Source organism: Gossypium hirsutum, chromosome A05, assembly GCF_007990345.1.
Source record: "Gossypium hirsutum isolate 1008001.06 chromosome A05, Gossypium_hirsutum_v2.1, whole genome shotgun sequence".
Taxonomy (NCBI): Eukaryota; Viridiplantae; Streptophyta; class Magnoliopsida; order Malvales; family Malvaceae; genus Gossypium; species Gossypium hirsutum.
In genome coordinates, this window is record NC_053428.1 from 24,477,517 (window position 1) to 24,529,481 (window position 51,965).

At 33.1% G+C, this 51,965-nt stretch overlaps 3 protein-coding genes and 1 long non-coding RNA gene across 6 annotated transcripts; all 4 read right to left on the minus strand.

Annotated features, from left to right (window-relative positions):
- Positions 1-16,912: 16,912 nt before the first annotated feature.
- On the minus strand, positions 16,913-17,647 carry LOC121228892 (E3 ubiquitin-protein ligase RNF12-B). Its single transcript, XM_041111907.1, has one exon. It carries the CDS (start codon positions 17,645-17,647, stop codon positions 16,913-16,915), a length of 735 nt encoding a protein of 244 aa, XP_040967841.1.
- Positions 17,648-18,175: 528 nt separating this feature from the next.
- LOC121229508 (uncharacterized) lies at positions 18,176-21,073 on the minus strand. Of its 2 annotated transcripts, XR_005927292.1 has the most exons (7): positions 20,878-21,073; positions 20,533-20,678; positions 19,836-20,456; positions 19,200-19,288; positions 19,028-19,059; positions 18,486-18,617; positions 18,176-18,357 (listed from the first exon to the last, which is right to left on the minus strand). It is a non-coding gene; the product is annotated as an uncharacterized lncRNA (long non-coding RNA). The 2 variants fall into 2 exon arrangements; XR_005927291.1 differs by lacking the exon at positions 18,176-18,357 and having other exon boundaries at positions 18,365-18,617.
- An 8,196-nt stretch (positions 21,074-29,269) lies between these two features.
- Positions 29,270-31,081, minus strand: LOC121229509 (protein psi1). The gene is made up of 2 exons (XM_041114066.1): positions 30,341-31,081; positions 29,270-29,918 (listed from the first exon to the last, which is right to left on the minus strand). Exons 1-2 carry the CDS (start codon positions 30,736-30,738, stop codon positions 29,474-29,476), a joined length of 843 nt encoding a protein of 280 aa, XP_040970000.1. The 5' UTR covers positions 30,739-31,081; the 3' UTR covers positions 29,270-29,473.
- Positions 31,082-32,382: 1,301 nt separating this feature from the next.
- Positions 32,383-45,623, minus strand: LOC107910215 (kinesin-like protein KIN-7C, mitochondrial). Of its 2 annotated transcripts, none has more exons than XM_041114068.1 (26): positions 45,184-45,623; positions 44,976-45,073; positions 44,505-44,594; positions 43,609-43,661; positions 43,096-43,161; positions 42,961-43,014; positions 41,531-41,590; positions 41,219-41,297; positions 40,902-40,969; positions 40,324-40,386; positions 40,083-40,187; positions 39,618-39,722; positions 39,320-39,427; positions 39,084-39,230; positions 38,616-38,798; positions 38,257-38,427; positions 37,742-37,978; positions 36,976-37,116; positions 36,757-36,882; positions 36,051-36,101; positions 35,910-35,957; positions 35,540-35,821; positions 34,664-35,392; positions 33,672-33,761; positions 33,322-33,382; positions 32,383-32,788 (listed from the first exon to the last, which is right to left on the minus strand). In XM_041114068.1, exons 1-25 carry the CDS (start codon positions 45,447-45,449, stop codon positions 33,362-33,364), a joined length of 3,441 nt encoding a protein of 1,146 aa, XP_040970002.1. In that variant the 5' UTR covers positions 45,450-45,623; the 3' UTR covers positions 32,383-32,788; positions 33,322-33,361. The 2 variants fall into 2 exon arrangements, with proteins under 2 accessions (XP_040970002.1, XP_040970001.1); XM_041114067.1 differs by having other exon boundaries at positions 37,742-37,993.
- Between the last annotated feature and the right edge of the window lie 6,342 nt (positions 45,624-51,965).

Below are 51,965 nucleotides of genomic sequence, written 5' to 3' on the forward strand. Positions count from 1 at the left end.
CTGGATACACCTCAATAGCAAATTCAACCTCTCTGTCAGGTGGTAAGCCCGGTAATTCTTCTGGGAATACATCTGGAAACTCACATACAGTCCTAATCTGACTGCACTGACTCCCAACTGAATCAGAATTAATAACATATACCAAGTATGCTGGACAACCCTACTGCAGTAATTTATTAGCCTTCATCGCTGAAATAATGCGTGTCGAACCACTGGTACGGATGCCATTCACTTCAATTCTATTCTCATTTTCTGTCTGAATACTAAACCTCTTTTTATAGCAATCCAAAACTACCCCATGTTCATATAGCCAGTCCATACCCAAAATGATATCAAAATCACCAAAAGGCATGATCAACAAGTCCACAAGAAACATTATATCATGTATTATTAACGGGCACCTCCGACATACTCTATCTACTAACACTGTTTGTCCCAAAGGGCTAGACACTTCTATAGAAACTTTAGACATTTCAGATTCTAATTTTCCCGATTCGACTAGTTTTGAATTTATATAAGAGTGTGACGAACCCGGATCAATTAAAGCATAAATAGGCTCAGAATACAATAGAAATATACCTGTAACAACATCATGTGCATCGCCCTCCTCACGGGTCTGGACTGCATACGCTCTGGCTGGCGTTCTGGCCTCTGACTGTTGTGTAACTATATCGCTGTTTCTTCTGACACCTCCACCTTTAGACACAGAACCCGAACCACCCCTACTAGATCCTCTGTCACGAACAGTAGGTACTGATCTTTGAGATGTTGCAGGTGTGGCACTTTCACCTTTCGGAGAATCTCGGATGAAATGATCTGTAGCCCCACATCGAAAACATCGTCGAGTTATCCTCCAACATTCACCTAAATGTTTCTTTCCGCAGTGCTCACAGTCTGGAATTTCTATACTTCGGGATGGACCTCTCACACTACTAGTAGATACTGGCATTTGTTTACCTCTGCTTTAACCACCTCTGTCTGAACTAAAACTGGATCTCCAGTCACTTCTTGATTCTCTGAATCTCTTCGGCAATGGATTAAAACTAGTAGTTCCCATACGTTTTCCAGCTGATTTACCAATTTCTGATTTTTTATCCAGACCCAGTACTTGTTCTATCATTTTTGCTCGCTCAACCAGATCAACAAGTTCAGTAATTCTGAGACTTACCAATTGAATCTTGATTTCATCTCACAGTCCCCGTAGAAATCGTTTACAACTATCAGCCTCGATTGGAACATATTCTAAAGCATACCTGCTCAATCTAGAGAATTCTCGCTCATAATCCAGTACTGACATATTCCCCTGTTTCAACATTAAAAACTCTTGCTTTTTCTCTTCGATATACAATTCCCCAATATACTTCTTCTGAAATTCTTTTTGAAACAAGTCCCAAGTTACCTGATCATCCGGCAAATGTCTAACCACAGATTCCCACCAGAGATACGCTTCTTCTTGTAACAGTGATACAGCACATATCAGACTCTCTCGGAGGGTGCAGTCTAATTGTTGCAAAACTCTTTTTGTTGTTTCTATCCAATTTTCAGCAACGGATGGATCAGCTCGTTTTAATCCCTAAAATTCCGTGGCACCATATTTTCGTAACTCTTTAATTGGGGCCTGTCTGACAGCGGGTACAGATGTAGTAGCAGGTATAGCTCTTACTATATGCTGTAATGCATCAGCTATATCTCTTAACACTTGTGAGGTATTTCTTTCTCTCCCTACGTTAGGAGATTGATTATTTAACGGATTCACACCAGGTGTAACAGATTCAGTTTCTTCTAATTCTCGACTTCCAGTATACATTTCCTGTTCAACATTATCCATTCTTTCATCTGACATTTTCTCTATAAAACAAAATCAAATAAATACATTAGCATCCAAAAATCCCGACTAAACCTGATAGCTCTGATACCAACAATTGTAACACCCTCTAACCCCAAACCGTTACCAGAACGAGGTTATGAGGCATTACCGGACATATCAGAAAACTTACGAATAATTTACAATTAATATAACTTTCATAGTATAATATAATAATTAAGTCCCTATCTTGAACTCTCGAAGTTCAAACACGTATTAAAAGTAGAACGGGACTTTTTCGAGTATTCCAAATTTTTTTATAAAAATTTCGGCAGCATTTCTACTTGTTTTTACCTAAACTTCCTGCAAATTCAAACCAAAACAACCAATACCAATATTTCACATTCATATACTAATATTTATATTATTAACAAAATTTTAATTTAATAATTATTATAGCATCATTCAAAATTGATTAAAAACTTCATTCATTTAACAACTTGATGTTCATGTATCAAAATATCATGTACTTTCCTTACCATTTCATTTAACCATCTAAATTTTATAATTCATCCTTCACTACCCAAAGTAATATACATATTCAAGTGACTAAATAACACCTATGTACATGCCACCTTTACCCAAAAGAAAAATATACATCACCAAGTTTGTGTTGGAGTCAGGATTGTTCTGGATGCTGAGCCGGGACACTTGACTTCTATAACCTGCGCACGGAAACAACCGTACGCTGAGTATGGATATACTCAGTGGTATTACTATAATCCAAGACTATTTAACATTAATAAATTACAAACATCAATTATTTACCCTATTAACAAATAATCTCATTTTCAAAATTTCATTTCAATTATTTACCCTATTAACAAAGCTCGGACTATGACAGATACGCGGATTTCCACCCAAACACACCAGAATATCCAACCCAAACACACCCGGAATATTGTAAATCCTCCATAACACACCGGTATAATATATCCTCCCAAACACACCAATAAGGCATTAAATGCCTATTCGGATAAACCGAAGTATATAATAACAGAAACATCTTCTCGGCCGAACTACAAGCTCTTCATCACATCACAAATCCAATGGCATGCCATTTGTATCGAATCTAGTCCGACGAGTTAATAGGGTATTATTTTACTTTTTCTAATTTCAATTTCACATACTTACCTCAAGTCTTATTTACCATACATAACAATTAAAATTTCAGCAATCAATAATAATTAAAATTCGAATTATAGTAATACACACCGTAATTCTCCCGTTTTAGTCCTCGACGACTTTCTCCTTTCTTTTCGATGCTGATGCTTCAGGTTCTTTGTTGGCTACGAAAATAATAATTTATAATCATCAATACAACATGATTCAATTTAATTCATGAGCCTAAACATGCAAATTTAACCATTTTTAATGTATATATATAATTTCACCATTAAGTTGTCTACTTGAGTCATTGTTACTAAATTATTTATATCTTGAGCTACGAAACTCCAAATTAATATCCGTAAATTTTCCTTAAAACTAGACTCATATATCTTCTAACCATAAAATTTCCAGAATTTTTGGTCTAGCCATTTAGTACAGTTTATTCGTTAAATACTCCCCTGTTATTTCATTTGACAGTTCTGACCTCTCTCTACTAAAAATAAATTATCTCATTGTACAGAACTCGAATAAGGTTCTTGTTTATTTATTTTGAAACTAGATTCATTAAGGAGTTCACACATATAAATTACACTCCATAATAATTTTTGTACAATTTTTAATGATTTTCCAAAGTTAAAACAGGGCATCTCGAAATCACCCCGAACCAGTATTACAAAATTTCAAATATCTCTTGATTCATCAATTAATTGCTTACACTGTTTCTACTATAAGAAACTAGACTCAATAAGCTTTAATTCCATATTTTGTTCATCCTCTAGTTCAATTTATAAAATTTTTAGTGAATTTTCAAAGTCAGACCATTGCTACTTCTCAAAACTGTTTTGATGAAAAATGTTAATAACCAAATTTATAACACCAATTCACACCTTATTCCTATTCAAATTTCATTTAAACTCAAATTTAACTATTAAATTTTCAACATATTTTCTTAATTCCAAATTTTCCTCAATCTAGTCCCTAAAACATAAAACTTATAGCTTACTTTGCAATTCAATCCTTATATCTATTCTAACTTGAATTTCGTTCAATTAAACCCCTATTTCATCATTTTATTCAACATGAACTTTGTTTAAAAACCTAAGAACTTCCAAACTAACAACTTAATTTCATCAAAAACTTATTTTAAGACTTCTAAAATATCAAAATTATGAGAAAAGGACTTGATTGAGCTTACCAATTAACTCCAAGCTTCATAAACCCTATTTCCCCTTTTCTTTCTTCTTTCTCCCCTGTTTCTTCTCTGTTTTCGTTTTTATTTCCTTTTCTTTTAACTTATTTGTTTCTTTTATATATATAATAATATAATAGAATATAATATAATATACTTAATTATTAAATAAATATATATATATTTTTAATCAATAAAATCTTTGATATTTTCCACGTTAAACCGCCTCAGCTATAGGAAATGGTTTAATTTCCTCTTAAGTCCTTCTAATTTTTCTTTAATCTATAATTAAACTTTTACCCTTATTCAATTTAATCCTTTTTACTAATTACTCTAAATTAAGCTAAATTTACTTAATTAAAACCTAATTAAACACACTACTAGACTCATAAATATTTTTAATAATTATTTTCGAACTTATTTCACTAAGACGAAGGCCCGATAACACACTTTTCTGGTGCCCACGGATTTTGGGTCGTTACAAAAAGTTTACGAGTATTAGGAAAAAGTATAAGATAGTGGTAGAGTCAATAGGGCTGTAGGGCCCTAGCCTTCTTAAAATAGAAAATTTTTCATTTAAGCATTTTATAATTTATAAAATTTTAAATTAGTAATGGTAAAATTGTATTTTGGCCTTCCAAAAAATTAAAAATTTAATTTAATCTTTTAAAAATTATAAATACATAAACTATTAAAATGGTAAAATTATATTTTTAATACCGTAAAAATATATACTTTTTTAAGAAAAGCATTTAAAAGTTCAAAAGCATTTCACGTATCCATAAGCTCTAAACATTTTCAGAGCAAATTAAAACTATAAAACTACAGGTTGATCAAGATGGATCACTACTACGCATCTTTCATGGCGTGATTCTATAATCCAGTTAAGAACGAATTCCTATATATAATATCATTACGATGAAATAAATATTTTTTATATTAAATATTATCTATTTTAAAAACCCAAAAATACATCTCGAAATTCTTACTTTATAATACATACCCAAATCCTTGACTAGTTAATATGAGATGATTTTCCACTTTAACTATACTTATAAAAGTATTTTCAATCGTGATGCATTTATCAAGTAACAAATATATGTATATATATTATACCATAATTTGGAATTGCTATATAAATCAATTCATGAAACTTACAATTAGATAATATTAGATACTAACTAAGATGCAAAAATTTACATCATTGGTCAAGATAATAGAAGAAGAAAATGGTATCAAGTTGGCATCTGGAATTGGCACAACGGGCACAAGTGTCTGGTTTTCAACCACTTAATAATCCAACCATCATTGAACACGTGTGCATGGCATCGAGGCAACCTCGTCACCCTCCGAGAATTCATCGAGACAGATAGCACATTCTTTGTTCGTTGAGCTCAAACCTTCACATAATCTCTTCCTCTTCTTCAAAGGCAGATGATCTTGTTCTTCATCATCACTCTATTTATACCTTCTCAAAGCTTGAACTGAAAAACATGTAGCAGGCTTGAAATTCAATGTGTCCTCATCATCACCGTCACCATCATCATCATCGTTGCCATTCAGCTCATTGACCTCATCATCAACATTATCAACCAGAACCTTGATGATTACTTCCACTTCGAAGGAAATGAGTTTAGGTGAAAAGTTAAGGGGGTTGTTATGAATCTGCCATGCATAAGACAAGATACTAGGCATGTTGAGGGTCTGAATGTAGTCTAGAGGTGCACCCGTTTTTTCTAACAAGGAGAGTAGGATGTTGGGACCGTCTTTGTTGGATAAAATGGTGTCCAAACGATATGTGACAGACTCATTGAAATTTCCTAACATTGTTCCCCTCTTAAGAGATGAAACGAAACGAATAACCACAACTATGTTGAAAGAGTCATATGGAATATCACTACAACGTTGTTGTACTTCAAGATTATTGGTTACTTCCCTCAGCTTGATGCAGTAAATGGAAGCCGTCGTTGCTACTATCTTGCAATCTCTTTAATTGTTGAAGGGTTTCTCATAATCGCAATTGATGTATGAGAGTGTAAATATAAATGATATAGGGTTAGGGGCTTAATGTAACAGCCCATTTTTAGGGTTAATCGGAACAGTGGTTTCGGGGCCACCAAATCCGACGAGTAGGTTTGTAAATATTATATTTAATATTTACGAGCTAATTGTGATTTTTTAAAAAAAATATTTTTGATATTGTGATTTTTGTTTTATAAGCAATTTATTAAGTTCAAGTGGTATGACCCTAAGGTCAAGTGGGTTTAGAAAATGAGGTATCAGGACCTTGTTTCTATAAACCGAGTCGTAAATATTTTTATAAATATTTACGTAGTGGCAATAAGATGGTATTAAAGTTTCGTTGAAAAATTTTATCGTTCGATAGTTAATTAAGCAAAAAGGACTAAATTGCGTAAAGTGCAAAAGTTCTGTTCTATAAGCTAAAGGTATTAAATAGATATAGAACTTAAAATTGAAAGTCCTTGTTTGGTAATTAGCCCATTAAAGAGATAGTGGGATATGATGGCTTGGCATTTGGTGTAATAAATAAAGTGTATAAAGGTTAATATTGTAAATTGGTTAAAAATAATAATAAAATGAATAAAATAAAAGAATCAAGGTGTCATCTTTTTCATTCTCTTTTTACCAGCCGAATATGAAGCTTGAGAAGCCATGGAAGAAGCTTCCAACTTTCGGCTAATGCATGGTAGGCATTTCTAGTCCCGTTTTAATTATTTTTATATTTTCAGGATCGTTGTTGCTTAATCTATCTAATGAGGGGGCTATTTTGCAAAACCATTGAATAGTTTGATATTTGCCATTGATAAGTATAATAGGGTTTTCAAGTTTAATGGAAGAATATGAGTCCTTGTTGATACTTAAATACTTTTTGTTAAGTGAATTTTTGTGAAATTGACAATTAAGGGCTAAATTGATAAATGTGAAAACTTTGTGGTTAAAATGTCAAATAAATGAAATGTGTGGGCTGCTAGAGACACTAGTGATATTCTTCTATAGTAGAATTTTACTCAATTTCATGAATTTGCATTTTTATGATATAGGGACTAAATTGTAAAGAAGTTGAAATATTAGGGGCAAAACTATAATTTTTCCATAAAGTGAATTATGGACTGTTTTGATACCATGAACATTTGGCTAAGCTTAATTATGGTTAAAATGGTTAATTTGCATGTTTTGAGCTCAGGGACTAAAATGAATAAAAGTAAAACTTTAGGGGTAATTTTGTAAAAATATAAAAAAGACCAAATTGTATGAAATGAGGTGTTTTACTGTCTAAATTAATATATTGAATGAAATTGTTAATTTAGATCAAGATCGGGTGGAAAATCGAGGAAAATGAGAAAATTACCAAAATACCCCTGAACTTTGGTATCTCTACAATTTAGCCAGGTAAGTTCGTATGCAATAAGCATTGTTAAATTTATGTTTCTAACGCTTTGATATCGTATAAATTGTATATACGTGAATATTTTAATGTCTGACGACATATCAACAAAATGTGGCACTTAGTGTGCGGGGCAATCAAATATGGTACTCAGTGTACGAAATATTGAGAATGGCACTTAATGTGCGAGATATTGAGAATGACACTTAGTGTGCAAAATATTGAATGATTAAATAGAGCAAAGTGAACAGGTATACATGCTATATTATATGAATTGTTTATGAGACGACTTTATAATGGTGTTATATCCGGGCTAAGTCCCGAAGGCATTCGTGTTGTTGTTATATCCGGGCTAAGTCCTGAAGGCATTCATGCTGGTGTTATATCCGGGCTAAGTCCCGAAGGCATTCGTGCTGGTGTTATATCCGAGCTAAGTCCCGAAGGCATTCGTGCTGGTGTTATATCCGGGCTAAGCCCCGAAGGCATTCGTGCTGGTGTTATATCCGGGCTAAAGTCCCGCAGGGTTAGTGCTGGTATTATATCCGGGCTTAAAGTCCCGCAGGTTTTGTAGTGGTGATTGGATTTGGGTTTTAAACCTAGCAGACTTAATGCCGATGATTCGAGTAAGATTATGATTTCGAATGTTCGTAGTAAACTACCATTGAATATGTTCAATGTATTAAGTTGGTCAGGTATGTATTATATACTTTTATATGTTAGATTGATCGGAATTGAATCATGAATGCGAAATGAGAAGTATATGTGAAAATCTCATATGTGTATGTGTGTATTCGGTTATGGTGAAAGGTTACATGAGATTGATTTGGTGATATACATGTTAAATAATATGAATGCAAAGAATGTGCAATAAATCTGCTTGAGACAGTAGCAGTAACGTGATTTCAGAAAATCGCCATAAATTGTGGGAGTTGAGTTAGAGGCTGAATAAATTATTTCATGAAATCTTAATGAGTCTAGTTTCTTATAAAAGAAACCGTGTAAGCAAAAGAATTGCCAATAATGAGATATTTGGAGTGGCATGGAACAGAGTCAAAATGACTTCAAGGTCCCCTGTTCTGTTTTCAGAAAATCATTATAAATGGTACAAAAATAGTTATAAGATAAAATTTATATTCTTAGACTCCTTAATGAGTCTAGTTTCAAATGAAATAAACGATAACATATTTTGAATTCTGTATAATGAGAAATTTGATTCGTAGTGAAGAGTAGTCAGAATAGTCAAACAGTGAAACAGGGGAAAACTTCAAGAAAAATCTGGTATTGATTGGTCAAACCAAAAATTCTGAAAATTTTATGGATGGAAGATATATGAGTCTATTTTCAGGGAAAATTAACGGCACTTGATTTGGAGTTTCTTAGATCCAGTTATAAATAATTTAGTGACTGTTGCTCAGGAAGACAGCTTGTAGTGAATTTGTGATTTTGTTGCAAACATGGTTAAAACTTGTTAATGAGATGCTTTTCGAGTTCTTATGATCTTATTTTTTATTTCAATATTTGGTTTTAATTCAGTTCAGATTCAAGTGAGGTGAATTTGCTACATATGCATTATGTTCATGGATACTTGGCCAAAATGGAAATTATCTAGGAATGATTTCTTGAAAATTTGAATAATCGATCTATAAGTAAGTTAATTGTTTGCATTGCTTAAAACTTACTAAGCATTGAAGCTTACTCTGTGTTCTCTTTTCCATTTCTTATAGGTTTATACTTTAGCTCGAGTTGGAAGGGCCGGAGATATCATCACACTATCGAGTCATTATGTGAGTTGAGAAAATTGTATATCATCATGGTTTAAGGCATGTATAGGATAGACTATAGGTAGAATGATATTTCGACTTGTATACATTATAGCCATGCGAAGATGGCTTGCTCATTTTGTTTAGAGAAGCCTTATAATTGAACTAATGTGGTGAAATGTTTTAGTTATAACTTGATAGTATTTAAATTGTTATTAGATATTCGGTTATGTTTTGATAGTGAGTCATTTTAGAAATTTATAAGAGCTCCTATGGAAAATCAATGAGACATGTTTACATTGTTGATAATTTATGTCTGGTAAGTATCTTTGACCTTATAGAAGTTTTGTTCAGTCAAGTAATACCTCATAACCTTATTCCGGCGACGGATACGGGTTAGGAGTGTTACACTTAATTATTTTTATACGGTCTTAATTTTTCCTATTTCTTCTACAATTCTACACCAATTAGATAAATTGCATGTTTACTTATTACATTATAATCCTACTCAAACTCTTATCCTTATTTATGGATAAGTTCTTAGTTAAAATTTTAAAATATAAACAAATATAGAAATGTTAAGGACTGTCGGATAGGATAAGATATGGCTGAATATTTGCATTATCGGATTTCCTTTATTTATTATTATCTATTTTAAATTAAAAAAATTCTTATCCAGCTTGAAATTAATAAATATTCGAATTGATTAAATATTTAAATTTAGTAAGTTAAGTTTTTGAAACTTAAATAAAAAAATGAATTGAAATTTAGGTACCCTAATTCATTATCCAAAGTCAATTTGAAATTTGAGATATGGATAGACTACGAGAAGTAGGTAACAAACCCCCGACAATATTTGCATTACTAGTAGCTCAAGTAACTCACCGCCAAAGTTTGGTACAATTAAGAACCTTTGTTTAGCTCAAAATTAGGGTTTCAAGAAATAAATAATTGATATAAGATATGAAATTACATTGTTTGTGTGCAGCTTTGATCTCCAAGTGCCATCACCACTTGTGAAGTGAACTGTAAAAAGCATAAAACATTCTGTAAAACTTTCACTCCAATCTCCGCACAATATATGTACAAGAAACTCCGAGTAGGAGGCCACTCGGATTCTTTCTTCTTCATGCAAAATCCCAAATCAAAACTGAAAACCTGTTGTTGAGGAAGCTTGAAACTTATCAAGACATTTTCATTTGGATTTGCCGATGAATATGTTCAAGAAACTCCACATAAGATGGCCCATTTGCATTCTTGTCTTCTACCGTGCAAGATACGAACACCATTCCTGAAAATGTAGTCATTGAATCATGAGAATGCCCTAATATATTTGCTTTTCTTTTCTTTCTTTCTTTTTTTCTAAAATAGAAATGATTATATATTGATGAAGCATTTGATGAGCCTCATCTCCACTACCAAATGCTCCATTGCCTTCTTAGTCTAGTTGCCAATTCAGATCATCATTTATATATTGTACAATTAATTTGACTTAAAATGAGGTCTCCTCTTTAATCCTCTCTTGATCCCTACACTCCTATCATTCTTGTCCTCTTATGATTCTTTGCCTTCTGAACTTTCTTAAACTGCAACAACTTTCTCTTCATATCAACAATTAATGAGATGAGTGCGAAGTTCTTGATATGTTAATAATTCATACTATATCCTTAATCTTATATCATGTTTTGATTATTATTTTTTTAATATTACCTAATACATAAGTTTTTTTTTTAATTTTTTTCTGATGATCAATGACTTAAAAGGGAGTTCTTGTTGAACCAACTAAAACTTCAATGTAGAGTTTCTTGGTCCCTCAAAATTAGGTTTGTACAATTATCATGAAGACTTAACACCCTATTCAATTCAAAGCTAAAAAATTGGAGTATAACCTTTTTTATTAAAAAAAATTTGATTTTAGTCTTCAAAGTTTCACTAAAATATTTAAAGAAGATTAATTCAACCCTCAAATATCGTTTGAGATCTTAAAAATTGATACGAATAAAGTGTATTACTGAATCAGATGGAAATTCATTGAGGCAATTCTTATTTTAATTGGTTTGAGTAGGAGTTGGATTAATCTTTATCATGTAACGTATTACAACGGTTTTTTATCAAATGCTACTCAATGGTAGTCTAGATGGCTCAAACTATCAATGGCTTGAGATAAGGAGATTCTATCGCTCTTTATTTGTTTGATCTTTGCCAAAATGTTCCATCTATGATGCTATCCAAAGTGGAAGAAGACAAATCAATCAAGGGCATAAAGATTGCAATGGGAACTGTTCCAATCAATCATTTGCTTTTTGCAGATGATTGCTTTCCCTTCTTCATAGCAAATGTCCATTCTTGTCGTGCAATTATAGCTGATGAATACTTTTTGCAACCTTTTAGGGCAGATGGTTAACTTTGATAGGCCATAAATCTCTTAATCCCTTCTACAAAATCGAATAAAAGACAATGGTTCAATGGTATTCTAAGAATTAGATGAGTTGATAGACCAAGTACTTTAGCCTTCTGAAAGAAGAATTAGCTAATGGCTTAGTGAGGATATCTGCAATTTGTTCTTGTGCTGGAACATGATTGACCTGGAGATCCACTTGCATCACCTTTTCACAGACAAAGTGAAAGTCTAACTCCACGTGTTTCATTTTGGCATAAAGAACCGAGTTAGCTGAAATTTGCACAGCGCGCATGTTATCAGACCAAATCACTGGTGTACCAACTAAGAAATTGACTTGGGAACTTATAAAAACAAATTAAAAAGGCTTTCTTTCAAGGGATTATGGATAAAATCCAGGGAAAGTTGGCCCACTGGAAAGCTAAATGTTTGTCACAAGGAGAAAGACCAACTCCATTCAAGGCACATTGACATCATCCCTCTGTATACGTTATCTTGCTTTAAAGCCCTACGATACATACGTGATAAAATTGATCAAACTGCCAAGGCATTCTGGTGGGGTCATGAAATAGGTGAGAAGAAACTTCACTAATGCAATTGACAAACTCTGTGAAAACTTAAGCATGAGGAAGGTCTGGGTATAAGGATGTCAGGTTTGATCAATGAGACCCTGTTAGCTAAATAAGCATGAAGACTAATGATTGACGTCCAGAATATTGAAAGTGAAATATCATAATAATAATGGGTTTCAAAATGTGACAAAAAAAAAAGCCTTGTGATTATTGATTATGGAAAGGTCTTTTGAAAGAAAGAGAGATGTATGTATGTTAGGAAAGGATATCTAAATTTGGAGTGGTAAAAATTGTGATATTGTCCTTGGTTCTCATGGACTTTAGGAATGTTGAAAACCCACAAATTCAGAGGCCAATTAAAGCTGTGGCCAAAAATAATGGCAGCCAATGGATGGTAAACTTATCAAATTTGAGCTATAGAACAACTTATATCATTTTTTATATTGAGTGGTGAAGACAAGATTATTCAGAAATATGATAATAACATTTTGGTTTTTTATTAATTAACCTATAATATCCTGTAAAGTGTTGTAGCTCGAAGTAGATGTGATCATATTAACATAGACAAGTTCAAAAGGAAGTTAACAACTGGACAACAAAGGCGACAATTATAGATATATCTTTTAGCCGGCCATAATGCTTTTCCTTTTCCTTATATTAGGGTTATTTCTTTTTGGTGTCCTTTCTTCTATCATCCTCTCAAAATATTAAATTGTTACATTTACCCTAAAAAAATCAATTTTCTTTTAAAGTGGAACAAGCACAATACAATTAAATATAAATACAAGTCTAAGTAATTTAAGCATCAAACTATTACATCGGATAATCTGAATTATCACAATGCAACATCAAATCTTTACATTATAAACAGATTAAAAATTGATACAATACAATCTTAAGCAAACAAATAACTGAATTAACTAGACTAAAAAACACTCATAATAATCATGAACTCGGACACCTGCACGTAAAATCATGCATGGTAGGTTTTGAATAACACAGAATCAGATATCTAAACAATGAAACAGTAGAATTCTTGTCGCAGAAAACACAAAAAGAACCTCCACAAGTAAATAAAATTCTGAATTTCTAGATACAAACACACACATTGATCAATGATTAACCAGAACCCTTAGAACACTAACCACAGCGTCCCGTTGTTCATTTGTAAGGTCATAATTTTTATAAATATTTGGAAAAACTGAAATCACCGACTATTATTTGTTTGTTTTTCTTTTTTTCTTCTACAATTCTACACCAATTAAGTGTTGGGTAAATTGTATGTTTACTTATTACATTATAATCCTACTCAAACTCTTATCCTTATTTATGGATAAATTGTTAATTAATTTTTTAACACATAAAGAAATGTAGAAATATTAAATACCATTGGATGAAATTACTAAAGATATGGCTGTACATTTTTTTTATTTGAAAAGTTAATTTTTTTCTTTAAACTTTACTAAATAATATCTACAAACCATACAACAATATCCATTTTATCAACACAAAATTAAAAAAAAAAACTAAAACTCAAAATTACAACTACAAATCATTAATATATTAGGAATTTTTATTACTATTGATTTCACATTCTTCATTGCTTAAACTCAAAATTAAATTTTGAATATCAATTGTGGTGGTAGGAAACACAACTGTTTCATGCAACTATTATATCAACAATTTTAATCTGAATCAATCATTATAAATATTGTATAATTTAATACTATTTAAACTCAACTCAAATAATTAATTAATCTATATATAAATTTTTATATAATGAAATTCGAATCCAAACATTTAAAATCGAAAATCTCAACCTTAAGAACACTTCATTGATAAGTCGCTTATAATTGTAATTGTGGAGCAGAGTGGCATTGATATGCTGAGATTTTGGCATTAAATGTGTGCAGATAGCTCCAGAATAGTGCAGGGCTAAACAAAATGTAATTATGTTTTGCCATTCTCGTGAATTTGCAAACAATTTATTTGATTAACCTATTTTTGTAATAAACCATATCATTAGTAACAATTACTTAAAATAATTGCATTTTTTTATTTATCAATTATTCCGACAGTAAGAAACCTGTAAGCATAGGAGTCATATTTGCTCCTTTCTCATAAACTTGTTATTTAAATCCATTCATGAAACTTACAATTAGATAGTATTAGATACTAACTAAGATGTAAAAATTTACATTTGTTAGGATCGACCCGATTAAACAACGAACAAGAAAAATAGCGGAAAAATTGAGAAATTAAACACACAAATTTAACGTGGAAAAACTCCTCCAAAGATGATAAAAAACCACAGGCAAAGATAATTTTACTATAATGACAAAAGAACGAAGAGTACAAAAGATGGAGATAAAAATTAAATCCTGAAAACCCGAAAACAAAGAACCCTCAAAACGTAAACACAAAATTCTCTAAATATGTTATGAGTTCTAATCTCTAATGGGTATGTATTCTGAGGTTGTAAAAGAGCCTATTTATAGGCTAAATTCATAAGTCAAATAATAATAAAATAATCTAAACTAATCAGTGTTTGATTGAAATAAGTAAACAGAGTTTAACTGAAATATTATTTCTCAAATTTGACTAAAAATAGGAGTCATATTTAACAAATCTCCACCTTGACTCATATTTCCACAACGCCATCTTTGCCAAAGCTTGCCACGAGCCTATCTTGAACTATGCAGGGAATTAACTGAGTCGAATTTGTGCTTAGAAACTGGAAGACTTCTAGCCTTCGACTTGTACACTGCCAAAACAAAACTAATCCGGGTCTGATTTTCACGAACACAGTGCCCTAACTTTTCAAAACCTGCATCCAAAAGAGAACCTCTCTTCAACGAAACTGTCATACCTTTTTCCCTCCTATAACCAAGTTGCCTCCGCTCCAAACAAGTTGACTTCAACTCCGTAATAGATGAGGGACGTCCGATTTCACTGGTCACTGTAGAACCTTCCAGAATATAAAGACTGTCAGTTCTTTTTCCTTTTAACAAAACGAGAGCTCCACAAGATACTTTAATGCCGCTCAACTCGATGTTGATTCTGCATCCTTTCAAGTCTAAAATACTCAAGGAGATGAGATTCTTTTGTAAATCAGGTACATACCTGACATCTGAGAGTGTCCTAATCGTCCCATCGTGCATCTTAATTTTAACAGTACCAATACCAATTACCTTACTAGATGAATCGTTTCTCATGTGCACAACTCCCCCTTCAACTGAACTGTATGTGGGGAACCATTCTCTATTGGGACACATGTGGAAAGAACATCCTGAATCTAGGATTCACTCAAACGTGAGCTTGGAGTTATCGCTAGTTGACACTAATAAGATATCATCACCGCTTTCATCGGCCAAATTAACACCAGCTACATCTTCCTCGTTACTCTCAGCAGCTCTTTTATTTCGCAGTTTATAACAATTTGCTTTGACGTGACCTAACTTTTTACAATAGTGACACCTTTTGTCTTGTTTCTTTGATGCTACCAAAACGGAAGGTTGTCTATCTGCCTTGCTATCCAAACCAAACTCATTTTCGAGTTTGTCTCTACTCAACAAATGACCCTTCACATCTTCGAACGAGAGTTTGTCTCTGCCATAAATCAGGGCCTACCTGAAAGACTTGTATGAAAAAGGTAAAGAGCACAATAATAGCATAGCCTGATCTTCATCATCAATATGAACCTCAACATTCTTTAAATCATTTAAAAGAGTAATGAATTGACTAATATGATCTCTAAGAACCTTAACTTCATTCATGCGAAACGTAAATAGACGTTGTTTCAACACTAAACGGTTAGCCAAAAACTTAGTCGTATAAAGAGTTTCTAACATTTTCCACAAGGCGGATGAGGTTTTCTCTATCAATACCTCCTGCAATACCGTATTCGTAAGGCAAAACTGGATTGCAGACAAAGCCTTTTCATCAAGCTTTTTCCACTCTGTTTTATTTAGATTCTCAGGCTTTTTCTCAATAACAACCTTTTTCAAACCTGATTGAACTAGAATTGGCATCATCCGAACTTGCCACAGATTGAAATTTGTCTCACCATCGAACTTCTCAATTTCAAACCTTGTTACTGCCATCTCTAAACGGGCTGATCTATGAAAATTGAACCTGGCTCTGATACTACTTGTGAGGATCAACCTGATTAAACAACGAACAAGAAAAATAGCAGAAAAATTGAGAAATTAAACACACAAATTTAACGTGGAAAAACTCCTCCAAAGAAGATAAAAAACCACGGGCAAAGATAATTTTACTATAATGGCAAAAGAACGAAAAGTATAAAAGATAGAGATAAAAACTAAATCCCGAAAACCCGAAAACAAAGAACCCTCAAAACGTAAACACAAAATTCTCTAAATGTGTTATGAGTTCTAATCTCTAATGGGTATGTATTCTAAGGTTGTAAAAGAGCCTATTTATAGGCTAAATTCATAAGTCAAATAATAATAAAATAATCTAAACTAATCAGTGTTTGATTGAAACAAGTAAACAAAGTTTAACTGAAATATTATTTCTCAAATTTGACTGAAAATAGGAGTCATATTTAACAACATCTTTCGTCAAGATAATAAAAGAAAAAAATAGAATCAAGCTGGCATCTGGAATCGGCACAACGGGTACAAGTGATTGTTCTTCAACAACTTAACAATGCAACCATCATAGAACACATGTGTGCATGGCATCGAGGCAACCTCGTCACCCTCCGAGAACTCATCGAGACAGATAGCACATTCTTTGCTCATTGAGTTCAAACCCTCACGTAATCTCCTCATCTTCTTCAAAGGTAGGCTATCTTGTTCTTCATCATCACCCCATTTATACCTTCTCAAAGCTTGAACCGACAAACATGTAACAGGCTTGAAATTCAATGTGTCCTCACCATCACCATCACCATCATCATCTTCGTTGTCATTCGGCTCATCGACCTCATCATCATCATCATCAATCGGCACCTTGATGATTACTTCCACTTCAAAGGAAATGAGTTTACGTGCAAAGTTAAGGGGGTTACTATGTATCTGCCATGCATAAGACAAGATACCAGGAAGGATGAGGGTCTGAATGTAGTCTAGAGGTGCACCCGTTCTTTCTAACAAGGAGAGTAGGATGTTGGGACCGTCTTTATCGGATAAAATGGTGTCCCGACGATATATGACGGACTCATTTAAACTTCCTAACGTTGTTCCCTTGTTAAGAGATGAAACGAAACGAATACCCACAACTATGTTGAAAAAGTCATATGGGATATGACTATAACGTTGTTGTACTTCAAGGTTATTGGTTACTTCCCTTAGCTTCATAGGGTAAATGGAAGCCTCCATTGCTACTGTCTTGCAACCTTTTTGATCGTTGAGGGGTTTCTCAGAATCACAATTGATGTTGAGAGTGTAAATACAAATGATATAAAGTTAGGGGATTAGTTTTTTTATAGGGGCTTAATTTTTTTCCTATTTCTTCTACAATTCTACACCAAATAGGTAAATTGCATGTTTACTTATTACATTATAATCCTACTCAAACTCTTATCCTTTTTTATGGATAAGTTCTTAATTAAAATTTTAAAATATAAACAAATGTAGAGATATTAAGGACCACAGGATAGGATAAGATATGATTGAATATTTTCATTATCAAATTTCATTTATTTATTATTATCTATTTTAAATTAAAAAAATTATAATCAACTTGAAATTAATAAATATTCGAATTGATTAAATATTTAAATTTAGTAAGTTAATTTTTTAAAACATAAATAAAAAAATGGATTGAAATTTGGGTACCCTGATTCCTTATCCAAAGTCAATTTAAAATATGGATAATTCATTATCAGAAAGACTAGAAGAAGTAAGTAGCAAAAGCCGAGAATAATTGCATTTTAGTAATTCAAGTACCTCACCGCCAAAGTTGGGTACAATTAAGAACGTTTGTTTAGATCAAAATTGGGGTTTCAGGAAATAAATAATTGATATAAGATATGAAATTACAATGTTTGTGTGCAGCTTTTGATCTCCAAGTGCCATCATGAAGCCAACTGTAAAATGCATAAAACATTCTGTAAAACTTTCCCTCCAATCGCCGCACAATATATGTACAAGAAACTCCGAGTAGGAGGCCACTCGGATTCTTCTTCATGCAAAATCCCAAATCAAAATTGAATACCTGTTGTTGAGGAAGCTTGAAACTTATCAAGACATTTTCATTTGGATTTGCCGATGAATATGTACAAGAAACTCCACATAAGATGGCCCATTTGCATTTTGTCTTCTACCATGCAAGATACGAACAACATTCCTGAAAATGTAGTAATTCTATCATGAGAATCCCCTAATATATTTGCTTTTCTTTTCTTCCAAAATAGAAATGATTATTAGAAACCTACAACCATAGAAGCAATTTGCTTCATTGTCGTAAAAAAAAAAACAAGGCAAAAACTCTCGGACAAGAATTAAACAACCTAGTCTCTGCTCTCAATTACATAGTTGAGAAAAGTTTATATGACGCATGTTGGAAGAATCCATGGCTATTTTGATCAAAATATTCTACATAGGATATATTTAATACTTTTATAAGGAGGTGGTGGGGGAATGGTCTCCAGGATTTGAACCCTGGATTTTTGCCACTACACCAGTGGCTCAGCTGACTAGGATAATTTATTTAACCATATCATAGTTTTGCGTGAGAAGGAAGTTCAATGCACTTACCTGACGGATCCCCCTTCTTGCATAATGTGAAGCTGCAACAGAAAATGAAAGAATGTAAAGATAAAATTGTATTAAACAGCGAAATGGTGTTCAATTTGGCTATGAAGGGAATGGAACAGAAACTGTTCTTTTTGGAGTAAAATAACACTAAAGAAACCACCATTTATCATACCGAAGGTAGGAGCATCTTTGTTGGCGAATCACATTGACTACATCATTGAAGTTCTTTGATAGAGGATTGGAAAATTGCTGCATCACAAACTGAACATAAAATGTTGACAAAAGAGCGTTAATGTCTATACAGGGTAAGTGAAAGGGTCTAGACACAGAATAAAGCTTAAAAGTGAACAATATTTACAGGGGATAACCTAACCCCGTAATCCTAACATTTGAATCCAGGGTCACGCATTTGAGTGCCATACTAGTCAGTCATCAAGCAAAACAGTTTTCAAGACTCTACTCATCGAATCCAAAAATCAAATACTCCATAAATAACAAAGAAATTCTCACTATTAATGGAAGGAAAATGAAACAGCATGCAGTGTGGCACACAAAATTCATCATACAGGTAGTTTAATAGCAATTTCAAATCATAACCCGGATGAGGTCAATGGACCATTTGAGTTTAGTATTTAAATATTTAATTTATTTTTAAATAAAAAAAGTGTAAAAAAATATCCTAAGCTTATTTTCAGCAGACAAAAACCTGAAAAATCAGGAAATACAATTTCAGGTGCTTAACAAGTTGTTTCTAGTAAATTAACGAATTAATGAGGATTTAAAAAAAAACGGAAGTAAAACAAGGTACCTGAGTGGGTACTTCGTCAACTGAGGTAAAGCCAAAAAGTTGTTGCAAGATACTTGAATCCACTGAGCTTCCAAAATATATTAAAGTATCCTCACCATTCTCAAGAAGATAGATTCCATCATCACAGACATGTTCACTAGAAAGTGGTGTTGGGTTTTAACAGCAAAGGAGGAAAACAGAAGCAAATAATCTGGATGAAGTATGAAGTTCTGTTTGAAAATAGAGTAACAAAGTAATAAACTCGGATGAAGATTGAAAGAAGTTTTAACAAAGACTTAAGACTTGTAGAAAGAAACTTTTTATTTCATCCGGCTAAAGTATATGTGATACAATAGAATAAGACAGTTACCTAATGTCTAACTGCTACCACTAATACATGACTTAAAGCTTAGCTAAAATTACACTCAAAAGAAGCTGACATATGAGCTATTACATCAAACATAAATGAACAATAACAACTCCTATTAACTTGAAGTCACATTACAAAGAAACTAAATCAAGTTACAAATGAACAAAAAATTGTTGTTGCCCTGGTTAGGCTTGGATGCTGGTTTCCTGTTTCATCGCAGACCAAAATTTAACAAGTGGGATTGTAGGAAGAAGAACAGATTCATCCCCATCCTGTCCAGCAAGCATAAATTGTCTGTTGGCATGGTTAAAACACTTTGGACCATAAGCCAACTAGAAATTTTATTACCTTTGAATCAACATTGTGGATGGCAAACATCCTGGGATAAACCAATGGGATTGCCAAAGGAGTAGAAAGGGAGGAAACATAATTGAACCAGAAGGAACGGTCATCTATTCTGCCATCATTTCGCAACCCTCTACTCTTGATTAATGCTGATGAAAGGAAAAGACAATATATATCAACAGATGAAAAATACTTCAATTTTTCCTTGACAAGATGTCTGAGTCTCTGCCACAGGATTTGCCAAAATGGAAGAAAAAGTTTGAAGATGAAGATTAACTAAAATAATGATAGTGGAAATGAATGAGATACATATCAAGTAGATAAATTAACAAAAAGAAATATTTATACCAAGAGTATATAGAGGGAGAAGCTTAAGAGCCTTAGGAAGAATAAGCTGTCCAGTTGATGATACTGTGGCGCAAAATTTACGATGTGAAAGCAGAATGTTGATGCAAAGATTTATAACATGGTCCCTCACTTGAAGAAGCGGGCATGTAGGAATTCTATAATTCTATAATAAAGGTTGATGAAGATGGATTAACACTGCATGGTGCGATTCTATAATTCAGTTCAGAATGAATTCTTATATACAATATCATTACGATGAAATAAATATTTTTTTATATTAAATATTATCTACTTTAAAAACCCAAAAGTTGTACTCATAATTTTGTCTTCTAAAAAAACACATCACAAAATCCTTACTTTATAGGATGTACTCAAAACCTTGACTAGTTAATATGAGATAATTTTTCACTTTAACTATAGTCATGAAAATATTTTCAATTGTGTTGCATTTATCAAATTACAAATATATATATATATGATATACCGCAATTTAGAATTATTATTTCAATCCATTCATGAAACTTACAATTAGATAGTATTAGATACTAATTGAGATGCAAAAATTTACATCTTTCAATGAGATAATTGAAATAAATTAAATCAAGTTGGCATTTGGAACCGGCACAACTGGCATAGGTGACTAGTCTTCAACCACTTAACAATGCAACCATCATGGAACACATGTGTGCATATCGAGGCTGTTGTTCCAATAGGGTCGGAAGCGTGTAAATTATTGTACTAAAAAAATCACACAAAGTTCAATTCCCAGGGAAGAGACGTGGATCACAAGGATCTCTTAAATACCAAGTCTTTCCTTAGTCAGAATATCCCTTCTATAGTAATTTAATAGCACAATTAAATACTACTATTATACCCTCAAATATTGAAAGAAAAATAGGACAAAAAAAAGAACACAAGAGTTTTAACGAGGTTCGGTAAATTATACCTACGTCCTCGGGCACTAACACCAGATAATAACTTTACTATCTCCAAAGTATTACAAACAAATAGAATTCCTTAAGAATTCTCAAATGGGAGAAGAGAGAAAACTAAGAGAGAAAGATTGGTTGGGATGAATTGAAATGAGAAATGAGAAGGCCTATTTATAGTTGAGGTTTAAGGACCAAACAATAAATAGCCCATTATCTCAAGGACCAAAAAAAAATATCCCATGCCACTTTTTCAAAGTCAACTTTAGGGTGCTAAACTTGCACCACTTTGTATTGTTTGCCATTAATGTTGTCTCCCATTAATGTTAACAATCTCCACCTTGAAGATTTGATTAGGATAATCACATCTTCACACACTTCCTTCAACTCCCCAAATTCGATAAAGCTATCTTTTGTAGTGCCTACAAATGCACTCTCGAGCGCCATACACCTGAAGGTGCTCAAATTCTCAGGATGTTAATCAAGTTCAAACAATGATTAAACTTGATTGTTTTTACCACCTTGGTCATCATATCTGCGGGATTATCTGCTGTCGGAATCTTCTGAAGTAGAATTTTTCCTTTTTCAAAGACTTCCCGCACAAAGTGATATCTTACGTCGATATGCTTGGTTCTTGAATGATAGACTTGATTTTTCGCTAAATGAATAGCGCTCTGACTGTCACAATATAAACTTATGTGACTTTGAACAACTCCTAAGTCTTTCAACAATCCATTAAGCCAAATAGCCTCCTTAACAGCTTCTGTAACTGCCATATATTCTGCCTCTGTAGTAGACACAGCTACTGTAGACTGTAAGGTAGACTTCCAACTCACTGGGGCTTTCGCAAGAGTAAACAGATACCCCGTAGTTGAACGACGTTTATCTAAATCACCAGCAAAGTCGGAATCAACATATCCAACTACAAACTGACCAAGTGCTTCATCCTGTTCAAAAATTAAACCAACATCTACGGTTTTTCGAAGATACCGTAGAATCCATTTCACAGCTTGCCAATGTCCTTTTCCAGGATCATGCATATACCTGCTCACAACTCCAACAGCTTGTGAAATGTCAGGCCTCGTACACACCATCGCATACATCAAACTCCCAACAGCATTAGCATATGGGACTTTCGCCATATATTCTCTTTCATCTTCAGTCTTCGGAGATAATTGAGCACTAAGTTTCAAATGAGAAGCAAGTGGGGTACCTACATGTTTTGTGTTTTCATTTACACCAAAACATTGTAATACCTTTTTCAGATATTGCTTCTGATTTAAACAGAGCTTGCCTCTCGGTCTATCTCTACTTATCTCCATGCCGAGAATCTTCTTGGCCTCACCTAGATCTTTCATCTCGAACTCTTGATTCAACTGAGCCTTCAACTTATCTATCTCATTTTGGCTCTTCGAAGCGATTAACATATCATCAACATACAAGAGTAGATAAATGAAAGATCCGTCATGCAGCTTCTGCAAATATACACAATTGTCATATTTGCTTCTTGTGTACTTCTGCCTTCTCATAAAGCTATCAAATCCTTGTACCACTGCCTCGGGGATTGCTTCAATCCATATAGCGATTTGTTAAGCTTACAAACCCAATTTCTACCACCAGCATCTGTGTATCCTTCTGGCTGAGTCATATAGATCTCCTCTTCTAACTCACCATGCAAGAAAGCCGTCTTAACATCAAGTTGAGCTAGCTCCAAATTCAACTGTGCTACCAAGGCCAACAAAATTCTAATGGAGGAATGCTTCACAACAGGGGAAAATACATCATTGTAGTCAATTCCCTCCTTCTGAGCGTAGCCTTTAGCTACCAATCTTGCCTTGTAGCGAATATCCTTCTTGCTAGGAGATCCATTTTTCTTTGCGAATACCCACTTGCATCCGATTGCCCTTTTACCTTTCGGTAATTGCGCCAACTCCCAAGTATTGTTCTTCCGGAGAGACTGCATTTCTTCATCCATGGCGCTTTTCCATTTATCACTTTCTAAGCTTTGCATTGCTTCTTGATAAGTGATAGGAATATCATCAACAACGGGAAGGGCGTAGGCCACCATATCAGTAAATCGAGCAGGTTTACGAATTTCTCTCCGTGGCCTTGCAACTGCAACTGGTTCTGGTGTACTTAGTGGTTCTTGGGTCAGAACCTCTTCAACCTCTAATTCCTCCATTGTGGCTGGAGAATTAGACTTATTAACTGGGCAAATCTCCATCTGCTCAAACTCTACCTGTTTTGGAGTACACTCCACCTGCTGTGGAGTATTGCTCGTCTGAATATCTTTATCTGCTACCTTTTTCAATGTGGCAAATTCATCAAAGGTAACATCTCTGCTACAGATCATTTTCTTTGTGCTTAAGCACCAAAGACGAAATCCCTTCACTCCAGAAGTGATTCCCATAAAGAGAGCTTTCTTTGCCCTCGGATCTAACTTTGACTCCTTCACATGGTAATATGCAGTGGTTCCAAACACATGTAAGGAATCATAATCTGTAGCCGGTTTTCCAGACCATACCTCAATAGGAGTTTTTCTTTCTAATGCAGATGATGGCAAACGATTAACAAGATGGCCAGCGTATGTCACTGCCTCAGCCCAAAATTGCTTGCCCAACCCAGCATTGGACAACATACATTGAACTTTCTCCAGCAATGTTCGATTCATACGCTCTGCCAATCCATTCTGCTGTGGTGTATCCCTAACTGTGAAGTGTCGAACAATACCATACTCTTGGCACACATCGAAGAACGGATCACTTTTATATTCCCCTCCATTGTCCGTCCTAAGCCGCTTGATTTTCTTGCCAGTCTGGTTTTCGATCATAGTTTTCCATTTAAGAAAAACTCTAAGCACTTCATCCTTAGTTCTCATGGTATACACCCAAACTCTTCTGGAAAAGTCATCAACAAAAGTAACAAAGTAGTGTTTTCCTCCCAATGAAGGTGTCTTGGAAGGCCCCCATACATCTGAGTGAACATATTCTAAAATACCTTTTGTATTATGGATAGCAGTGCCGAATTTCACTCTCTTTTGCTTTCTCAGAACACAATGCTCGCAAAATTTTAATTTGCAAGCCTTTGCACCTTTCAACAATCCTTGCTTTGCCAGAATTTGCAAGGATTTTTCGCTGGCATGTCCCAACTTCATATGCCACAACTGCATTGAGTCCAAGTCTTTGTTACCGGAAGCTGCAGCGACTGCTCCAATAACTGTACTACCTTGGTAGTAATACAAGTTATTTTTCCTGATGCCCTTCAATATCACAAGTGCGCCAGATGTCACTTTCAAAACCCCATCTCTCATAGTAACAACTGAACCATTGGATTCCAAGGCTCCCAATGAGATGAGATTTTTCTTCAAACTGGGCACGTACCGAACATCAGTCAGAACTCTGGTTGATCCATCTTTATTCTTTAATTGGATTGAACCTATCCCAACAGTTTTACAGACATTGTCATTGCCCATATAAACAACTCCTCCATTTAGTTCTACTAAATCAGAGAACCACTCCCGGTTAGGGGACATATGATAGGTACAACCCGAATCCAATATCCACTCATCTGAATGGAACGACGATGATGATGCAACCAGTGATAGTTCAGAGTCACTAGTATCATGCTTAGCAACACAAGCATCTACAACAGCTTTTCCCTTATTCTTCAGCTTTGGACAATTTTTCTTCCAGTGGCCTTTCTCATGACAAAAAGCACATTCATCTTTCCCGAGTCTGGACTTTGACTTTGATCTCCCCTTTTGAGTTTTCTTTCGAGTGTATGAACGACCTCGGACTACTAAAGCTTCTGTATCTCTAATTGAGTTTTTCTGTTTGTCCTTCTTTCTCTGTTCATAACTGTATAAGGCCGCACAGACTTCGCTCAGAGATATATCACTCTTGCCATGAAGTAGAGTAGTTTCTAGGAACTCAAACTCCTCAGGAAGTGACCCCAACAGCATCAAAGCCAAATCTTCATCTTTGAATGTCTCATCCATATTCAGCAAATCAGTGATTAACTGATTAAATTTGGTGATGTGATCATTCATTGTGGTACTTGGGACGTATGTGAAGCGAAACAGTCTTTTCTTCAAGTGGAGCTTATTTTGACTGTTTTTCTTCAAAAATTTTTCTTCAAGTGCCACCCACAACTTATTTGCAGAAGTCTCCTTTGAAAAAGCATACCTCTGCTCTCGAGAAAGGCATGATCGAATTGTGCCACATGCCAACTGATTGATCGCCTTCCAATCTTTCTCCTGTACATCATCTGGTTTCTCTTCATCAATGGCAATGTCTAGACCCTGCTGAAAAAAGGCATCTAGAACCTCACTTTGCCACATACCAAAATGGCCCGTGCCATCAAAGATCTCCACGGCCAATCTTGCATTTGCAATTGTCGGTCTTATCCACATGGACGATGCTGAAGCTCCTACACCGACCGTTTTCTCCATAATCTTTCAATATACCTAAGGAAATCTTTTCTGATGTGGAAGATCAGTTTAAACTGCAACCACAGAGCATACTACGATTAACCTTCGGCTCTTGATACCACTTGTTGTTCCAATAGGGTCGGAAGCGTGTAAATTATTGTACTAAAAAAATCACACAAAGTTCAATTCCCAGGGAAGAGACGTGGATCACAAGGATCTCTTAAATACCAAGTCTTTCCTTAGTCAGAATATCCCTTCTATAGTAATTTAATAGCACAATTAAATACTACTATTATACCCTCAAATATTGAAAGAAAAATAGGACAAAAAAAAGAACACAAGAGTTTTAACGAGGTTCGGTAAATTATACCTATGTCCTCGGGCACTAACACCAGATGATAACTTTACTATCTCCAAAGTATTACAAACAAATAGAATTCCTTAAGAATTCTCAAATGGGAGAAGAGAGAAAACTAAGAGAGAAAGATTGGTTGGGATGAATTGAAATGAGAAATGAGAAGGCCTATTTATAGTTGAGGTTTAAGGACCAAACAATAAATAGCCCATTATCTCAAGGACCAAAAAAAAATTATCCCATGCCACTTTTTCAAAGTCAACTTTAGGGTGCTAAACTTGCACCACTTTGTATTGTTTGCCATTAATGTTGTCTCCCATTAATGTTAACAGAGGCAACCTCGTCACCCTCCAAGAACTCATTGAGACAGATAGCACATTCTTTGTTTGTTGAGCTCAAACCCTCACGCAATCTCCTTCTCTTCTTCAAAGGCAAACAATCTTGTCTTCATCATCACCCCATTTATACCTTCTCAAAGCTTGAACTGACAAACATGTAGCAGGCTTGAAATTCAATGCATCCCCATCATCATCATTGTCGTCGTCATTCGGCTCATTGACCTCATCATCATTATCATCAGCCTCATCATCAACATTATCAACCGGCACCTTGATGATTACTTCCACTTCGAAGGAAATGAGTTTATGTGTAAAGTTAAGGGGGTTACTATAAATCTGCCGTGCATAAGACAAGATACTAGGAACAATGAGGGTCCGAATGTAGTCTAGAGGTGCACCCATTCTTTCTAACAAGGAGAGTAGGATGTTGGGTCCGTCTTTGTCTTATAAAATGGTGTCCCGACGATATGTGACGGACTCATTGAAATCCCCTAACGTTGTTTCCCTGTTAAGAGATGAAACGAAACGAATCCCCACAACTATGTTGAAAAAGTCACGTGGGATATGACTACAACGTTGTTGTACTTCAAGATTATTGGTTACTTCCCTCAGTTTGATGCAGTAAATGGAAGCTGCCATTGCTACTATCTTGCAACCTCTTTGATCGTTAAGGGGTTTCTCAGAATTGCAGTTAGTGTATGAGAGTGTAAATACAAATAGTATAGATTTGGGGGCTTAATTTTTTATAAGGAATTGAGAAAACAGAAATCACCGACTATTATTTGTTATTTTTTTCCTATTTCTTCAACAATTCTACACCTAAGTAAATTACATGTTTACTTATTACATAATAATCCTACTCAAAACTCTTATCCTTATTTATGGATAAGTCCTCAGTTAATTTTTTAAAATATAAACAAATACAGAAATATCAAGAACTGTGGGGTAGAATAAGGTATGACTTGATATTTGCATTATCGAATTTCATTTATTTATTATTATCTGTTTTAAATTAAAAAATTCTTATCTGAAATTAATAAATATTTAAATTTAGTAAGTTGAATATTTTACAAAATAAATTAAAAAAATGGATTGAAAATTGGGTACTCTAATTCATTATCCAAAGTCAATTTGAAGACGTCATCAAGTAAAAGGCTGGCTTGCAAGGGTGTTCGTTGCCGGGGCCAATCCGAACCCTGGTTTGAATTTCCTTTTCTTTTCTTTTTTTAATTTCTTATACATGTCCATTCAAATCAGACCTTCGCCGGAGTAAATAATAAATTTAATAGTTCCAAATAATAAAATATTTTTATAGTCATTTTAATATATTTGATTATGATCAGAACCAATATATGATACCGAAAAAGGATACACTACGAGAAGTAGGTAACAAAACCCCCGAAAATATTTGTATTATTATTACTTCAAGTTTTAAGTAAAAAATTTTATTTATAGTTGTTAAAAAAAATAAATGATTGCTACGATTTTTTAAATCTAATTTTGAAAAGAGACTGATTTAATATGCAAATAAATCAAATTAAAAAATAAAATTGTTTCATTAAGTTCCTGAACGTTTTATATAATTACATTTCAATCCGGTATCGTCAATGACAACAATGACAAGTTTATTGTTCAAAACGGATCATTCTTGTATTGGAAGTGGGATAATTAATTTATTTAAATTATTTCTGAAAAAAGCCGAAAGAAAGAGAGATGTATGAATGTTAGGAAAGGATATATAAATTTGTAGTGGTAGAAATTGTGATATTGTCCTTGGTTCTCATGGACCATCCTTTAGGAATGTTGAAAACCCGGAAATTAAAGCTATGGCCAAAAATAATGGCAGCCAATGGATGGTAAACTTATCAAATTTGAGCTATAGCAACAACTTATAAATACATTTTTTTCGATCATTCGGAAATATGATAATAACATTATGTATTCGCTAAATTAGCTTATAATATTCTTTAAAACGTAGAATCTCGAAGTAGATGTGGTCATATCAACATAGACAAGCTCAAAAAGAAATCAACTGGACAACAATGACAACCATTATAGATATATCTTTCAGCCGGCCATAATGTTTTTCCTTTTTCTTATCTCAAGATTTTTTCTTTTTGGTGTCTTTTTTCTCTCGTCTTCAAAAATATTAAATATTTATATATACTTTAAAAAATTAATTTTTTTAAAAGTTGAACAAACACAATATAATTAAAGTATAAATATAAATCTAAATAATTACAAGTATTAAATTATTACATCAGATAATCTGAATTATCACAATGCAACATCAAATTATTACATTATAAATAAATCAAATTGATACAATACAATTTTAAATAAACAAGTTAATAAACTAACTAGATTAAAAACCATTCATAACAATCATAAACTCAGGCACCACACGTCGTGCGCGGTAGGTATCGAATAACACAGGATCAGATATCGATGAAATGATAAAATTCCTGTCGCAGAAAACACAAAAAGAACCTCACAAGAAAATAAAATTGTGGATTTCTAAATACAAGGACACATTGATCGATGATTAACCAGAATCCCCTAAAACACTAACCGCAGCGGTCCGTTGTTCATTTGTAAGGTCTTTCGGAAAGTTAACGAGGAAGGAAACATTCAAGTTGCCTCGGCTTCCCGGTTCTTTCTTGTTGGCCATACCCTGGCCTTTGATGACCCTTTGATAGCCAGGCCCAATGATTTCATCAATTTCCAGATTCATCGTCCCTCCGCCCAGTAAAGGTATCGGAAAGGAGCAACCTGTGAGAGCCTTCACCAACGGAATTTCAACAGTGAGCTCCAGATCATCGCCGACTCGTCGGAACAAGCTGTGGCGTTTCTCGGCAATCACGAAAGTAACGTCGGCAGCGTAGGCTCCTGGGCTTTCGTTTCCCATTCCTTCGAATGTTACCTTTGTCCCTTTCTTCCATCCTGGATTCACTTTTACTGATAATATCTCGTCTTCTTGTATTATTTGCCTGCCCATTTTATTCACAATTTTGCTTCAGATTTTAATAATGTTAATTCATAATAAATGGATTTTGGGTAAAAAATTAAAAACCTTTGTATTTTAATAGGTTGTATGAATCGGGTTGGATTTTAATCCATTGAATCTAGATTATTTAATTTAGGGTTTAAATCTTGAGGATAATTTTTATTGAAGCTAAATTTTGAATTTGGATTAATTCCCATTTTAATTATTTAAAGTTGAATATTTTTAAATTTAAGTTTTTTAAGTTGAATTACTATAAATTCAAATTATAATCATTTAAGCTTTAGATTAATTTGAGTTATTATCTAATTAATTTGAGATTTAATTTTCAAGTTCGTTTCATATGACAATGCGAAATCACAGAGAAAATGTAAAGCTGAAAAAAATGATAAATATAAAATTACGAACCCGTATAGCGTAAGAACGTCTCTCGTGATCATCACCTTCTTCATACATCCATAGCACAACTCTTCAAGCGTGCACTCCAGATTTCTCTCGATCGTTGGAGGTTTCACCATCCCGCTTAACTTAGAATACCTGGTCGGGTCACTCTTCCACTTGCTCGAGGAGTTTCTCGGCAGATTCTCGGGGAATCCGTTTCTATGATCCACGCTTCTCAGACTTGCTCCATTATGAATGCTGTTTACGCGGGAAGGTCTCGGCAGGGGGCTCCTCTTGCTCGGGGTTCTCGGAGGGATTGAAGCAAAGAAAGCGTCCATGTATCGATGCCTGAAACAATGCCCCCTCCGGGATTGGAATCCATGTCGGCCATTGTATCCGTAGCCGCGAATCGGAGGACATTGCATGTTTGCTTGATCTATTACCTAGATATAAAAATTCTGTCACGTTTGCGAACCGAATCTGCATTTCTTACAATGACGCCATGATTGTAATGTGAAAGGAAATCTGTAAAGCTTGGTTTAGAAATGGAGGCAGATTCAAATGATTGAACTATATAAAGAGTGTTAGCAAAAAGCCAAAGGGGGGACAGATTTTTACCATTTCCAACAGTAAAATATAATATAAAAAATGCATGGTTAATCTATTAACTAATTACCCAAATATTTACTGTTTGCCAATAAAAACATAATTAGCCAAATATTCATTGGCTTTCATTACCACATTTCTATTAGCAAGAGATAGTAACCTAAATTTTCTTTCACTATTTTTTCTCTATTTTCTAAGGGTATTATCTTTCCATTCATATATATATATATATAATTGAGATATTAATCATTTTACTTTAATTTATCATAATTCAATTTTTATACTTTACGGAAATTAAAAAATTAGTCCAATTGAACAACACAATTAGACATTATCGTTAAATCATTACCTCAAAATTTATAGTTCAGCAATTTACAAGCAAGAAATTAGCAAAAATTAATATTTCACTAATTTATATGCCAAAAAATTAACAAAAAAGTACAAGTAAAATTTATATATTTACCAATAAATGTACTAACCTCTCTATTTTCATAAAATAGAATTTCATGATTAGATGGCGTTGTTTTTATGTATATTAGCATTTAAATAATTTTGCATCCATGCTATTATCAATTTCACTTATTTTTTAACCAATATCAAACAGGATTAAATTAAATCATTTACTTCTATATTACAGGCATTAAATGTCAGACCAAATGGGAAAGACTTCATCATTTCTTTTAATGATTATGAATTAATTTTCAAATATATATTTAGCTAACCTTTTTTTTTTTGGGTCCCTCAAACATCTATCAGCAGGACAAAATGGCGATAATGAGAATAAGCAATAGAGTTGGCTGGTGCCTGCAGCTCTACATATAGTGATGGGCTTTTCCGAAGTCCAGAACCATTTCATTTTCTCAGCATTCACTTAATTATAATACACATTAACTAATTTGATACACAAATTTTAATTTTATGCAATTATAAACATATTAAAATTTTAATAAATACTTAAAACTTTTCTTTAATTCAATTATGCACTGCTTAAAAATTTAAATACATTAATTAATTTTTATATTTGATAAATATAATTATTTATATATACAATATATAAACATAAAACAATGCTATATCAATAATTGTATTAATAAAAATTGAATCAAATTAAAATTCTATATATAAAATTACACAATCAAAATTCAAGTATAATAAATAAAATCATTTTTTATATATAATATATAAACATAAAATAATAACATATCAATAATTGTATTTTTAAAATTGAATCAAATCCAAATTGCGTATATAAAATTATAAAAAATCAAAATTTAAATATAATAAACATAAATATTCGTATGCAATATATAAACATAAAATAAATATTTTTTTTCTACATAAAGCAATTATATTAAAGATTTTCAACAAACATGTGCAGAAAATTTTGATATTTTAGAAAAGAATTACCCTACAACCCAACTTCATATTATGATACTATGGTAACTGGAATGTCTCCAAATGTGTGACCCAAATCAAGAGTACAAAAACATCATAGCTACTATCATATACATTACAGATAATACATGTATTTACTTGGTCGTAGAGATACATAAGAAATTTAGAAATCGAATTATTTTCTTTATTTGCAACCTACAGGGTACAAATTGGGTATTATCCCAAAATACAACAGCTAATAGCACACTAATATTTACTGCAGAAGGAATAAGAAAATAAGTAAAATAAACCCCCCTCCCCCCCCCAAAAAAAAAAACCAAAAAGGAAAGGGAAAAGCTTTCAACATTTTCTGGCATTTCTGATGTAAGTTAGCCAGGGAAAGATGCATCTGCAATGGTAGTCGATACGCCAAAAGGATTTTGATCGAAAGGAGAGTTCGGTTAATATTTCCATTATATACAGAATACATTACACCTGTGCATAGCATCCAACAAGATGAGCAACCATGTGATCCACCAGATTTGATGCAAAATGATTTACCAGGATAAATAGAGATACATTTGTTGGAGAACTTCATATGATCCCTATTAAAATAACTAACCCCCAATCATGAGTAGTTTCTGGGTTTTAAAGATAGACTTATACCGTTTCTGGGTTTTAAAGATAGATTTATACTGATCTCCTTGATCGACGCACACAAAAGGAAGTACATATTCCTGGAGCCTAGAGGTGGACCTTGACAAAATAAAATAATAATAATAACGGAGACGGGAAGGCTTATCTACTCAATCTGGTAACCACAACACGTTTAGAAAATTAAAGAGAAAGGATATATTTTATTTGACTTAAGATTTTTCATGATTTAAGGGCTCAATTTAGTTTTAGTTCAGCTAGGCAGTTTGTACATAATATTGGCTCCTTCCTTTCCTCTTTTATGATGCATGAAGTGGTCAACAAAGTTCAATTAAATTTGCAGAATAAAGAAAAGAAAATGGATATATACTCACCGTGATGGTCAGATAAATGCATGGTTAAATTCTGCATACCCTACAACATAAAATTTGCACACTGCAAAAGTAAAAGAATCAAAATTACTAAAAGAAAAGATATACCATAGAACTTATTTGATGCAATGAAATTAGTTATGATACAGAATACTGCTAAGTTTTAAATCTTCATTTCAGCTCCTAAATGCTTAAATTGCTTGTTGGTAATACTAAAACTGAACATTCAAAATTCCACTGGATGAAATATGAATGATAATAACAGTTCAGCTATATGTTGCTGTAAATTAGAAAAGATGGCAATTTATTGTAACATAGCAATATTTTAAAAAAAGCATAAAAAAAGATATAACCTTTGCATGACAAATTTTCGTTATAGCCTCAACATGAAAATTCTTCAGTTCTTCGAGAGATGTAACATCTAAACCACTGATATCTTCACCCTATAGAAAATAGTTGATTAGTTTAGATTCATAACTTTTCTAAGTTGCAACTGGATGGAATTAAATGTCTACGGATATATTTACATATACAACCAACTTAAATATAATCAAATGCAACTGCATAGCAGACACTTTAGAACAGGTATAAGGTATAGCGTAAAGTACACAAACAAAGATGCATCTCAAAAGTCTTCAACTAACAGGCCTCATATACCTATTAATTCAGAAAAATGAAAAGTTGGTCCTGAGATGTAGATCATCACATGAAATCTGAAAACTGGCATTCGTTGGCGGATTAGTTTGTAGACCAAAAGCAGGCTTACAGCTGAAACTAGGCTAGAAGGCCAACAATTTAATACAATTGATAATTCAACGTTCTACCAAGTGATACCATTCTATTCTTGGTCATTAAGTTTAAGGTAGGTTGATGATTAATATAATGCCAAAAGCTAATTGTTTGCTTTAATTGACAGTACTGGACTCATATACAAGTGTTAAGTGACGTCATCCACAGCGATTAAGTTTGAGGTTTGCAGTACTGGACTCATATACAAGTGTTAAGTGACGTCATCCACAGCTGTCGACTTGATACTGAACACTCATACTATCCAGGATCAATTTCCATTAGAACTGTGCCTATATCCCTTATAGATTCCTCACTGGTTTGAACAAGTCTTACATCCCAATGATAAATCAAACACTAATTTTATACTCATACTAGAGCTGGAAAATGAAACCTTAAAAGAAGGCAACCAAAAAGATAGATCCATAGTTGAAGAAAGAAAACAACCACAATAAACTGGTACGAGAAAAACATACAAGTTCCCATTTCTTCAAAACTAATCTAGAGAAAAACATACAAGTTCCCATTTCTTCAAAACTAATCTAGAGAAACAGCATACCTTCATTCTGGAAACAAGCCTTTCTAGTTCTTCACATCTTCTCCTTTCTTCTTGATAGCAAGCTCTTAACTCTTCGTATGTTTTCATCCCATGTAAATTTTCACAAGCTTCTTCCGGTTTCAATAATTTAAACGAGTGATCATTGGAAGGCAAAGGTCCATTTCTTTCTCCTGTTTGTGCAATACTTGATGATATGTCCTCCACATTAACACCAAGTTTTCTCATCTTTGCCACAAGCATCCACATGTTTGCCAGCTCATTTTCCAGATGTTCCTCGTGCCTTTTTGCTTCATTAATTCTTCTCCGCAAATCACCTTCCATTAGCTCTCTCTCAGATAATGCAGCTTCCAGGGCAGCTTCTCTTTGGTTCCTCATGCTAAGTTCTTTCTGCAACTCTTCTATGAGAAGTTCATCCTCTTGTTTCCTGTGATGTGCCTCGGGCCAGGCACCACTCATGTTGTTTCGTCTAAAATTATGCATAGTCCTCTGACAACAGTTGGATCTACAGCGGGCCTCTTTTGCGGCAGCCAGTTCACCTGTCAGTTTAGCATTTTCATAAGAAAGCCTGGTTACTTCTTCAGCTAAGTTTCGAAGTTCAACTGCAGCTGCTGCCGCCAACTCTTTTGCATATGAAGCTTCCTCTGCCAGCTTATTACTGTGAACTTCAAGCCCATCCTTCTCTTCAGCTAATTTCACCTTCTCTTGCTTCAGGCTCTCTATCTCAGCAGCCTAAGAAAATAAAAACAGGTTAAACACATCAGCAGAAAACTTCATGGAAGAGTAATACACCACCCATAATCAAATACTGAACAGAAGTAGCATAGTTAGTTCAAATTTTGCTTAAGATGCCAGAATTAATAATGCAAAAGGAATTACCTGAATAAGAACTTGGGAATTCAAAGAGGTACATTTGTCACACTCTTTGGAGTCATCCTGAGAAAATACTCTATTCAAGCTCATGACACTAGTTGGTGTATTATCATCGCCGTAAGTTTCTTCACATGAAACAATTCCATTCTTCATTTTCTCAAAAAATTCTTTGGAACAAGTTTCTTCTGCCACATTATCTGCACTTTCTTGTGGATTCCTGGAGCTTTTGTTCTTCAGCTGTTGCCTTAGTAGAAGAATAGTTTCTTGCATCTCAGAATTTTCTGCAATCTACTAGGAGAATCAAATACTATCATTAACAATATGAACTCGGAAATAATAAAGCATGGGGAAGGCAAAGCGGACTTAGAAATTCTACCTTCACTTGAAGTTGCTCTTGAAGTACCCTATTGTCTGCTGATTTAATCTTAAATACAATTCCATCACAATGCACTCAAATTAGTAAAGTATATTTGACATTTAAATACCATTCGCACAACCAAGTAATAGGATAACAAACCTCAAGTTCAAAAGTTTTCTCATTTAGGTTTGTTGCAAGCTTCAAAAGAGCCTACATTAGAGATTAATAGACTGAATCAGCAAGAAAGAGCAGCCAAGAGAGGGGGGAGGGGGGGGACTTAACAGAGAATGACCTACAAAAATGAGTTGTTCTTGCCTACTATACCACCCGCTACCCAATCCCCAACGAAGTATTAAAAAGAAGACAGTAATTTATTTTTCTATTTGGTCACCAAAAGTCAAAGCATGTAATTTATTATTTTTCTTGCCTACTATACCACCCGCTACCCAATCCCCAACGAAGTATTAAAAAGAAAACAGTAATTTATTTTTCTATTTGGTCACCAAAAGTCAAAGCATGTAATTTATTATTTTTCTTTTTGAACCTCAATATAAATAACTTACAGGAAGACAGAACAAAGATTTATTGAAACTTTGAAATATAAAATGGGAAAAGTTGAAATATTGTTTGAAAATATGAAGTGAGAAAGAGCTCTTTCAACAGAGATCTTCAAACTCAAAAGCAATAGTTAGTTGCACCACAGGATGGTTAATATAATATTACACATTTCTTCTACCAACTGATATAAAGGTTGTGGTCCAATTGGAAAAATCCAAGCTGGACAATAGGAAAATTTGTCTTCGCAATTCAGTAGTATCACCCAAAAATTCTGAGATAACCAAAACTTCACTTGAAGCATGCTTACCTGCGACATTTCAGCATTATTTGATGTATGAGGAGCCTTCCCAACTGATTCAATCATTCGTTGTTCCAAAACTCGTATTTGATGTCTCTTCTCATTGATTTCACCCTTCAACTTCTGCATTTGCTCCTGTATTAATCGGTATGAACTTCATAAGCATCGATTATTACCAATCAAATTTAGAATTTTGCAAAAGGTGCAGAGTTTATTAATGTAGCTCACTCTAAGCTGTGAATTTTCGGGGCTGCTTGCTGCTTTCTCTGACAGCCTTTTTAGAGAACTAATAGACAACGCAACTTCTCCAGCTAGCATTTTCATCTGCTCCTGGAGAAGATCCATTTGATCTGTAATAGTGGTTCCACTCTGGAAAGTGTATTCAGCTCCCAGTTAATATAATGTTTCAATAAATAAGTTATCCTATAGCACTTGTTTATATGTTTTCCACATAACTCTCCAACACAAGCAAACATACTATTATCTTCACTGAGTATGAGAGCAAAAAGAACTTATTAGAACTTAAGCAATAACTTAAAATTATAAGGACCAGAACCAAACTTTGCCAAAAAGAAATATTTCATTAACATTCGAAAATATAAAACATTGGCAAGCTACTTTTAAATACCACAATGTCAGATAGGTCTTTCCCTAGAAAATCTCTAACAATTTTAGATGTACATAATTCTAGCAGTACTATGCATAATCATGGCACAAAATGGTAGAAGGCAGTGAACTCAAGTAAAAGCATGTCTTAGTCAATGCACAAATGCAGAAATTCTAAAAAAACAAACAAAATAGAAACGCAAAGTACCAAATATGATCATACAATCCCAATACTTGGCAAATAAGCAAAACACTAAGTAATATAAGTTCATTAAATTAAAATGTTAAAAAACAAATCTTAAGTTCCAGAAGCTTCTTTCCATGTAGCATACTAGCTATCTTGGAATGCTTACATATAAAACAAAATAAAAGTGATCGCAGTTCTTACCGGAGGCAAACGACCTCCAACAGTGGCACTAAACAAATCACCAGCTTGAGTTCTTTCTGGAAATGAATCAACAATTGCAGGATCATCTCCTCTCCTGCTAACTGATTTTCTCCGTCCATCTTTCATATCATTCAATGTACCTTTGTCCTGCAAAGATTTTGAACAAGATGCAGGAGACCCACTTGCTGAGCTCCCATTATCAGCACTGGGAGACATTCCAGCCTGATTCTCAGGTTTCTGCAGGTGAAATTTCTCAAACATTGTTTGATCTAGTTTAGTTTGTTGAATAAGTATAAAATCAATGAATGTTGGAAAGTTTGAATAATTGAGTTGATAAGATTGAAGCATTTGAAGTATTTTAATCCTTATCTCTGCTCAAGAAACATAGATAAAACAGAATGAAACAGAATAAGTGCATTTTTCAACTCTGATAACCACCTTAGTCCATAGATAAAACTCTACCCTTCAATCCATGCTAAAGAAGAAATAACAGGAAGATATATATCAGAACCTACTCTTAGTTTAAACCAGCCAAGCATTCCGCGCCTCCTGTTCCCTTTATAATCTTTAACCAGCTCATCCAGATTTGCGACATCATCCCTTCCTTCGACGGAGAGCTCAGAAGCACAACTTCCAGCATCATCATCAATCATGTATTCTCTTTTCCTATCTGGCAAATATGCTAACTGCATCACCAAATACATCTAACATAAATTTCAGAAAATAATACCCAGGAACTCAAATTGTCAAGTGAACCATACCACTGAAATGATCTACTGCAAAAAGCCTCTACTATGAACACTATATCTAAGATTGCAAAATACTGAGGAACTATGGATCATGTTATTCATGCTCAAAATGACAGATCACACACCTCATCTTCACCAAAAGAATGCCTCCGTCTATGTCTAGACCTTTCAGGAATGCTTGATGACATGGAGTTCTTGGTGGAAACCAATATTAGTTTAGTTAACCGCTGAATTCTTCCCATCAAAGCTGCCTTTGCTTGTTCTTCTTCCTCCAATCGTGACTGCAATTTGACCTGACCAGCTTCCAGCTTTGACACCAGAAACAAATGCGTGTTAGATGCAAACAAGAAATGACAGATACCTCAATAAAATTAGCTCTTTTGATGTTTATAGGGCTAAAGTAGACAATTTTTATTTTAATTGGATAGCATCATGTTAATAGGAATTAAATACTACCAATAATAAGTACACTCCACAATGAGAATGTTCCTGTCAAGGTCTTGGCTAAATATCAGCAATTTTTACATTAGATGGAGCCCATAGTAGAAACATCCAGTATAACTATCAAAATTCATCAAGGAACAATGACAAACCTGAAGCTTTAAATTGACCAAATCGTCTTGTGTAGTCACAGCCGTGTAAGGTCTTTCCATCATCCCTTGCCTTAGTTGCTCAAGTTCATGCTTTAAAGAGGAAATTTCCTTTTGGTACTTTTTTATAAGCGACTTCTCATCCATAATCTAAAAAGGTAAAGAATATAAATTACATGGCAGCCCAACAAAGCCTCATCCAACACTACAAACATATAAACAATAAGCCTAGCATTTACCTTATTCTGGGATGCTTTGATTTCTACATGCTTACTTCGATGGGCAAACTTCAATGTGTTGTGTGTTTCTTCACTGTTGCTAGAGGCAGGTGTCACTGTGCAGATAAGCTGCAACAATGTTGAGAATAGAAAGAATATTGAAAAATGCTTCAGCAATACAATCATAGTGACAATAAAGCAAATAATGGACACCACAGCAACATTATTATCAAAAAAGGGGAAAGTAATAACCGAAGATCTCGCAGAAAATACCGATAATAGCAATACTTAATTCCCTGTGATGATAAATTGAACTTACAGAAATCCGTCCACGGCCACTAAGGGATGACTGCAATAAACGGGTAAGCTTGGAATCTCGGTATGGAATATGAGTTGCTTTTCCATCCGTCAATTTAGAAATTACCTAGAATGAGAGACAATTAATAAGCAAAAAGTCTTGAAACAGATGATCAAATTTGCACCAAGAATTTATGCCCAGCAAAACTTCAAAATCATGCAATGACGAGTTCAGAAGTAGATCAATTTAGCACGCAGCAATAACTAGCATTAAAGCAAGTGTAAATCAAAAGGGAAATGGTCAAAAATAGTTATTGATAAGATTCATAATTACAAGTAAACTGCACAATATATAGATATGTAAGATTGGCATCTTACAGCCCGGGGGAGAAAAGGCAGCAATCATGCAACTAAGTAGAACTGGTTATAACCTAGTCATCTAAAAGAGAGAGAGAAGAGAAGACCAAAAAGAGAAGTGATTTCATACAGTTCCTAGAGTCAGTAAACTTTTATTTATATATGAGCCTTCTTTTCTCCGCAATCCAGTTGTTTCAGCTTTAGAGCTTTCAGATCCAGCAAGATCAATTAAGTTCTGCAAAAATAAAAAGAATCCAGTCATATTTACGTATAGATACCAATACCAGGATGTTTGTATTAAAAAAGCATCACAATCAGCTAAGTTCAGTCGATATCCTAACTTCTATCAATGAAATGATTAAGGTAGTTACCAGTTGGGATAGTGTCACATCTTCATCCCCATTCTTCTCCCCACGTGGACTGCTTTCAATAGTCTAATAGTTAACAGAATATTTCAGTAAAGTGAGACAAGAATTAAGAAAAAAGAAAAGAAGATGAACAAACACAAAAACACCTTGATCAGGAAATAACTATTATAGTTCTTAAAAATTTAGGGGCAGGCTCATCAAAGTGATATGATCATTCATGATGATTGATGGTTTTGAAGAATTGAAAATATCAAATTCAAAAAGATTTATCCAAGAAAAAAAAAATAGAATTCGTCTAGAACAACCACGAAAAAGCTTATATAAACCATATATCCCCTTTCCTTTTCAAAATAATCAACAAAACACATTAACCGCCATTCTACTCTGTCACATTTGGAACCACAAGAACCAGCCTAGCTAAATCTCTTTATTTCTAAAAAAGATGGCAACAAAAAATTTTGCTAGTTCTAACTTTATTTAATACAGAATTGTATAATTTAAGACATTCTGCTTAAATAAAGGTTTGAGCTTCTAAGACATTAAAAATTATTATGCTTTTATTTAAATAAAAGATTAAGTACCAGGGTGAATATAGTGTGACTCCGACTGCTAAGAAGGTTGAAATTATTAGAACCAACGTGCCTATGTTCTGTTACATCAGAAAAAAAATGTTAATGGATAGAGAGTAGAAATGAGAAAAAGAAAGAGCAAAAATAATCAGGAAACCATAAAAATTGATGATTAAAAGAAAGTTCCTACAAAGAAACATAAACAGTGGTATACAAATGAAAGCAAAAGAAATGAAAATTTGACTACAAGAAAATAATTGGCATGTATCAAAGGAGAAATGTTCTGGTATAAAAGTGTACTAGAATACAGAAAGCGAATGTTAGTATACCTTCTCCAGTTGCTATCAAGGAAAGAGCATGAGCAGGAGATAAAACAACTTCTTCTTTGATTCCCTCAACATAAGTTCCCTGCTCAAGTTACACGCCACAAATTAAAATAAAAAATATTTTAAGTTCTGAGTTGTGATATAGTTTGCATCAGTGTATAAGTTGAAAATAAATGTAACACAAAACAGGGCATATGCTGATTAAAGACAGATACATTATACAAAGAACAAGAAAATAAAAAATTCTACAGAAAATTATGGATGATACAAAAGACATGCACATAAGAAGTGAAAAGTAGAGAAAAGGTAGATCACCTGAGCATCCTCTCTTATCCTTAGGTTCTGACCTATTGGATCAAGTAAATCATTGATAACCTGGTGACCAAATAGTGCAAAAGCAAAAGGTTTTGTTAACAGCAACCGCCAAGCAAGAAGTCAGAAGAACATTTACGTAAAATGAACAGCACAAGACATGATGCTCCAGGGGACCATTGAATACAAAAATCTGAACAATAGGCAGACTAGAATCAATCGATTATGATTACAGCAGAGCTATAGTAAAGATCTTCAGAAAATTATTTACTCTCTTCAATTCACTAATGTGGTCTCTAGTCTAAATGAACTCTTTTATACAGAATAAATAGCATGGTTGATCTAATCATCGATGCCTTACCTGCTTGCACCTTTCCTCCCAAACTAACCTTGTCAAGAAATAAAAGAAACTAAAAAAATAAAAAATAAAATAGCAAGTAACCATAGTTTAATGCTTACCCTTGGAGTTGCTACATCTAATTTAATAAGCAAAACCTAAAATAAAATAAAATAATTTTGAATCCACATGAAATGATGCTCCAAACTTACTAGATATTATTAAACATATGACAACCTTGACGGTATCCAATTTCAATCCAAATATTTAGAACACAGATCAAACACTTATAGCCCGTACCCTGGCTTTAGGGCGTTTGGGCATGATATGAATGAAGCTCCTGTTCTGGTTCACTAAGGGACAAACTAGTGAATAAACGCTTAGGGGAACAACAGTGGTGAGATTTCTTTTTTTTTTTAAACTTCAAGCGGGTGTCAGAGAAGTCTGTGAAGTAGTTGCTTTTAAGCAACCTTTTCGAACAAGTGATGAAGAATATTGTCTTTGTTATACAGCTCTAGAGCTAGATTTCCCCAATTGTCTGCAATATAGCCTATATAAGAGAAAGAGTGACATTCTCACCCGCCCAATCACTTTTGACTATCCCAATGTCAAGGGTTCAGCGTCGAGTCATAGTTGATCCGACCTATCTATCCTACTCATTGGGACTTGGTGTGAAATTGAGCAATTAAGCATTGGCTCTAATACCACTTGGCACAAGCCATTAACCTCTTCCCAAAAGACGTGTCCAATAGAACATAACCTTTCATTTCCTATCCAATTGGGATTAATATCCCGTGCACTAATAGTATCCAGTACCTATTATCATGCTTAAAGCTTACATAAACTTCCTTTCAAACTTGATAGCATCATGAGGAGACAACAACAACATCCTCTACAACACATATAACGAAAACTTAATTGCCTTATGGCTACATCTCTATGTTTCTTTTACCTCCTAGAAACTCTCAACTAAAAGCCAACCAGCATCAACTCTTACTAGTTTAAAGGAAAACATGTTGACCTAGCCAAGCCAAGCATGATAAATGGAGTGGGGAAAACATAAACTTCAAAACATGAAAATAAGACCATGACTAACCTCATTGTAAATCTCAAGATATGAAACCCGAAGAAGAAACTCCCGCTCAGGTGTCTAAAATACAAAAGCAAGGTTACTCAATGAAAGGATATTGTCTAAAAACACAATCAATCAAATGGAAGATCAACCAATTACCTCTTGAATGGTGGCAAATACATCCTTAACAGCTAATGGAATGATTCCAGGTGACTTTTGCTCACCCTAAATCAAGATATAAAGTCAACATTGCACCATAATATTTGAGTAGCAAAAATAGGATAACCATGATACATCCAATGGAAGTCCCCCCCCAAAACCACCAACCTCGACGATTCCCCCTATGCTGATATATAATCCTCAACAGTAAGGGACTTAATTTATTACTAAAATTCTATTCTCTAGTAAAAGTTAGAATATTAGAATTCATGCATATTCAAGGTATATACACAAGTTATAGAGCTTCCTTAAATGGTCAGAATGTTTGATTTACTTTCCAAGAGATGAAATATTCTCATTCAAGTCATTACACAAGCATCCGGCATCCACCTCATTAATCAATCACCAAAATGAAGCTCTATACCTAATACAAATCATTGCCATGTTATATATACAACTTATTGGGCACAGATGAAAGGAGAGAAGTGACAAAATCTCTTGTTCAACACTTACATGCATTGTATGAGTCTTTCCACTACTCGTAACACCATATGCAAAAACTGTGCCTGCATGTATGAGATCAGAGAAATAATTATCATCTAACAATTCATCGCATAGTGAAAATTAGTGTAAAGACATAGCCTACTCTCATGTAAACTATGTCACCATCCAATTTGTTTCATTGAGAGAGAACTCTTTCTTGTATAATATCAATAAATTCAATTCTTAAAATACCTAAAGCAGTTGAGTTTTGCATATGAAGATTGAACTTTCTTGATTGTACATTCTATAGCAAGTTTAACATTGATATACAGAATTTCAATATTAAAAATTTAACAACACAGAATGTATTAGGTTAATCTTGCAACATAAAGAAAAAAGCCCTTATATTAATCCAGAAGACCATTGCTTCACCTTTAACCGACTTAAGTTAATAACAAAGCAATATTCTAGATAAAAGTACGAGAATTTGGGTCCACCATTCTATCCTCCTTTAATTTTCTGAAAATTCAAAGAAAATGGGCAAGTATTTTTCCTACTATCCTTCTCAAAATGCTTGGCTGTTGGCTTGAAACTGAAACAGATGCAAAACATAGAAGGAAGAATATTACGTTTCATCAATTTGAAATTTTAATGAGATGGATCCTATTCAGCAAGATTTAGTGTTTTACCTAACTCTGTTTTCGCTTTTCTCACCAACTTTGGAATTAAAATTCATAGAATTTGATACTATATTACTATAACTTTCATATAATTAATGTTTTAATGGGTCATTCCACATTTAAGATATCCCACCCATATGTTGCAATTGAACAGAAACAGTCATAAAACACTCAACTCATAGAAGACCTCTATCAATATTACTTCGAACTACAGTGAAATTAATAGCTAAAGATAAAGAAAGTTACCATTTATCCCTTGCATGGCACCACTTATAACATGCTGAGCAGCAGCATCATATACATGGCGCGTGGTTGTTGCCGGGCCAAACACTCTGTCTGTAATATACGCATGAAAATCAACTCAGTAAATCAACAACCATGAGAAGTTTCAACAAGAGAAAACAAATGTGGGACATGTTGAAGCTCAGGTACATGTTGAAGCTCAAGAATGCTAACCCCATTAAATTTTCAGAAAACATGAGCCTAATGTATGACATAAACAAAATATAAGGATCTAAGCAGCCAAAAATGCAAATTAAACAGTTGATTGTTGATTCACTCAGTGCAGCAATTTTAGTAACGGACTACAAAATGAACCCAATAAGAAAATGAATCAAGAACTTTCTACCAAAGTTTTATTGTTTATTCGATAAAAATTATTATCACACTCAGAAAATCCCCAAAAAGAAGAAAAGAAAAACAAAAAGCTTTACTAACCAAAGCCATAAGCAATAGAAGGATTGAACTCGTTCCTTACTGTAAAGTCACCATCTGCATACCACGCTATCTCGTCTCCTTTATTAATTTCCCTCGGACTGATGGAAAACGGAGAAAGCAAATCAAGTATAACAAAAAAAAAAGCTTCCCGACTGTCACCAGCAGCTAGATAATGGACAAATAGAAGGCAGCCACAGAGAGAGAGTACCTGAGAGGACGGAAACGAACAGTGACAGTAACATTTTCTTTAGACTTGGAAGACTCGAGGCGTTCAACGACGACAGTGGACGGACTTGGGCCCGGGTTGGGACTAGAGGAAGTAGCTGGAGACGAGGAGAGCCTAGAAGGAGGACGAGACGACGTCGTTGAAGAAGGAGTCGCCGGACGACCGGTCGTTTTCGTGGAAGGCGAGGGAACGGGAGATTTGCGTGAACGGAACGGCGACATGGAGGAACGATTTGACCTACTAGACATCTTCCAAGAGAACCGGAAACGCAAAAAAGTCAATGGAAAGTCAAAGTTTAGAGAGAGTAGAAAACAAAAAGGGGAATGCCGGCGGCGAGAGTGAGAGAAACGATGGTGCCGCCCTTTAGCTGCGATGTTTTTTCTCTTTCTCTCCCATCTCTCCCTCCAAAACGAAGCTTTAATTTTTAACTTTGTGTTTTTTTATTTGTCTGATTTTTTTTAATTTGAATTGTCAGATATGCCCTTACGTCAGATGTTGTTGGGTTTTGAAATTGAAAACTTTTCTGTCCGCATCTCTTTAAAAAAAAAAAAGTCTACCTAAAAGGTAGATTTGATGACTACCAAATGTTGCTTTACGAGGAGTTATGCGGTGGGTTTTTTTAAGGAGAGCATCATATGAGTTTTTGTTTATAATGAGAAATTTATAAGTAGTTGACATGGGCTGTGTATTTATTTTTAGTGAAATTAAAAATAATGGTGGTTGTGATATAAGATTTGATATTATAATAGTAGGATTAAAAATAATGGTGGGATGTGCGTTTAGATTTAAATGCAATTGTAACGGTGAGTTGATAATATAAAATGATTATTAAAGATATTAGATTAGAAATGACAATGTATCTATAATACAATAAATAATTAAATTTATATTTATATTAAATAATATAACATAAATTAAAGTTATATTTTTTATAAAATAGTAATTAAAATATTAAAATCATATACAATAAAATTTAAATATTTTTAAATTATATTCATAATAAAATATCAAAATATTTTACAAATTATATTTAAATCAAATAGTAAAATATAAATTAAATTGTATTTATACTACTTTTATAAATTAAAATTAAAAAAATTTAATTTTATTAACAATTAAATGATATTAAACAATGACATATTAAACTTATGTTATGTGTATCACATAAAATAAATAATAAATGAAGAATTAGAGGGGTAAAATAATAATTACCCTTGTTTTTGGACTTCTAAATCAGTCCCACATAATATTTTGAGTTACAGTAAGGTGAGAAATGTTCACCAGTGTGCTTGCCAAACACCCTAACTGGAGTTACGTTTCAATTCAATTTTTTTTACTCTTTAAATTCCGCCACACTGGAGCTTGCTAGTAATCAAAAGGGGTCCTTAGCATTCAAAGGTCTTTATTTTTTATTTTTGTCAATTTAGCTTCTTTTTAATTAAATTTGGTGATGAATCTTTAAAAAAAGTAAAATTATTTTTAATAAAATATCGATTAAAATATTAATTTAATAATATTAGTTTTGCAAATAATGTCACAATTTATATATAGTTCATATTAACATAATATTATTTATCTTATAAGTCATATCAATAAATAATTTAATATTTATAAAAATATTCAGAAAATATAAATAATAAAAAATTCATTTAAAATTAATATGAAGTATATATGAACTAAATTGATCACAAAATATAAATATTGAAGACTAAATTTGGTATTATACGTTTTTACCAAAAGTTTTGTATTTGTATGGGTTTTTTTATGTGTTAATTACACAAAACATTACTGAATTTTAGAATAAAATGTGCCATAAATGATCCAATTATGCTTAAGTTTCATTTTTGGTTATCTAATTTTTAAAACTTTTAAAACGGTCACTCAACCTTTTTTTTTCATTTTCATTAACCAATAATAATATGCCAGTTTGGTTACTTATGTAAAAAGCTTATTATATATGTTTCACAATAGCTAAACATAAAATAAATAATAATTAGTACAATTTTAAACTTGAAATTATAAATATAAGTAAAACTCTTGTAAAAATAAGATTTATTCAAAATAAGTGAAAAAAATTTATTCTCTTTGCTAAAAAGAAGTTATAAGAATGGTTAAATATTACCAATTGAATTAGTTTGTTACTAACTTATATATTGAAACTTGTGTAAAAATAATACTCATACTAAACGTAGCATAAGTGTTAAATAGAAAGGTGAGGTGATAGTCCAAAAATTAGTATAATGACAAATTTAACCTTCAATTTTTATTTACCTCAAATTGATATCTTTTAAATTAAACCTAAACATTATTAATTATCTCAAATTGATCATAGTTTTAAAAATTCATTAAAATATAATACATAAATGTTTAAAATATATTATTACGAAATTTTACTTTTTTCTCCTCCTTCACCACCACCATTGTTTCCCCACCCCATCTCTCCTCCTCCACAATTTCCGCCACACACTTTTCCCTTTAATTCAAAAAATTGTGGGAGATCAAAGTTTTAGCTTCGTATAATGATGATGTTTAAGAATATTGTGATGGATAATACAAGTTCACTACTAAGAAAGTGGGAAACAATATTAGTAAAGACACAGCAGATTCAAAATTTTGCATTATTTTTTACAAAGCTTTTGATGAATAAAAAAAAAACAAATCGCTATTGTTCAAATTTATTGATGGAGATGCCTTTATCATGGATTTTTTTTATAGTGCGCTAAAGATACATATACAAACACTGAAAATTGCAATATGTGTTATTCTCTCTTGTCGTGGATGTTCAATATTTATGGTCAATGTTATGATAAAGCTGGTAATGTTCGCGAGGAATAGAAAGGATTGTAAATAATATCTCTTGATGATTGTGCTTTTATTGATTATGTGCATTGTTTTGTTCGTTGACTACGGTTGGCTCTTGTTGATGTATCTTAGGAGGGACATTATGTTAGTGAGTTTTTCAATTAATTAAGTTATATTATCAATTTTGCTGATGTCTCTTGCAAACAACATGAAGAGAGATACAACTGCACATGTGTCAATTATTGACGAGTTTAAGATTAGAAAAAGTGTCAATCAAATTTGGACTTTGGAAAGAGTTCTCATTTTTATTGTAACCATGCTTGATGCAACTTGTTTAGTGTCTGGAACAACTAAAAAACAAGGATTCACATCTTCTCAATAATGAGATGTCAATGATACATTCAAGTTGATTCAATTATTTGAATTCATTTTTATCATGCATTTTTATTATTCATATATCACCTTAATCTATGCAACAAAAGTCCAAAAACAATGTAAATGCTATACATTTGATTGTAAATGCTATACATTTTATTTTAAGTACAAAAATGTTAATTTAGGATTTCTGAAAAAATGGTTGGAACTGAACTTAAGTGATCAAGCTTTTATTTTGTGGGACAAAAAATGATTTTAAGTGTTCTGAGTGTAGATGCGTAACATTTTAAAGGTAGATGAAAAATAATTAATTTGTAAATATGATAAATTAACTTTACTTAATGTTCATTGTAACAACAATTAAAACGAAAATAAGTAGCATGAAAAATAATAGCAAAAACGAATCAACACAATAGATCTTTGTTATAAAACAATTCAGATACAATGGTCATACGTTTAAGGAGTCATGCCCAGTAAACGGTTTTATTCAACAATTGTCCAGATCACTTATTGGTTTTAGCTCAAATTACCTTTATATAGAGAAGTAATTGTTGCTCCAATACCAACCACAATTGTCACAAATTAATCACCAAAATATCTCACAATAGAATCAATAAACTTTCCAAAAAATACTTAAAAAAGCATCACAAAATAATTAAATAATAATAATAAAATTCTTAAATGATCGGTTAAAAAGCTAAAGAGTCTTAGAAAAATTCTCTAGAATAAACATGATAAATTTAAAAAGAAATATTATGTACATAGATGGAAGCAAAGAAAGTTGAAAAGAAATGAATAAAATATATTATTTCAAGAATAGAATGTTTTAGGTCTGAATCAAAAAAATGGTCTAGAATTTTGTCCAAATCTGATCCGGATAAAAATGTTAAAATTCGGGTTTGGCCCGGCCCATATTAATTTTGTTATATAATTTTTTTAAAATATAATAAATCAAAAGTACTACAAACATTAAAATAAATATTTCTTAATAAATTGAAAATAAATTTTAAAATATATATATACTTAAATAATGCTTATAGGTGCAACTTAACAAGCAAATGCCTTTAAAATAGTAACAAAATTAACAATAAAATAATATTTATACGATAACAACAAAATAGTAGCAATATTATAGTGAAATGATAGCAAAATAGTGGGAAAAAAAAAGAGAATAGCAACAAAAATTGTAGTTTTTTTTACATATTCAGGCCGGGCCCAATCCTAAAAAGCCTTACCCGAAGCCCGTCCTATTTTGTAAACGGGCTTTATTTTTTTGCTCAAGCCCATTTTCGAGCCTATATTTTTACCCAAACCCTCCTATTTTTCAGGCAGACTCCCGACCCGACCTATGAGCAAGTCTATTACGCATATTCAAATAGATTAGATTAGAATAAAAATTTTACATAAAATGCTTTTGTAGTAAAATTTCATCTTTTTTTTGTTTTTTTTTAATTATTCGTTTACATTGTTACTATATGTTTCTATGAATATCATATTTTTAATTATAGTTATGTTGTCAATTGAGTCTTAATTGGTATGGGCAATGTTTTCAATGCAGGACATGAGTTTAAGTGTGTTAAAGCGCATTATCTTTTTATTTATGAGCTGGGAAAGAGTTATGAGTAGTTCTAAACATTCTGTTAATAAAAAGTTGTAACACCCCCTACCTGTATTTGTCGCCGAAATAGGGTATGAGGCATTACCGGAGTTTACAGAATTAATTTTTCCATTATTACGAGTTAAATACTATTCGTTTACCGAAACATGTTATGACATCCATTAGATGAGCCTTCGAAGCCCAAAACATACTTTGGGATCAAACTGGAATTAAATCGAAACTAAAGGGAATTTTTTGCAAAACTCTAATTTTTTTTTATGAACTCAATATAACCCCTTTATAGATATCTAACCTTCCCTACAATTTTAAACTGAGATCAATCCAAATCAACCGGTCCAATTCAACATATTTTTAAGACAAATTCATACATATCCATAAGATAACCTTATCACATACCAAAACAAAGGTTTGTTAGCCATACCAATGGCTAACTTTACATTCATTTCACATTAACATTCACTTTATTAACTTATACATGCCATTGATTTCCAAAATAAAGTTGCTTGATATACCAAAATGTTAAGGTTAATAGTCTGATGTGTTTCCGACCCAATCCGACCTACGAACTCTTAATACTACAAAACAGGGAAAAAGGAAACAGGGTAAGCACGTTGTGCTTAGTAAGCCCATATAACAAGAATTATACTTACCTAATATTTTTAATAGATGATTAAATTTATTTATTTAGATCCAGAAAATTCAAATACGAAGTTAGATCGAGGAAAGGAAAAAGTTTGGATTAGTAGATTTTTTTGTATACGAACAAGTATCGAGGTAAGTTCGTGTAACTTGAATTATATTCTTAAATGCTTGAAATGTATGTTATTGATGTGAATATGATTTGAATGTTTATTATATGAAAATGGATGAAACATTTATATATTTGATAAAAAAGAAATCCCAGTTGAATGAGAGGAAAATTCGATGGATCTCTGAAAAGGAATTAACAGTAAAAAGGATCTAGCCCGGACGGGTGATCCTATTCTGACATAGCCCTCCCGAAGAATATGTTAGGGTTTGAATTTAGCCTGGACTGGTAATTCAGATCCAAGCTCATTAGAGTAATTGTCGTTGCAGGGGATTTAGCTTGGATTGGTAATCCCGACAATACTCTATGAGTTTATATTACAGCGGATTTAGCCTAGACTGGTAATCCCGGTGTAAGGATGAGGTTCGCGAGAGTGTGCTCTCTAAAATGAAAATGTGCGCACATGAATATGAATTGACGAACCCGGAATTGTACACTAAAAGTGTACCTCTGAAAATCCATCGAAATTTCGAGAAATTCAACAAGATAAATATAGGAAATAATAAGGGTAATAGAAAACATGGAATTGATAAGCTCATCAATCATTAATCTTTGTATTTAACTCATATAATGCTATTTAATTAATGTTTTGGTTGAGTTTATGTGTGATAGGTAAATGGTAACTTGAGTGGATGTATGAATATTAATTGTATTTATTGAAAATATCAGGTAAGTATAATTCTTGTTACATGGGCTTACTAAGGACAACGTGCTTACCCTATTTCCTTTTTCCTTGTTTTGTATTATTAAGAGTTCGGAGGTCGGATTGGGCTAGAGACACATCACACTATCAACCTCAACATTTTGGTATATCAAGAAACTTTGTAAATCATAAGATATAATAAATTTTGTGAGACAAGGTCAGAATGAATTCGGGTTCCACTATTTTAACTTTGGAAAATCATCAAAAATTTGGAGAAAAATAATTAGGGGTTAAAATTTACATGTTTAAATTATTAATGAGTCTATTTTCAATAGAAACAAACGGAAGCATCATCCAAATTTTGTACTAAGAGATAATTAATTTTTAGTAAAGAAAGGTCGAAGTTGTCAGACATCAGAACAGGGGTAAGTTTGAAGATTTTACTGTACTTATTGGCTGAACCAAAAATTCTAAAAAATTTATAGTAGAAAGGTATCTGAGTCTAATTTTAGAAACAT

Bases quoted from the DNA above. Each gene is read 5' to 3' on its own strand.
- LOC121228892 (XM_041111907.1), bottom strand. From the start codon at position 17,647: ATGGAGGCTTCCATTTACCCTATGAAGCTAAGGGAAGTAACCAATAAC.
- LOC107910215 (XM_041114067.1), bottom strand. From the start codon at position 45,449: ATGTCTAGTAGGTCAAATCGTTCCTCCATGTCGCCGTTCCGTTCACGC. The intron at 43,662-44,504 runs GTAACTTTCTTT...TCATACATGCAG, and splicing joins TGCCATGCAAGGGATAAATG to GCACAGTTTTTGCATATGGT. The intron at 37,994-38,256 runs GTAGGTTCTGAT...ACAATGTTTGAG, and splicing joins TTGGCTGGTTTAAACTAAGA to AAATTTCACCTGCAGAAACC.
- LOC121229509 (XM_041114066.1), bottom strand. From the start codon at position 30,738: ATGCAATGTCCTCCGATTCGCGGCTACGGATACAATGGCCGACATGGA. The intron at 29,919-30,340 runs GTTCGTAATTTT...TAAAATGGGCAG, and splicing joins GACGTTCTTACGCTATACGG to GCAAATAATACAAGAAGACG.